At 34.8% G+C, this 72,089-nt stretch overlaps 6 protein-coding genes and 2 long non-coding RNA genes across 11 annotated transcripts in view; 2 read left to right on the top strand and 6 right to left on the bottom strand.

The window, feature by feature from the left end:
* Window positions 1-1,946, bottom strand: part of LOC125653344 (uncharacterized) — a 10,216-nt gene extending 8,270 nt beyond the window's left edge. Inside the window, exons 1-3 of one of the 4 annotated variants that reach the window (XM_048882789.2) lie at window positions 1,787-1,946; window positions 474-555; window positions 151-259 (exon numbers count right to left, since the gene is read on the bottom strand). In XM_048882789.2, the coding sequence (XP_048738746.1) occupies window positions 151-259; window positions 474-488 (124 nt within the window). In that variant the 5' untranslated portion in view covers window positions 489-555; window positions 1,787-1,946. Of the gene's footprint in view, window positions 1-150; window positions 260-441; window positions 556-1,753 lie in introns of all 4 variants that reach the window. The other 3 variants (XM_056144736.1, XM_048882787.2, XM_056144735.1) reach the window with 3 other exon arrangements.
* A 10,519-nt stretch (window positions 1,947-12,465) lies between these two features.
* Window positions 12,466-38,227, top strand: LOC125653319 (guanine nucleotide-binding protein-like 3 homolog). The gene is made up of 17 exons (XM_048882742.2): window positions 12,466-12,595; window positions 14,125-14,177; window positions 15,451-15,511; window positions 18,228-18,310; window positions 18,450-18,578; window positions 18,736-18,825; window positions 18,948-19,083; window positions 20,052-20,155; window positions 24,021-24,165; window positions 24,522-24,609; window positions 24,820-24,931; window positions 27,279-27,344; window positions 29,618-29,760; window positions 31,446-31,576; window positions 31,684-31,847; window positions 37,420-37,594; window positions 38,112-38,227. The coding sequence occupies exons 1-17, from the start codon at window positions 12,574-12,576 to the stop codon at window positions 38,201-38,203; spliced, it is 1,794 nt and encodes a 597-aa protein (XP_048738699.2). The 5' UTR covers window positions 12,466-12,573; the 3' UTR covers window positions 38,204-38,227.
* Window positions 32,510-36,596, bottom strand: LOC125654155 (protein lin-41-like). The gene is made up of 2 exons (XM_048883952.2): window positions 36,420-36,596; window positions 32,510-36,048 (listed from the first exon to the last, which is right to left on the bottom strand). The coding sequence occupies exon 2, from the start codon at window positions 35,961-35,963 to the stop codon at window positions 34,269-34,271; it is 1,695 nt and encodes a 564-aa protein (XP_048739909.2). The 5' UTR covers window positions 35,964-36,048; window positions 36,420-36,596; the 3' UTR covers window positions 32,510-34,268.
* Window positions 38,228-40,139: 1,912 nt separating the features above from the next.
* Window positions 40,140-42,774, bottom strand: LOC125654158 (uncharacterized). The gene is made up of 3 exons (XR_007362221.2): window positions 42,615-42,774; window positions 41,332-41,421; window positions 40,140-40,230 (listed from the first exon to the last, which is right to left on the bottom strand). It is a non-coding gene; the product is annotated as an uncharacterized LOC125654158 (long non-coding RNA).
* Window positions 42,775-43,027: 253 nt separating this feature from the next.
* On the top strand, window positions 43,028-47,335 carry LOC130048250 (uncharacterized). The gene is made up of 2 exons (XM_056144737.1): window positions 43,028-43,793; window positions 45,013-47,335. The coding sequence occupies exons 1-2, from the start codon at window positions 43,264-43,266 to the stop codon at window positions 45,089-45,091; spliced, it is 609 nt and encodes a 202-aa protein (XP_056000712.1). The 5' UTR covers window positions 43,028-43,263; the 3' UTR covers window positions 45,092-47,335.
* On the bottom strand, window positions 46,102-48,994 carry LOC125654152 (uncharacterized). The gene is made up of 5 exons (XM_048883948.2): window positions 48,914-48,994; window positions 48,516-48,651; window positions 47,855-48,292; window positions 47,510-47,685; window positions 46,102-47,307 (listed from the first exon to the last, which is right to left on the bottom strand). Exons 2-5 carry the CDS (start codon window positions 48,598-48,600, stop codon window positions 46,201-46,203), a joined length of 1,806 nt encoding a protein of 601 aa, XP_048739905.2. The 5' UTR covers window positions 48,601-48,651; window positions 48,914-48,994; the 3' UTR covers window positions 46,102-46,200.
* Window positions 48,995-49,000: 6 nt separating this feature from the next.
* Window positions 49,001-50,870, bottom strand: LOC125654156 (uncharacterized). Its single transcript, XM_048883953.2, has 2 exons — window positions 50,065-50,870; window positions 49,001-49,713 (listed from the first exon to the last, which is right to left on the bottom strand). The coding sequence occupies exons 1-2, from the start codon at window positions 50,847-50,849 to the stop codon at window positions 49,485-49,487; spliced, it is 1,014 nt and encodes a 337-aa protein (XP_048739910.2). The 5' UTR covers window positions 50,850-50,870; the 3' UTR covers window positions 49,001-49,484.
* A 17,346-nt stretch (window positions 50,871-68,216) lies between these two features.
* LOC125655590 (uncharacterized) overlaps window positions 68,217-72,089 on the bottom strand; it is a 4,666-nt gene continuing 793 nt past the window's right edge. The window contains exons 2-3 of the long non-coding RNA XR_007362801.2: window positions 71,532-71,773; window positions 68,217-68,703 (exon numbers count right to left, since the gene is read on the bottom strand). This is a non-coding gene — a long non-coding RNA (uncharacterized LOC125655590). The remainder of the gene's footprint in view (window positions 68,704-71,531; window positions 71,774-72,089) is intronic.

Raw genomic sequence — 72,089 nt, 5'->3', positions numbered from 1 at the left:
TATGGAGAACACGCATTCGTATTACAACTTCTTAGCAAGTTTTTGCAAATGAAAAACTATACGATACAAATAAACGTTATACATTACAAATGGAAAAGATCATATATTGCAGCGTTTGCCATGCCATAACATTCAGCCTCTTGTACTTACGCGATTTACATGTGACGTACTGACAACATATTCCATTGTGAGACACAAGATTGGGAGGGCAGGTGGTAGCAGTTTCAATGACCACCAATATTGTTAATACTATCTCAAACTGCAAACAGACGCATCATTAAGTAATGAGGAAGAACTTTTAATTTGGAAGATGTTTCTCGTCATTAATGAGTTTTCAATTATATTTTACACAAATAATGATGGTATCCGAACAATAAAATACGCTATTACTGTATAAGGAAGTATCTGACAGACTGGTTGTTTAGGCATACTTATAATTACTTTCATGATTTAGATATAAAGTATTGTCGCACCTTTCGTAAATCCATCCCACGTGGTAAAATCCCATTATTATCTTATGAATCAATGTGCCATCTTATAGATGTTTCCATAAAACTGAAAAATAGTCAAAAATCAAGCTTCAATCCAAGTACATGTACTTAATCAAACAGCAACATGAAGGACACCAGTGCGCATGTGCAGTCCAACCACAGGGTCCAAAACCGAATATGCTTCTTGTAAATCAAATTATGAAAAGTTATAAATGATAACTGAACTTCTATATAAAATACACGTACCTACAATTAAATATATATTCTAAGAGAAAGGTTGAGTAACCATGTTAATTTCTGATTGGTAAAATAGATAACGATGAGTATGGTTTTCATCCCTTCTCTTCGATAGAAAAAAATAAATAACCTAAAACCATATTTATGATATTTATGGATACAATATTTAATAATAATGTAAAAATGCACAGTTCTTGACATTTTTAACATAACTGATGTATAAGTAACATTGGAAGTAACTACATAACTTTATACGGACTGTTCAAAGCGGCTAACCTTGCGTAACTCCTATAGGTAATAATATTAATCTCTGTCACATTACATGCACATGGCGTATGGCAAAAAAAGAATAAAGACATACAGATTTACTCCTCTTGTAAAATAAAATATTGCATAAATGGAAACATACATACACTATATAAAACACTGAGTGATCTAGAAGATGTAGAAGAAATCATGTTTGATTGTGAGTGGACAACAAAAGCCGTGTCCATGAAAAAAGCTATAAAACACTTCTCATTGATTCACTGTAAATTGTAGGAAAATATTAGACCCCTGGTCTGAACAATGTGAACTGAAGTATTGTACAATATTTGAGGGCATATAGGGGGAAAATGTTCACAAGCTATTTTTTACTCTCCACCTCTCATAGATCCACTCTATAACTTTAAAGATAACAAATGGATCCTCCTGTCCTGACGGTATGGCAATGTGATTTAAAAAAAACAAAAAACAAAAACCAGTTTAACAATACAGGCGCTCAAAATAAGTTTACATGCTTTCTGGAAATACCCACATCTATTTATATAATACACAGTCACATCCGAATTTAAACTTAATTACCTTTACTCTTCTAGAATCATAACATAAAATCCTCTTAAATTTTAAATTTAAAAAAAATACATTTACAGCTATATCAATAAACAACCACGAAATGGGTACATGTATAACGTTGAAATGTGTACAGTATCAAATCTGTCTATAAATAGACATTACTTACATGCATAGTGTATTTAGAGACTTACCTATCTTTAAATAAGTATAAATTGCAATCAAACCTATTGATTATATCCAGAATCTTTTCACTGGGTATATCAACCGACGAGTTATATATAGATCTAATCCGTTTTCTATGAAACACTAGAAACCATGTGGAGACTTCAGGAAAAGATATACAGAAACATGTATATTTTGATATGTCGAGCCCGATGGATTATTACCAATGATATTTGAGCGGGAAAATTAAGCTTGCTCAGTACCTTAGAATTTTAAACACCTCGTAAAAAGCATGATTTCACCGGTACCATCGAAAGTGATACAAGCTCTCGGGGTTATTAGGTCTTTCCATCTTTCTGTGGAAAGACCTATTGATATTCTTCTGTTTATTATTATTATTATTATTATTATTATTATTATTATTTTTCCTCCCCGTGATTTTGTGTTTCAAGATTTATCGAAAAGATTTATAGTCCATAAGAATGTACTCCTTAAAAGATTTTGGCAGTTCACCCTGCGTATATGAACTTTGACCCCTCAAGGAGTTATTTCCCCTTTTGCAATAAAAGCTTGTTATCGCTACTCCTCCGAAACCGTACACCGTAAAGATACCAAACCTTCACTAATGTCTTCGACTAGTCAAGGAGACTCTTCAATCTATTCATTGCGTAATGATTCTTCGACCCCTTTTATGAGTTATTGCCCCTGAAAGTTTTTGATTTTTACAAATAATTGAAAAAATTTAAAACCATTTATCCTAGAGACATGGGACCAACTGCATTAGAATCTTCATCCTTTGACCTTTTAATTTATGTCAAGGTCAAAGGTCAAGGTCATTCAAAATATGAGAAATGTACCTCTTTTTATATCTCTTTTGTCTTTCAACATATACTACATATCATTGCATCTTTAGTATGTCGTTTTAAATCTATTTTAAAGATTTAATTCCTGTACCCTAAGATTGACCCCTTTAAAAGTTATTGCCCTTTACAGTATTAACCTTGTTATCGCTACTCCTCTGAAACCATAGACCGTAGAGACACCAAACCTTCACCAATGTCTTCAACTATTCAAGGAAACTCTTCAATCTATTCATTGCGAAATGATTCTTCGACCCCTTTTATGAGTTATTGCCCCTGAAAGTTTTTCATTTTTAGAAATAATTGAAAAAAATTAAAACCATTTATCCTAGAGACATGGGACCAACTGCATTAGAATCTTCATCCTTTGACCTTTTAATTTATGTCAAGGTCAAAGGTCAAGGTCATTCAAAATATGAGAAATTTAGCTCTTTTTATATCTCTTTTGTCTTTCAACATATACTACATATCATTGCATCTTTAGTATGTCCTTTTAAATCTATTTTAAAGATTTAATTTCTGTACCTTAAGACTGACCCTTTTAAAAGTTATTGCCCCTTAGAGTATTAACCTTGTTATCGCTACTCCTCCGAAACCGTACACCGTAAAGATACCAAACCTTCACCAATATCTTCGACTAGTGAAGGAGACTCTTCAATCTATTCATTGCAAAAAGATTCTTCGACCCCTTTTATGAGTTATTGCCCCTGAAAGTTTTTACTTTTTACAAATAATTAAAAAAAATTAAAACCATTTATCCTAGAGACATGTGACCAACTGCATTAGAATCTTCATCCTTTGGCCTTTTAATTTATGTCAAGGTCAAAGGTCAAGGTCATTCAAAATATGAGAAATTTAGCTCTTTTTATATCTCTTTTGTCTTTCAACATATACTACATATCATTGCATCTTTAGTATGTCGTTTTAAATCTATTTTAAAGATTTAATTCCTGTACCCTAAGATTGACCCCTTTAAAAGTTATTGCCCTTTACAGTATTAACCTTGTTATCGCTACTCCTCTGAAACCATAGACCGTAGAGACACCAAACCTTCACCAATGTCTTCAACTATTCAAGGAGACTCTTCAATCTAGTCATTGCGAAATGATTCTTCAACCCCTTTTATGAGTTATTGCCCCTGAAAGTTTTTACTTTTTACAAATAATTGAAAAAAATTAAAACCATTTATCCTAGAAACATGGGACCAACTGCATTAGAATCTTCATCCTTTGACCTTTTAATTTATGTCAAGGTCAAAGGTCAAGGTCATTCAAAATATGAGAAATTTAGCTCTTTTTATATCTCTTGTCTTTCAACATATACTACATATCATTGCATCTTTAGTATGTCGTTTTAAATCTATTTTAAAGATTTAATTCCTGTACCCTAAGATTGACCCCTTTAAAAGTTATTGCCCTTTACAGTATTAACCTTGTTATCGCTACTCCTCTGAAACCATAGACCGTAGACACACCAAACCTTCACCAATGTCTTCAACTATTCAAGGAGACTCTTCAATCTAGTCATTGTGAAAATATTCTTCGACCCCTTTTATGAGTTATTGCCCCTGAAAGTTTTTGATTTTTACAAATAATTGAAAAAAATTAAAACTATTTATCCTAGAGACATGGGACCAACTGCATTAGAATCTCCATTCTTTGACCTTTTAATTTATGTCAAGGTCAAAGGTCAAGGTCATTCAAAATATGAGAAATTTAGCTCTTTTTAGATCTCTTTTGTCTTTCAACATATACTACATATAATTGAATCTTTAGTATGTCCTTTTAAATCCATTTTAAAGATTTGATACCTGTACCCTAAGACTGACCCCTTTAAAAGTTATTGCCCCTTACATTATTAACCTTGTTATCGCTACCCCTTTGAAACCATAGACCATAGAGACACCAAACCTTCACCAATGTCTTCGGTTTCTCAAAGCACAACTTCAACATATTCAGTGTGAAATGATCCGCTGACCCCTTATATGAGTTATTGCCCTTTTATGTGTTTGTGCCAATCGTTAACTTTTAAACGGATAATCATAGAAACATGGGACCAACTGCAATGTGATCATTGACCTTTGACCCTGAATATTAGGTAAAGGTCAAAGGTCAAAGGTACTTCAAATATTGAGAATTTAGCTCTTTTTATATCTCTTTTGTCTTTCAACATACATCATTTTTCATTGCATCATTAGTATGTTCTTTTAAAACCAATTAAAACATCTTTCTTGGCCCTTAAGCCGGGCTCCTTTAAAAATTATTGCCCATCTTACAAATAAAGCTTGTTATCACTAGTCCTTCGAAACTGTTAACCCTGGAGATTCCAAACCTTAATCATTAATGTTTTGTACTGATTTAGTAGACTATTCAATCTATTCAGTGCGAAAAGATTCACCAACCCCTTTAAATAGTTATGACCCCTGAAAGTTTTCCAAGTTTACATTGACTTGAAAGTTTTTTGGCCTCATTTGACCTACTGAAGAATGGATCCAGATTGAAGGTCAAGAAACAAATCCAGAAAAGGTGGAAAGACCTCTAATTGTTCTCGAACAATTAGGATTACTAGTTTTATTTGAATTTTTTGTGATATTTTTGGAATGATAAAAAGAGTGTATTGTTTGCAGAAAATAATTTAAATCCAAACTTCGCTGCCATTTAATATATATATATATATATATATATATATATATGTGTGTGTGTGTGTGTGTGTGTGTGTGTGTGTGTGTGTGTGTGTGTGTGTGTGTGTGTGTGTGTGTGTGTGTATTTATATCTGCGAAGAAGTATTTTTTTGCTAATATTCTTTAAATATACGACTGTAATCCGACTAAAATCTTCACGAAACGTGTACAATGTCATGTATTTTGATATTATACAAATAAAGTAGCCAAACAGAAATATCGCTATATTTTGATATTTAGATTTGATCCATATTAGAAAAAATATCGATCAAAATTAATTGATAGAAATGGTTAAACTGATCACATTGTTGGTAATTTGTATGCACTTTCATCAAGAGATTATTTTTTTTATCAATTCATATAATTAGTAAACCAAATGTGGGGCAGATAGTTTTCTGATTATAATGTTCTCTATGACTACTTTATTAAAATATTGTAGTATATATACGGGACAAAGTCCCACTGAATTCCAACCCCTGTTCGTATTGGCTCTCAGTTTTCTGTGTAATTCCAAAATACAGTTTATAATTTATCAAATGAAAACATGCATTTATAAGTTTATAATAGATACATTTTCTAACCCCCTTAACTCAACATAACTCCTAGAAGTAGTGTATTCAACAGAAATGAATGGAAAAAATATTACCTTGAAATGGCCGAGAAGGGAAACCTTGGTCTGAAGACCAACAGAGAAAAAGGTCCTGAGTTTTAGTAAACGGCCGAATTTATAGGGCTCAGAACAATCGAATTTAAATTACAATAGAAGATACGTGCGATAAAATAAGAATGACTTGGGTAAGCATAAAATAAACCAAGAAAATGTTCAGTTTACCACAATATCAAAATAGCAATATTTCTGAAGTTTGGTTATTTTATAACAATTTCTTTTCAAACTACATTTGTCCGATACATATTTGTTTTTTTCTAATTGACATATTTTGAAGATTTTAGACGTAGATTAAAAACTCTTAACAATTTAAGTAATGTTTTAATTTTCATGAAGATTTTTCATTAATATGAATAGAACGTCTGTCTGAATCTTCTGGGGATGGTTTACGGTATTTAGATATTGATATCGTGCATCAAATCACAGGAAACTTTGGACTCTAAAATTTCTTATTTACAAACGAAATTCCGGAAAAAATCACAAAATATCATAAAAATAATTGAGAGCTTGTACCTCTCTTGCAATGATGAAATCAAACGAGGTGATTTAACGAGTCATAAATAAAAATTTTCATGTACTGAGACACCATTTTAGGACATAGTTTGAAAAATGATCAAATGGAATAAAGTTACAACATAGGTGCAGAAGTAAGGTATGGAAACAAAAGTAATTGATCATTAATACATGTAGTTCCATCCCTTTACCACAGTTAGGATTTGGTGTATCAATAGCTGAGACTGAATGGCCTGCAACATGAACTCTATATATATAATGAAATATAATTGTTGAAGTGAAAATACACAGCTAGATATCTATTTGACACAAAATGTTCCCCATCAAATATTCAAAATTGTGACATGTATAGCAATGTACATGTACACCATAACCCCGTGGGGATCCCAGTTAGAATAGGTATATAATGAATGGGTCAAGTTGTAATTGTGTAATTTTGTTCAGTGACTGGGTTATGGTTGTACATTGTTTAACGTCCCGCTCGAGAATTTTTTCACTCAAATGGAGACGTCACCATCGCCGGTGAAAGGCTGCAAAATTTAGGCCTATTCTCGGCACTTACAGTCTTTGAGTAGGGAGTGATCTTTATCGTGCCACACCTGCTGTAACATGGGGCCTCGGGTTTTGTGGCCTCATCCGAAGGACCGCCCGATTTAGTCGCCTCTTAGACAAGCAAGGGGTACTGAGGGCCTGTTCTAACCCGGATCCTCACTGGACTGATGCCAGCTGGTGAATTTGGTTCCCTACCAAACACTTAAGAAGAATGGAGGTTGTCCTATCGATTCATGGCGAAAACAGATATAAGCATGGACTAAACAAGCTGTATGAGATTTCCAATTGTTGTGATCCAATGTTCCTAGAATATTGAGTAGTGTACAGTTGAATTGTTCAGTGATACCTTTTCACATTGGATGGTATGGAGTGGCATAATCCCAGTTAATGGGTCAAATGAATATGAGTTACCGTACCTATATTGGATTCCTTAACAACATAAAAACCCTTACAAACAAAGACACATTGCTGGATCCAGTAAGTGCTCTACCAAGCCCCTATCTTTCATCCTCACGAAAATATTAACAGCTGTGAAGGAGAAACCTCAAACTTACTGTGCGACTACATATGCCAGAAGTGGTGTTAATCAAATGTGGATTCTAAAAAATTCTAAAGAACTTTTAGTAAACTTGAAATCGCAGAATTTTCCCCAAATCAATAACAAACCTATGACTTTTCAACACTATACACGACCATTCCTCGCGATAAATTAAAGATGGTGATCAGGTCTTCCAACAGTCTGTTGGAATTCCCATGGGCACGAATTGTGCGTCTTTCTTAGCTGACTTGTTTCTATATTCATATGAAGCAGAATTTATTCAAAAACTTCTACGTGAGAAGAAAAAATCTCTCGCCGTGGACTTCAATTCGACATTTCGATATATCGATGATGTTTTGTCTATTAACAATAATAACTTTCATCCATGTGTCAATTTGATATATCCCTGTGAGCTCGAAATAAAGGACACCACAGAGTCGTCCACTTCTGCTTCATACTTAGATATTTTATTGAAAGTAGACATTAACGGCAAAGTATGAAACACGTCAGACAGCATTTGACCCAATGATAGGTTGTATTGACGAACTAGATCGTTATAACGACCATAGAATTTGCGAAATGCTGACTTCAATCGAGACTGTTGAAACCCCTGTACCATCAACTTGTTTGTCAGTAGCTTACCTCGATTTAAAAACTGACTATACGCAGAACAAGCTCTTGCATATCGAATCAGTTGAGATATATAAACACCATATGCAGGTGATAATGGGATATTGCTACATAAATATGGGAAGTTGACGATGGAGAAGCTGAAATCATCCCGTTTGTCATACAGTTGAGTTGTGCCGTTAATGTCTACTTTCAATAAAATATCTAAGTATGAAGCAGAAGTGGACGACTCTGTGGTGTCAAATCGACATATGAATGAAAGCTATTATTGTTAATAGACAAAACGTCATCGATATATCTAGATGTCGAATTGAAGGCCACAGCGAGAGATTTTTTTCCTTCTCTCATAGAAGTTTTTGAATAAATTCTGCTTCATATGAATATAGAAACAGGTCAGCTAAGAAAGGCTCACAATTCGTGCCCATGGGAATTCCAACATATACTAAACTAAAAACTGTCTAAACAAATGTGTTTTCAATTTGGCTTTAAAAGTATGTAAAGATTTGGAGTGTCTTATTTCAGCCGGTAAACTGTTCCACAGTCTCGGACCAATGGCTCCGAAACTTCTTCACTGAAAGTTTTACGCCCGTTAAAAGGAACAATTTAGCAACTCTCAGAAGATTGAGCGGAGCGCAACTTTTTATTTGGTACCTGTTTCGTTAAAAGTTCTGTTAAATACAATGGCGCTTCGCCCACATGACACTTATACATGAAGGTCAATAATTTAAATGATATTCTAGAATCGATAGGTAACCAATGTAGGTCAATGAGAGCATCCCTAGAGCTGTCATATTTCTTACGATTTAATACCAGTTTCGCACCCATGTTTTGGATTCTTTGCATTTTACATATTTCAGTTTGTGCTATGCCGTATAAAATTACATTACAATAGTCCAAATGAAAAATTACTAAAGATAAAACCAATATTTCTGTAGCTTCCTTTGTCAAATATTTGCGAATACTTTTAATCCTAAGATAATTGATCATAGCTGTTCGGCTTTTCCTTTTTATATGTTCCTTAAAATTGAGAGTTTCATCCAAATATGCACCTAAGTATCTTATATAACGTTCTGGTTCAATTTCATCACCATTAATGTTAATAACTTTTGTGCTACATTTATCCAGTTGCCTCCTGCTGCCAAATAAAATGAATTCGGTCTTTAATGTGTTTCATTTTCAGTTTATTTGCATTCATCCAATCTTTAATGATTTCAGCACATTTTTCAAGTTCTCGAATGGCTTTGGTTTCGTTGTGAATGGAGGTAGGATTAAACTGTTTATTTGCAGTATGATCATCCGCAAAATCCATAGACTGAAATTGTCGGAGGAATAACGTCGAACACTGTACCCGCCTACGTAACCATGGACCTAAGCAATACCAATACAACACCACTCCTACATGTTTTACTTGGCCACTTGCACACTTACATGTATCTAAAGGATAACTCAGAACTGGAGCTGAAGATAATTTCTCTTTCAAATGATCAAAAGATTCCTGTTGTCTACTTCACCACTTCCATGTTTCCTGTTTGGTCTGTTTATTCTTCTTTTCTTGCTAGTTGATGGCATCAATTCTGTCTGTGATCTTGAAATTTGACTAAAAGTTTTCATAAACCTTCTATAATATCCGGCAAATCCTAGAAATCTCCGCACATCCTCAGGTGTTAATGGAACAGGCCACTTTACTACTTTTTTCACTTTTTCTGAGTCAGTTTCCACTCCGCTCTCTGAAACAATATGGCCTACATACTTCCCTTCAGTCTTGAAAAAGTGACATTTCTTGAGTGATGATTACATGTTTGCAGATCTTGTCCTGTCAAACACTAATTGTAATCTATGCAGATGTTCTTTAAATGTCCTAGAATATATCATGATGCCATCTGTGAATAGCAACATATTTTCAAATGATAATCTCCTAATATTTCTTGCATTAATCTATGGTATGTAACAGATGCTCTTGTCAGTCTAAGTGATATCCTATTAAATTCATAGACTCCAAGTACAAGTGGTCCGACTGTAAATACAGTTATTTCCTTGTGTTCTTTACATAGCTCTACCTGATTTCATATCATTGATATTTCTTTGTCCTTTTATCTAGCTGTCTAAAATTCACATAGAAAAAAACAACATATTTGAATCCCGTGGTGATTTTCTGATGATTCCTGATTGTAATAAAAGCTGTATATGTTCCCTAACATCATCAATCATATATGACGCTGGTTCCCGGTATATCATTGCATCGATTGATGAGTGTCAGTGCTAAACTTCTATCCTGTGGTTCACGTCAGTCGTATGTCCTATGATAATGAAAATATATAGTCCGGTTCTTTTATTAATATCCCAATTAGCTAGAGGTTAGAAATGTTTTATGCATAAACAAGGCGAAAACAAAAACCGGAAATGCGTTTTCTTCGTAAAATTTTCGGGACTACTTTTACACCCTAAAGAATGAATAAAAGCCATTTATTAAATGATTAGGCAATTTTCATACACCAAATTCACAATGAAGACACTTGGTGATTGTCTTAAAACACATTTAGTAAGATATTTAAAGAAACTCTAACATAAAATGTTAATTGGGCGAATATCAATATTGGACATCGCGGGACATGTGTCCCGGGACATATGTCCCGGACTACATTTACACCCACCCAATATGATGAGCCCTACAAATAAAGACAATATTGTTACAATCTTTGTCAGCTGGAACCAAAACATAATCCCGTAGAGATCCGGGTTAGAATAGGTACCCAGTACCCCTTGCTTGTCGTAAGTGGCGCTGTCCTTCGGATGAGACTGCAGAAACCGAGGTCCAGTGTCAAAGCAGGCGTGGCATGATAAAGACCCTCTTTGCTCAAAGCGCCGAGCATAGGCCTAAATTTTGCAGCCTTTCACCGACAATGGTGACGTCTCCGTATTCATGAGTGAAATATTCTCGAGAAGGACGTTAAACAATATACAATCAATCAATCATTATTCCTCGTGTATATGATTGGCGCATACACAATAGCCTATAGTCCTAAAGTTGTGAGAAATGGGACCCCGGGGTAGATTGCTAGCGTCGTACTACTTAATATAGAATAGCAATACATGTTCTGTACCACGCAATGCACGTTTTTCCAACCAAGCTTCGACTAAATATCTTTCTTTTCCGTGACGTTGCATGGGAAAATTACTGTCCGTAAAGCCACGTGGTAAAATTTTTCATGGAACCCGTTGATATGAAATAGCTCAATTTCAATGCAAAACTTTGGTATTGCAAATTCTCTTTGTTATAAAGGTTTATTTTCCAATTGTTTTCACATCATGATGTCAATGTATTATGCCTAGATATATTTTAAGCTTTGTGTACCCTCAAAAGTAATAACAGCAAGTAATTTCATTACGTTTGTGTTCTTTCTTTTAATATTATATCCAAATTTGAAAAGGAAAAAGTGCACATGTACTTAGCCTGCTACCACTATTTAAAAAAAAAAGATGCATCGTTTGAAACCCATGGGGTGATATCGTACAAGTAATTAAGGTACGGTCCTAGAAGAATATTTCAGCGAAAATTGGAAATTCACAATGAATGGGTAGCTAGGTGGGTGTTAAAACTACAAGAAATTTACTTTGGCGAGCCCGATTCTCCTAAATTATCATTGTTGTTGTACATTTATAAAGCGCCTTACATAATCAACACAATTACCGCTAAATTAAGCAATTTGCATGTAAAACAAAGGAAAATAGATACATTAAAAACAAACATGGGATAAAACTACAGTGAGGTTAATTATATATACATGTAGTAACTAAGAGCAGGCAAAACTATAGAAGAATATTCAAGCTAGAAGTTTATGATCATAAGAATGGGATTTTTTAAAGGTATAATCGTTCTCTTCAATACTCTATATATGGATACGAATTTGGTAGTGATTTTTTCTAATAAGTAACACTATCAGGGGAGAATCCAGTTATTGAGGTTAGATGGAGGGGGGGGGGGCAACTTTCTGAGGCAGAGGATCTGGGGGATGTCTTGAGGCCCCCAGTTAGACCAGGGCGGAGCCCTAGTTAGGGCCCAGGGGGCAATGCTTCGGATTTTACAGATTTTATGGGGCTTGAAATATGTCTCCTATGTAGTCATTTTTACTATTTTCTGTCATTTTTAATAAGGTGAAATTAATAAAATGACGCAAATTCTAAAGGTTTTTGGAAAAAATTCAAATTATTCCAATTAAAGTAGATGTGGTGCTAGAAAGAAGAAAATGTCGATGCGAACTACTTTTACACTGACCTTGTCGTAGTCAAACAAACGCTTTTCTGCTATAAAAAAATCAAGCTAATCCAGAAAGATATATACACATTGATTATTTTCACGTGTTGTGTGAAAAATTCTGTCTTGAGGTCTTCTAACTAAACCAAACGTGAAAATGCCGAACAAGAAATTTCTAAGTAAGTAATTTATATCTCATGCGACATCCAGGGTTATTTTGGAGTGAGGTTATATGAATTCAAAGATTAAGAATAATACCGTTTGAGCGAGCGCAGAGCTCTACGTATATGTATGTTCAGCACAATCTTTTTATTAAGCTGTATAGCTTTATTAAGCTATAGGACTCTAGCTTTATATAGCTATTTAAAATAGCTTGAGTTAGGTATTTCAAATCTTTTATGAAATCAATTTCTAACATCCATACAACAGGTTGTAAAAAAAAGAAATCTTTCTTTTATAAGGCCAATTAAAATTAATTGATAGACTATCATCTCAGCCCCCCCCCCCCCCCAAAAAAGGGCCCACCCCGATTTTTTTTTTGATTTTCGCAAAAATTACGATTTCAAACAAACTTGCTTCCCAGTGACATGAGTGAATGATTAAAGTCGCAGAATGTTGGTTTTATATCTTCTATCAATGATTCTTTGAATGTTAACTTGATTAATACTTTGTGTGATGCCTTTTGTTATTAATGTTTTTCTCTCGGGAAATAAAAATTAAAAGATAAAATCCTCCCACCCGCCCCATATTTTTTGTGACACTCAATGATAATCTACTAATTAAGTTGAATTGGCTTAAACTACGTCCCTTGCTACAGGGTTTTGACACAAACTGAGCAAACTGGTATATATAGTATATAGTGAAAAGGGAGCTAACAAAGCAGTTAAAAATTCTCGGTTGCATGCTTCAAACTCTCAAAACTTTGGTATTAATCGTGATAATGTATAAAAAGTTTTCCCAGTTGAAAGCCAGAATATTGTTCTGTTTTGTAATACATAAATCGTTTACCTGACTCAGTGTGCGAAACTAACTTTAAAGTCCTATAGACTTTAGGTCCATAGTCATTTTATTTCCTATAGACCACAACAAATTCCTATAGACCGAAATTTATCATGCAATATTCATTGTTATTTGAAAATAAATAATGGACACAAATTCGGTTTGGTAATTTGTTCATAGTTTAATTATATTCTTTTTCAATTTCATGCACATCAAGCTTTTCAATTAGAATTTCGTTTTCTTTTTCATTTTGTTCCAGCTCAGTTTCACTGCCTGATTCTTCATCTAAGTCACATTTACTACTTTTCATTTTCTCATGATTTTCTGCTACTTTAGCCTTGCTGGAACTTGTTGTACTGACTGCTTTCTGTTTCATTCAAGTGCGTGCACCCCCTTCCACATATTTTTAAAACCGTTCAAAAGGGACATTCCGAATTTGCACGAAAATGGTGTACATTGTAGTAAATATCAAATTGACATGTGGGGGTAACGTTTTTACACTAGAAAGTACATGTGGTTCTCCTTTTAACTGAATTATAAATCTTGACTTTCTGCACATCAATGCTACAGTGAGTGATCTAAGTACGAGTTTATAGATCAGCAGAGGTTAATAAAACATCCACAGTGTCAAAAATAATGAACACAACCTAACTATTCAACAAGAATTATAAACACATTCTAATGATTCGTCTGAATTTTTTTTTTTCAGATAAGAAAAGTAAAAGAGTGTCTGCTGCAAAGAGATACAAGGTTGAGAAAATGGTAGGTCACTTTTCTTTCCAACTTCCGAATATATCTGGAAAAAGAATAGCCAAACTGATCATTCAGTTTACAAAAGATTGAGTAAAGAACAGGGTATGATTGTATACATAAAAAGGCCCCAAAAATTTCTCACTATAAAGTGTGTCTGGAATTAACCTTAATCAGCATTTTAAGAAAGTGAAATATGTGCCAGGTATACTATGTCAACAAAATCAGAAAGATATTCCTAATTGGATAGCATTATGACATCATGAATAAGACATTTCCCGCCTTTTTTCAAAATAAGCCTGAAAACTGTCAAATGTCACACAGATTGTAGCTCAGAAAAAGAAAAAAATTAAAATGATATATATTGTGTATTATTTTAAGATGAAACCCATACTTGAATATGAATTTGCACGACGCATGTGCTGTATGTTTTCTGAAAGGAAAACCACCATAATTTGTGGATATTTTCATTGAAAATGGCATTTTTGCAATTTTATGCCAACTTCTAGCTCTCGTCATATGACACAAATCATTTTGCTGATCAAAATGTGCGGATTTTGAGTTTGCTAATCCATTCATTATTTGAATGCCAGGGTTTGAGCTCCAAGTGAAATCATAGATATTTTGGGCCAAATGACTTTAGAAACTGTACCTACTTCTTTACTCTAGGTACAACAAACATGTTAACCCTCTTGATTTAAGTGAGGGTGATGATCTCCCAATTATAAGCATGATAATTAAGCTTAACCTTCTGCAAAGGCTGCTACTTTAACCCTATACAGCTTAGGCAGACTATCTAAAACTGGACTTCATCTTCTACGACACCAACATCACATTTATCGTACACTTTAATATGTATAAACGTTCATCTGCCATTTACTGATGTATCAACCAATCTTAATTTCAAAATTTTCAGTGTATGATGTGAAAATGTCAGCTTTGTTAGTGGTTCTGTGTTCATCAGAAAGGAATAGGAGATCGAGATTTCCCCCATTTTATCACTAAATTGATTTGACTGCTAAAGCAACGTACACATGTACATGAATGGGTTTTTTCTTAAACATGTGAAATACCAGAATATTTGATCTTAAGTTAATAATGTAATGAATGAAAAAGAAATTCTCCAACAAATCTGTATTCTGTGTGGGATGTTGACATGTTGTACATATACCTGGGTATACTTCTGTATTAGTCCTAACAGAGACCCATTTTGTTTATCTATTTGTTTCTTATGTTTCTAAAAATATCTATCATCTTTTTAAGTGCTTGGTATCAATCATTACAGGTTCGACAGCATAATAAAAAGGTCAAGAAAGAAGCAAAAAAGAACCCTAACAAATTTGTCAGTGAGTATGGATACATAATTGTTTAATGAATGTACTTAGTTGATTAATTTATAGATGAATTTTGTGCCATTCAGATAAATACCAAAAATCATCATTTGTCATAATTACGTCTCCCCTCTTTCAGGGGGAGTCATTGTTTTTGTCCGTCTGTATCGTCTGTCTGTCACAAAATCTTGTGAACGCTTCTCCTCCTATATGGCTTATCTGATAGACTTGAAACTTTGTACAATGCTTCATTGCCATTTGTAGATTTGCATATTGGTGGGACAGGAGGATCCAAATATTTTCCTAAAAGTTTTAGTGGATCTAAGAGGGGTGGAGGAAGTAAAATAGCTTGTGAACACTTCTCCTATATGGCTTATCAGACTTGAAATTTTGTACAATACTTCCATGTGTAAATTGCAGGGGCATGAGGATTCAGTAGTTGTCCTTAAAGTTATAGTGGATCTGAGAGGTGGAGGGTGTAAAATAATTTGTGAACACTTCTCCTATGTGGTTTATCAGAGTTCATAATGTCCATGTTCCAGCTCATGCTTTCTCCTCCATACCATGCAGTACATTAAGGGTAGCAACCACCACCCATTTTTTAAAAATTACCCCAAACAATAAAAATCAGGTGCAATTACCAATTTTGGGTATGCTGATTTCAAATCTGGATTCCTTTTACTCCAATTTCTTATAGAAAATGAGGTATAGTGTCTTAAACACCCCTACCGTCAGGTTGCCAAAAACGGAAAATGTTTCATTTTGCATCAAAAAGTGACCCAACTTTATTTCTTGAAACACCATTACCCAAAACAATAAAAAGCAGGTGTAATTACCAATTTTGAGTATGCTGAATCCAATTCTGAATTCCTTTTACTCCACTTCCTTACAGAAAATGAGGTATAGTGTCTTAAACACCCCTACCGTCAGGTTGTCAAAAATTGAAAATGTTCCATTTCACATTAAAAAGTGACCTGAAAGTTATTTCTTGAAATAAGGCATACAACATAAAAGGAAAACAATTAATACTAAATTGTTCCATGAACATTCTTAGTTGTTTTGGAAAGAATATATCTCACCTCTGGACTTCACAGATACAGGAAAGGAAGAGGAATACGGAGCGGATCAACGCTCTTAAATTTAATCAGATTGGGCCATAGCCTAATGAACTGATGAACAGGAGCAAAAGTAATATCAATAGGAAAACTGATTTATTAAACATCAGCAAGTCTTTTCCGAGAACTTCTTGTAGAGCTGTCCGGGGGGGGGGGGGGGGGGGGGGGTTGCTGAGTTGCATCATTATCAGAATTTACCAAAACAGTGGACTCTCTGGCCAGTCTGGGGGCTGAGCTAGTTGCATCAGAATTGACAGAAGCAGAATTCTCTGGCCAGTAGGGGGGCTGAATGGTATCAGAATCTATTGTTTATTTATTTTTATTTTTTCAAAATTCAGAAATTTAAAAACTGCATGATCAGATTTTTTTGTAACACTAATAATTAATGTCACTTTATTACGATGACTCTTCAAGTACAAACCATGATATTAAAAAAAAATGGAATGAAATGATAGATAAATAAATAAATAAAATATTTGTAAGTTACTTTATTTATCCAGGGACCTATATACTAACTAGTATATAGGCCCCTGATTTATCTGTAAGTAAGTCACTAATTAAGAAAATTGCATCATCTGTAGCTTATGACCCCTTTTGCCTTGCCTTGTAATTAATATTGTTGAAAATTTGGCAAATAGCATTTTTAACCCCCCAGTCCATACCCCACTTTTCTTTAAACGCTAAAAATCCAGCTAATTCAGTGAGGAAGAAATGTCACTACCATATTTTGATTTTCCTCTAGACTATATCAAATTAAATACCGCACTGCTATCAGTCACAGATTGACACTGGTAGGGGTATGGGGACCTGGTCTGTGAGTGTGATGGAAAAGATTCTGATGAAAATAAAGATTCACTCATCATTCAGAAATGTATAAACATTGTATTAATGTATACCATCGGTACGTTGTGAGTACGTTAATAATGGGAGTTATCTTTCCCTGGATATCTAAATCAATCAAATACTATATGAACACGGGCAATTATCGTCCATGTTTGACCTCAGTATAATTTATTCATGCATAAAATGTATTAATATGTCACTCTTTGTTGCATATTTCACCGTTAAGTAAATGTTTACATATACTTGCTCTGCTTAATCGCTTCAATCTCAAAGGGATTTTTTGGAATGTGCCTAATCACGTGAGATATGCTATATATAGCTATTTTAGATCCGAACGATCAACTTCGCATCATTCGTAGGCTCTAGGTTTATCCATCTAGCCCGTAAAAAATAGGGTGGAACCTCATCCCACTTTTCCTGTAGAAATAAAAATAGAACATGACGTGCCACCTAGCGAGCGTGGTTGTTGCTATTAAGGGGATGAGGTTTCATTTGGAGCACTTCCAATTTGGGGAGCTGGGGAGACATTTTTTTTTCATAAAAACAATCTCTAGTTTTTTTCTTCTTTCTCTTGAGTTGCTGAATCATCAACTTCACAAACTTAGAAATCAGAATACAAAAGAAAATTTTCTGATTGCTATATGGATTTGCATTGTTGGACTATATGAATGTGTCATAGGATGTGCTTTTAAATGGTTCAGTTGTATGTTGATAAATATTAAAACATATCTTTATATTTTAAATGTAATGAGGTGGTGTTTTTGTCACTGTAGAGAAAAGAAAAGACCCAGGTATTCCAAACAGTTTGCCATTCAAAGAAACCATTTTACGAGAAGCTGAAGAACGTAAAAGAAAGGTGCTTCTTTATAATGCCTATAGCATTGAATTCTTTATCATGTTTATAGTATTGAATTCTTTATCATGTTGAATTCCATACAAACTCTGTGAAGAAATTCAACTTTATTTAATTCTTTTTGATTTTGTGACATACATAGATAGAAGAGGAACGAGAAAAGCAAAAACAAAGGAGAAAGAGGGAAAGAGAAAAGCTTCAAAATAAAAAACGGAATTTAGAGTCCCTGGTAAAGGATGTTGAAAAGAAGACGCATGCATTTGAAAAGAAGGTAAAAGATAGGCGTAGTAGTGATGTACATCATGGATATATATAGAGGGGGTGGGGGGGGGGGGGGGGTGGGGGGGGGGGGTGTTGCATTCATTCAGAACCAGTAATTATACTGTTACATGAATTGTATTAAAATGCAGAAATTTTGTAAATTTTAGAAGAATGTTGGTGGATCTTCTGTCCAACAATTTTCAGGAGGCAAAGCTGTGGAAACCTCTTTGAAAGCCTACTATAAAGAGTTCAAAAAGGTTAGGAGATACTTCAAAAGGTTTATTTTTATACCTCGTGCATGGATATTGTTGTGTAGTTACCATGAATTGAAAGGCAGGTGCCCAGTTGGAATATGTATATTTATGTTTTATACCTATAGGTTGTAGATGCTGCTGACGTCATTCTTGAATTATTAGATGCTCGGGACCCTCTCGGCAGTCGATGTTCACAAATGGAGGATGCTATTATCAGCAGTGGAACCAACAAAAAACTGGTTCTTGTACTAAATAAAATAGGTCAGTCTAGTCACACTGTTGCATTGCTATGAATTTAGTGTTTTACAGACAGGAATAAATGAATTCTTAAACTTAATAGTTGACTCATATTGGGCTGTCATGGTTGCAAAAAAAATTCCGAGTTGGGTCGGTTCAGGATTTAATTTGGGTTCAGGTCTATATACATATATACTTATGTTAAAATAAAAAAAAAATTGTTGGTTTTTTGTTGTTGTCACAATTACTCATGGACGCAGATTGTGATTTAGACTTGACGTCCATACTAGAAACAGCATTGCCACTTCTACTGGTTTCCATTCCTTTCAATATAAATGATGATATTGATCCTGTTGCATATTTTAAATGAGCCTGACATACATGTATCTTACATATTGTCACAGTTCTGTCCACGATGCCATGATTTTACAATAAATCGGGCCACATTTTAGAATGCGACGACATTTATAAATGGATTCTATCATATAAACCAGACCTCAACCAAAATCTGGAAAAATGGAACTAAACCTGACCCGAACCAGTTTTCAGTTATTTCGGGTACCCGTTGCAGCCCTACAAAAAAATCAAATTTTGTTGTTGTAATTATGACTGAAACTATTTGGGAAGGAAGTGGTATAACAGCACATCTTGAAATACACATGTACTGTATAGTCACTTAATGTTCTGAAGGAGTGAAATGCTCATAGTTATAAAAAAAAAAAATGAGTGTTGGTGGGGTTGGAATAGTTCATATAATCCTGTTCTCAGAGGATAACTGAATTCAAGGGTAAACCATGCCATTGAATCACATTACTTGCCAATTGATGATTTTACAGTATTATGATGTAACAGAACCATTTATTATTATTTAAAAGCACATCGGAAAAGTATATATTTGACAATGAAAATACTTGGTCCTTTGTACAGTCAATGAACAATGCTGAACATTTGAAATGGATTTATTTAGATTACATGTATTTTTCACCTTACAGATTTAATTCCAAAGGAAAATGTAGAAGATTGGTTGAAGTATCTGAGGAATGAGTTTCCGACCGTGGCTTTTAAGGCTTCCACTCAGACACAGAATGATAACCTGGTAAGATGATTAGTATATGTGCACAGTTAGATATGGTTATGTGAGTTTGTGATTGATTTTTTGTTCTCTATTTTCCATACCATGAAGTTCACCTAATTATGCACCAGACATTTGAGGTTTAGGTATATTTTGATTGCTTAGTGTGTATATATATCACTAACTTTAACATTGGTTATAACATTTGACCTCTACAAAGTAATGACTTTGTACTTGAACTGACAGGTGAAGATCAACTTTTTAGATCAAACTTAAGTTTGCAACGTTCGGGGGCATAGTGTTTCACAGTTTACCTTGCTTCAGTAAAAGCCTGAAAAATGTTTAAATCAATGCTAGTCAGTGTTCTGGAAAAGACACAAATGCAGTAATTAAAATCCAACCGCAAGCTTCATTCCTCAGTAATCAAAATCCAACCGCAAGCTTCAGCCCTCAGTAAGTGAAATACAACCGCAGTCTTCATTCCTCAGTAAGTAAAATACAACCGCAGGATTCAGCCCTTAAATGTCCATACATCATCATTCTAACTGTAAAAAAAAAAATTCATTTCTATTACTTGTACCATTTTTTTAAAACAAAAGAATTGGCTTGTTGATTTTGAATTATAAGTAAATTCTTCTCATCCGTTAGTGAAAACATCAACATATTTTGATATACAGGTGTAGTTACACTGATAGTTATAAATGTAAATTACTTTTTTTCGCAGTGCTTTCTTTCTACAAGATATTGACTTTACACTTCTTTGTGAGACATATCTTTAACATTTGTTGAATTGTCTTGTTGATATGAAAAAAACTACGAGTCCTCCCATTTCTTGTAATACATCTACAGTCCTCCCATTTCTTGTAATACAACCAGTGTCCTCCCATTTCTTGTAATACAACTAGTGTCCTCCCATTTCTTGTAATACAACCAGTGTCCTCCCATTTCTTGTAATACAAGTAGGGTCCTCCCATTTCTTGTAATACAACTAGCTCTGTGAAAATTAGTAATAATCGCGTGGTGGTTCTTTGACTGTATATATGTTAAATTTCATGAATTGTTCAGTATGTTCTCTGTTGTTTACATGTCGACACCTTCTACAGCCAAGATTATTTTACATATGAAAATTCAATATTGATAGTGCAATCCATGTCTGACCCCATGTAGTCTTGATGTTCCTGGAATCTAAAATGAAAGTCATAATATTCTTAAAACAGGCACAGGCTACTCTGATTTAGGTACTGAATATTTGCTGTATTGCAAATATATATACAGTGGAGCCTCGTTTATCCGGACACTTTGGTTTCCAGCAAAATCGTCCGGATAAATGAAGCATCTGGATAACTGAATCACATATTTTTTATCTTTACATAAGTAACCGGTATGCTTACTTTATTGATGCATACATGTAGTGAATTAAACACATTCTATCATGGGATTTAACCATTTGCATTAGAGCTATTCCAGAAATAAATACATGGGGGGGGGGGGGGGTCGGGAGGCACCTTTTGTATGTACCAAGCACCCATAAAAAAAAATAAAAAATTACCCCATGACCCATCAAATTAATAAACCCATTTTACAATGACCCATCTAATAAAAAAAAAAAACTAACCAGACCCACCACAAAAATATTTTTAAAAATGAAAACGGTACAAATCTCGCAAGGTTTTCGGGACAAACATTCTAGTCGATGACGCGGTAATGCCTGTGCGACATTGTATCACAGTAGTTCTGAAGAAATGATGTCACATCAACAATCAAAGGCATCTATGGCGGGAATGTTGGAAAGATTGGGAGTCCAAACGATGCTATTATCATGAAATGGGTATGGATATGTTTTTCCACGAATCGTTCGTCTTCTAATGGAGCCCGCGCCCGGAGACCTCTATATCACCATCACACCGACTGATAAATATAACGCATCGGTACCCTCGTATAAATCAACTAAGGTTTGCCTATTTTTATTAGAAAACGGAATACCTATTGGTTTCAAAATATTCCCAAAATCGATGCACTGTAAACTAATAATCTACAGAACAGAGTTCGCCGCCATCACGTCCAAAGGGACCCTATTAAACACGCCTCTAATTTGAAGAGTGCCGTAATGGAAAGTTATGCGCTGCAAAGCAATCTCTCACCAGAGGGCGTATTACGCTGCGCTACAACACCTTTGTCAACGTCTAAATGTCAAGATTCTTGGCAAAACTTACCTATACCTATAGCATCATGGATAATAATTTTATAAGTTTAAGTTTTATGCTTTAAATCTTAAAGTAGGTTCACAAAAATAACGAATTCCATGATTATACTAGTATTATTGAATGAATGAATATTTATATAAACCTTCTAATTCGCTCAGGTGTCTCATATTTACCATCTTCTGATTTTAAAAAATTCAGAGAAGTGTTTGATTTGCTCAGATATAATCATTACAGTTCGATATGCTAAGTTAGTTTTTGTACATTTTGATATAACTTTTTAGACGTTGACAGAGGTATTAGTGGAGCGTAGCGGGAACGATAACTCTGGATAGAGATTGGCTGCAAAGAGCGACAACTCGAATAGTTCTATGTTACTTTCGATTTCGAAAGCATGTTTTCAATTTTCCCTCCGACGTTTTGTAACCAACACGACAAGAGCGACAATAAAAATATTCTGAAAACTCAACACCCACGTGGCACAAAATAAAACAATAGAAACTACCCACTACCCATAATAAATATTTCATTAACAATCCCACCACGGATCAATTAAAATATGAAAAAATACGACCACCCACACACAAAAATATCATTTGCCGCCCGACCCCCCCATTTGATCATTTCTGGAACAGCCCTTAGTAAATAAATCATGATAATGTTAACATTTACATGAAACGTGAAGATAACGAACAGTGATCAATCTCATAACTCCTATGAGCAATACATTTCAAAGCTCTAAAATTGAAATATACGAGTGCAGTTTATTTGCCTATGCTTACATTGTACATGTATATATTAGCACTACAAACAAATATATAAACCTGTGTACCGTATGCACTAAAACAAATAATGAAGCACTATATGTAACTGTGAATAAATAAATCATTAGTAACTAACATAATAATTTACACTTCAATCATTTCATCACACTTTTACTTCTTAAAGAGGCCGGCCATTTCCATCTGTCACGATTCACGGGTTCGGCGTGACACACATCACACAACACCTAAATAAAGGGAGGTGTTGACGAGGTACAGGTAATCGCTTCAATTAGCCAGTTTGGCTTGTTTTCTTTATAATTTATGCCTTGCTAAAATTGTCCGACAGACCTTCTCTCAAAAAAATTACTGTCCGGATTAACGGTACAATTTTCAATGCATTTTAACGTTTTGTAGTAAAAAATGACCGTCCGGATCCGGACCGCGAATTTCCTGATTAATGATGCAAACTAACGTATAAAAATTCCGTTCCCTAGAAAAATCGTCCGGAAGGTGAAGCATCCGGATTAATGGCGTCCGGATTACAGAGGCTCCACTGTATATATATATATATATATATATATATATTTTTTCCTCTGGAAACGTGGGTTTATTTTAAACTGCGTATTATATATACGTTCCAGATGGTCAGCTTTCAGTTATGTATCTGGTTATGTGTATAGTGCAGTGTACTGTATGCAAACTTTGCAATAATATGGAAGCTTTAATTCTTTTTAGAAAAAACTTGTATAACTGTATACAAGTAAGTTACTTATCCATGAGAACTTTATTTTGGCATTAAGAATATCGTGCATAATTACATGTAAGTAAAGTTCTTGTGAATATACACGAGTATGGTGATTTACAATAGCGTAGAAAAATGGAATACAATATAACTACATAAGCATAATCATGAATTTCTTGTAGAGTCAAACCAAGGTTTCGCTGAAGCATGCTAGTGAAGACCTGCTGAAGTCTAGTCACTGTATTGGGGCTGATCTTCTGATGAAATTACTGGGGAGTTACTGCAGAAACCAGAACATTAAAACAGCCATTCGGGTTGGAGTAGTAGGTATGTTTTCATAAAATGTAAGATATCAGCTGGAATCTTTCAAATATGTAATCATCTGTATTTAAGGGCCTCTGTGGCCGAGTGGTTAGAGCATCGCGTTCAAAATCACATGGTCTCTCACCTCTGTTGGCGCGGGTTCGAATCCCACTCGCGTCGGTAGGTGAGAAAGTTTCCCAGTTTACTTTCGGAAGGTCGGTGGTCTCTTTCCAGGTACATTATATCTGGGTTCTCTCTCCCACCAATAAAAAACTGGACGCCACCAGATAACTGAAAAGTTGTTGAGTGTGGCGGAAAATATCAATCAATCAATCTGTATTTATGAATAGCACAGTTTACATTTTAATTTTTGTCTTCAGGATTGCCTAATACAGGAAAAAGTAGCTTAATCAACAGTCTTAAAAGGTCAAGGACATGTAATGTGGGAGCAATGCCAGGTGTCACCAAGTAAGAATTCCATACAAGCAATCTCTAAGTAAGAGTTTCATAAAAGCAATCTTTAAGACCACACATATTTTGTTCATAGTATTACTTGGTGTTTAATTATGAAAATGATAAAAATGATATTAAAAGATATTGTTTATAAAGAAATGATCTGTACACAATGGCCACTATTGGAAATAAGTTGGACTCTTTGTACCATGTTTTGTTGAGTAGATCCATGCAGGAGGTTCACCTAGATAAACACATCAAACTGCTGGACAGTCCTGGAGTGGTCATGACAGCAAGTTCATCAGACACGTCAGTCATTCTGAGAAACTGTGTCAAGGTTAGTCGTAACATAATGATGGCGTACAATTAAGGCTCACATGACTCTCTGAAGCATCAATACTGTCCTGGCGAACACAGTCAATGGGATTTTTAGTATGATACAGATTGTAGTATTTTCTTTTTGACATGATTTTAGGGATTTTTTTCCAATCTTGTTTAGAATTCAATAAATTTTCATTACCATATTCATAAAAATGGCTGAATTTTATAACATCAACAGAACATTGCTTTTGATAGAAAGGGAGCTAGTAACAGTTATTGCTTCATGAAATTTGACCTTTCAAAAATACTGAGTTATTTATTAATTTTGTTGATGGTATTTAGATAAATCATTTGTTTTGAAAAATGCTGTAAGAAAATGTTAGTGCAATGGTGTTTTGACACACAAGCATTAGGAACTTGTTACTGTCCAATGTTGTCTTTTACTGCTTTTAAACTAACGAGTGGATAATGCACCCAGTTTTAGATTAGATCATGTAAGGTAAGGCTAGGAGAAAATTAGATGAGTGCGAGAATTGTATACTGAAAATATATACTGAAAATGAATCTTATTGAAAAATAACCAAATTGAAGCAAACTGTACCTCTAGTATCATGAGATAATGCACGCCTAGTATCATGAGATAATGTACGTCTAGTATCATGAGATAATGTACGTCTAGTATCATGAGATAATGTACGTCTAGTATCATGAGATAATGTACCTCTAGTATCATGAGATAATGTACGTCTAGTATCATGAGATAATGTACGTCCAGTATCATGAGATAATGTACGTCTAGTATCATGAGATAATGTACTTCTAATAACATGAGATAATGTATGTCTAGTATCATGAGATAATGTACGTTTAGTATCATGAGATAATGTACCTCTAGTATCATGAGATAATGCACGCCTAGTATCATGAGATAATGTATGTCTAGTATCATGAGATAATGTACGTCTAGTATCATGAGATAATGTACCTCTAGTATCATGAGATTATGTACCTCTAGTATCATGAGATAATGTACGTCTAGTATCATGAGATAATGTACGTCTAGTATCATGAGATAATGTATGTCTAGTATCATGAGATAATGTATGTCTAGTATCATGAGATAATGTACGTCTAGTATCATGAGGTAATGTATGTCTAGTATCATGAGATAATGTACGTCTAGTATCATGAGATAATGTACGTCTAGTATCATGAGATAATATACGTCTAGTATCATGAGATAATGTATGTCTAGTATCATGAGATAATGTACCTCTAGTGTCGTGAGATAATGTACTTCTAATAACATGAGATAATGTATGTCTAGTATCATGAGATTATGTACGTCTAGTATCATGAGATAATGTACTTCTAATAACATGAGATAATGTATGTCTAGTATCATGAGATAATGTACCTCTAGTATCTTGAGATAATGTACGTCTAGTATCTTGAGATAATGTACGTCTAGTATCATGAGATAATGTACGTCTAGTATCATGAGATAATGTACGTCTAGTATCATGAGATAATGTACTTCTAATAACATGAGATAATGTATGTCTAGTATCATGAGATTATGTACGTCTAGTATCATGAGATAATGTATGTCTAGTATCATGAGATAATGTACGTCTAGTATCATGAGATAATGTACCTCTAGTGTCGTGAGATAATGTACGTCCAGTATCATGAGATAATGTACGTCTAGTATCATGAGATAATGTACGTCTAGTATCATGAGATAATGTACGTCTAGTATCATGAGATAATGTACCTCTAGTGTCGTGAGATAATGTACGTCTAGTATCATGAGATAATGTACGTCTAGTATCATGAGATAATGTACATCTAGTATCATGAGATAATGTACCTCTAGTGTCGTGAGATAATGTACGTCTAGTATCATGAGATAATGTACGTCTAGTATCATGAGATAATGTACGTCTAGTATCATGAAATAATGTACGTCTAGTATCATGAGATAATGTACTTCTAATAACATGAGATAATGTATGTCTAGTATCATGAGATTATGTACGTCTAGTATCATGAGATAATGTACTTCTAGTATCATGAGATAATGTACGTCTAGTATCATGAGATAATGTACGTCTAGTATCATGAGATAATGTACTTCTAATAACATGAGATAATGTACCTCTAGTGTCGTGAGATAATGTACGTCTAGTATCATGAGATGGGCATATCATTTCACTTCTAGTGAATTGTGATTTTAATTCATTTTTAATGAATCTGAGTGTGATTTGATTTCTACATGGTTTTAAAGTATTTGACTAAATATTGACCAGATATTTTAAACCAGAGTAAGCTTTATACATGTGCAACATTTCTAATTACAGCTCGAAAGTTTAGAAGATCCCATTGAGCCAGTGGAAGCCATTTTAAAGCGTTGCTCTAAAGAACAGGTACAATATGAATAAATAATAATACTGCTTGTATTTTATTTGGTGATCAAAGCTACAAACAGTTGGGGCGAGCACAGCCAGTGTATGTTTTCATGTGTAGATTTATCCATAGCAGGCATGTAGAATCAGGAAATTCTCAAGTCATGCAGACGTGTACGGACAGCTGTTAAAACATTCTAACATCTTGCAACACAACTTTAGACATTTGATCCGCGTATTCATTTAATGTGGGAAATATAATGCAGTTGATGTAAACAGTGCATTGTGACGTCATATTTAGCTTCGCTGTTATTAACAACTAAACATACGAGGTGTTAAACAATATCTTTCTCAAATCAAGTGTGTTCAATATGACTGAATGTGAACTGAATAAAATTCAGGAATACAGTTATGTTATGTTAATGATATCTTTATTTAGCACACATAATTGAATAGTCTTGGATTTTCCAAATCCAAATGAAAGTTTTTAGATTGACACCACGGATGTTTACATCATTTTGCCTTGCGTGGTTGAAAGGAAAGTACTGACATTGCTGCCACACATTCAGTTGGATGTTTATTTTTGAATTATGAAACAATTGGTATCTCTTTTTATACGCCCGTCTTAAGACGGGACGTATTATGGTATGGCGTTCATGTCCGTCCGTCTGTCTGTCCGTCTGTTAGCTTTTTCGTGTCCGACCCGTAACTTAAATACTACAAGGCCTAGAATCATCAAACTTTGTCTGTAGATACATCTTGGGTAGAAGGTGTGTCGCACATTAAAACCAGGTCACTGTGACTTTTCATTAAGAAGATATCCGTCTGTCTGTCCGTCTGTTAGCTTTTTCGTGTCCGACCCGTAACTTAAATACTACAAGGCCTAGAATCATCAAACTTTGTCTGTAGATACATCTTGGGTAGAAGGTGTGTCGCACATTAAAACCAGGTCACTGTGACTTTTCATTAAGAAGATATGGCCATATATGGCAAAAACTTGTCCGGCTCATAACTTGAAAACTATTAGACCTAGAATCACCAAAATTGGTCAACTAATGCATCTTAGGTAGAAGGTGTGTCACATCCTACTTTAAGGTCACTGTGACATTTAATTAAGGTGATATATAAAAAATGTTTTAATGGGTACAATCTATACTGTTAACAATATGTGACGGGCGTATCATGTGCCGTGGCGGTGCACTTTTTTTTACTGTGCACGCTATAAAATAATTTTTATCAAAAGATTCATCTGAAGGCATTTTTGATCCCATTTTAATAAGCTTTATACCATAAAACTAAGAAATGTACATTGTTTTTTAAAATAATTTTGGAATAAACCTTTACCTAACCATTGATTTATAAGCAAAGAATGTTATTTTATTATTTGTTAACCAATTTCTCTTTGTGTATCCTATGATGGATAGAACCAAATATTTTTGTTCAGTGTTTAAATCATAAACTCAGGCAATACACATTTTCCTAGTTGTCCAATAGTTCTTTCCCTTTGTGGAACTCTTACACACAGTAAGATGCAAAACATACTTTCGTCCACACGCAATGGGTACAAATGCTTATCGCTGCCTTCACATATTGTTTAAAGGATGATTATCAGACATCATGCAACCACCCAATTGTAGTAAATTATGATTATTTGATAATAAAATAGCTCAAACAAAAATCTATAATCGCCATCTTTCTTTGATGAAAGTATCACTTTGTAGAATAGGAAATGAAAAATAAATGAATATCTAATTTAATGGCATAATTCAAACAAATATTATTCTTCATCTGGTCAGTTTAATGTACACGTATACCAACGGCTGATATCAAGAAAATTTATGCTTTCAGAACTTTTATTCTTATTTACATAGCTAGTCTATAATATATGTAACTATACATTTTGTACCCACCCAAACGTTCAATAGAATACTGAATGTACCTCCATCACAGAAGAACTGATATCTTGGAACTTGCATATTGCACATCAGGAAGTTATCAATAAAACAATTTAGAAACTATAGAAAATACTTAATATTTATTAAGTTTGGATCAAAGATGGCTTCAAATGAAGATTATGAAGGAAAAAAAACCACAGTCACCATTTTATGTGAAAATCGTAATAAGAGAATTGTAGTATATTTGTTCACTGTACAGTGTATGTATGTCAAATGAAGGTATATGTAATATTAGTGAAATCCAGAGGTTAAATGGACTTGGACATGGTGGGGATATTTACAAACACATTTTGTTGGTTTCTGAGTGTATCGTTGACAGTCGTCTTTTTCATGATGCAGCTGATGCTCCATTTTAAAGTACCAGACTTCAAGGACACCAGTGAGTTTCTGTCTCTCTTGGCCAGACGCCAAGGGAAACTCCGTAAAGGTGGAATTCCTGACATCAACAAGGCGGCCAGAATGGTGCTTCAAGATTGGACATGGTTAGTTCATTCAATTTGTCTGGTTTTAAATCTCATTATTATCAGGTTGCCTGCTCATTCCCCTTTCCTTGTGAGTTTATCATAAATGTCATAGTTCTTATACAGTAAATTATAAAATGAGTTTAGAGGGTAAAATGTGAGACAAGATTATGTATGTACATGTATTATCTATGTCAGCATGTAAAGAATTAGCCAGAAACATAATCTATGTCAGCATGTAAAGAATTAATCAGAAACATAATCTATGTCAGCATGTAAAGAATTAGCCAGAAACATAATCAATGTCAGCATGTAAACAATTAACCAGAACCGTTATCCATGTCAGCATGTAAACAATTAGCCAGAGATCTATATTTAATTGATACAGAAGACGTTGTCCTTATTTGTGTGTGTGACACACCCTTTCGGAGTATCCATTATTTCTGTATACCCAATTCAGAAGCAGAAGGGAAGTAGAGAGGCCTGACAACACCCACCCCCACCCCCCACCCCCACGACTGCTCCACTCCCCTTTTTTTTCCACTTTTTATGATAGTACATGTAGTATTCAAAATTGGTAAGGATATAAGTTAAAAGTTTTAATCATCAGTTTTAACTTAAAACTGATGATTTAATGAATCGTGAAATCGCATTGAATTACAGTCGCTCATCCCCCTCCCTTGAATTAAATTTGTAAATTTCAGTCAAGAAATGTTTTTCCAGGTATTTTTTAATTGTTTAGTCCCAAACCACCTGTTCTTATTAGAATTTTAAATGTTCGACTTAAACATCGCATACCGGTATTATTATTTTTTTTTTTATCATTATATTGTATTAGACTTCTCCTTTAAACCCACCCCCCTCTTTTCCGAAAAATGGGGGGGGGGGGGGGGGTAAAAAAATCAAGTATTGTCCATAGTGCTCAGCCCTTTCGGGAAACCAGACAGAAAATAAAATTATAAAACTAGCATTTTCTTAATATGTCCTGTGCATGGCTTGAATGTCTTTACCTTTATCATCTTTATATATGCCAGTGATGCCTTGTAAATTTGTGGCAAAAAAGGAGGCTCTAAATATGCGACAGCACTTTGAAAACGATGCTAATTGCCAACTGATCGAGTTATACACTGAAATCACCCAGTCGTGTCACTTAGAGAGAAACTGCTTTGACTGGAATAATGACAGAGAACATGTTATGTAGGAGTTACATATTGAACTACACCTGTTCACCTGCTTCATTGCCTCCCTAACAAGATTCATTGACAAGTGTTATATGAGGGAAAAGTACGCAATCGGTATAGCCGTAGTAGGTGGCATCACTTGTATCACAGTCCAATATTGAATTTGCCGCTGGTGGCAAAGCTCTTATCCATATTCCAGCCATTTTTGCGTTCGCTATATGACGTCATGACATCATTACGATTATTATGACGTTATAAACTGACTTTTTTCAATCAATGAATATTTACTAAAATTGACAACTTTGAAAACAAAGCTGAGAAATGTTGACAATAAACTCAAATATACATGTACATTTGTATAAAGCACAAAACAATCTACATTTATTGAATAGTTTGTAATTCGATTGGCCCAGATTGGCCCGGTGGCACTCCCCATAGTTTGCAAATCGGCCCAAATCAGCCCTGTGGCACATAAGTGGTTAATTGTTTTCATTAACCTGAAACACCTTGTGTCTGTGTTTACAGTGGAAAGATAACGTACTACACACATCCTCCAGAAAAACAGTCCACCCACGTCAGTGCCGCCATTGTTCAGGAAATGAGTAAAGAATTCAATATTGATGACATTCTACAGGAGGAGCAGACTATATTGGAAGGTAGACGAGAGACATTAATGTTAACACCTCTCCTACAAGTAAGATGTTCCAAAATAAATGGATTTTATACACCGTGTTATTCAACTTTGAAATGGGTATTTAAACAGGTTTGAATCCCAAGATGTCCAATCATATTTTGGTTGACTCTCTTGGTCCTGCCAAGATGGCGATGTCTGAGGAAGAAATTAGAGAAAATGAGGATGAAGACATGGATGAAGAGGAAGATAGTGAGGAGGAAGATGAAGAACTTATGGAAGATGACACTGAAGAGGTAATAAATAGATCAATGCTTTTAAAAGAGTTATGGGTCTTTGTAGAAAGCTCTGGACATTGAATAAAGTGACCAATGAATAAAGATGATTGCTTTGGCAAATTGGACTGTATAGAGTGCAGGTCTTAAAGAGTGAGACTTCTCTCCAAAAGTCTGGCTCTAGAGTAAGGCTTCCCCAGAAGAGGTCCTACTCGGGAGGCAGACAGGACTAGAAGTTCCACATTGAGGCAGACAGGAAGTTCCACAAGGAGCTGGACTTCTGAAGGGGGAGATTCACTCTACAAATGATTCTAGAGTGAGACTTCCTTGAAATAAGTTCTGTTTTGGATCAAGAAAACACTCTGAGGTGGTCATCTCAACCCCAAAGGAAGAGGGGGAGGAGGTGTTTCTCACTACGATAGTTCTAGATAATTTATTCAAATTTTTTCATAATAACAGGGGTCGAAATTAGCGAGAAATACTCGCAAAATGCGAGTACATTTGAAAAATAGCTAGTAAAAATAATGGACACTCGAAAATCTTAGCGAGTGGTGATTTACAAACTATAATCGTATCGTATCCGTTTTATACGGTGATGCGCTATTCGCTTTTCTCAAACTTGCACTCTGAATCATACAAACGCTTACATGAACGACCGATTTCAATAACCGTTTTTATCCGGATTTTTCTTTTATGATTTTTTAAGAAACTCGGAGTCAAACAAATGCTTTAGAGATTGGACATCGCATATCGACATGTGCCACGAGTCCTGTTCACCTATAGGGGTGATTAAATTGAATAATTCCAAGTATGATGTTTTTGTTATTCATTTATCTACAAAAAAATATCGGAATCTATGTTTTACCAAGTCTTCCGGTAGTTATTTTTATCAGAATCATGAGAATGTCATTGTCATATTGAGGTCGGGTTGTAGTGACGACACGGGTGCATTTCTCACCGCGTAGACGATTATCAAAAAAGTCATAGGACTCGTGATCGTGCTGCTTATAAAACCACGAGTCCTGTATTCGCTTTAAAAAATCACTAGTGACAACCCTGATGTGGCATGAAATTGGAAGACTGGATCTAGACCTGCGGTAAACAAGTCGTGGATTAGACTGTTAGAGGTGCGATAATCAAGAGACCTAGACATTGCACCATATGACTTACGTAACTTAGTGTCTTGTCCAAACGCTGCCTGTTGACCCACTAGGCTCATTAATGATGGGGAAAATCACTGATTGAATATATATATATATAAAAAGAGCACTGCTTCATTATTTTCATTGTTTTCATTTTAGCCTGTGGATTTTTTACCCACAGGCTAAAATTAGCCTGTGGTAGAAAAAGTTAATTTCGACCCCTGTAATAAGCTCCCTTGAATATCTTGGTTTTTTTAGCTTTGCAGTTTTATACGGGTGTTGCTAAAACACAGAACGGAATGGAAAACGGAACAGAATTTAAAAATAAAAATGATTAATGTAGCAAAGATAACACCAAAAATCGGAAGAAAATGCTTTATTATGATTAAAATCTAAATTGTGGGAATTTGTTTACAAGTGGTAAAACAATTTTATCTTAAAATTCTGCATCACAAAATGATTTTAGCGAAGTTAAGCGTCTGTATAAGAATTTACAAAGCATTTTACAAGAATTTGGAAATGTCAGCATTGACAGATGTGTTGGCGAGCAGCGACACCTATGGGTAGAGAATGGAAAGAATACACATACTTTATATGCCCCCCACCCCCCCCCCCTCCCCCGGTGGCAAAACGCCATTAACGCACATTTACATGTCAATTTACACATAACACAGTGTATGTGTGTACCTACAACAGGGAGTGTTGTATGTATATAACAACGACAATCCATGATCTTATTAAGTCAGAAAGTTAAACATCTTGTGTTTGATATTATTTTTCAAGTAACAGAGACTTTGTGACTGCAGCACTCCAGTCCTAAATAGGGAGGACTTCTACCAGTTTATTTTTTTTAACTAGTAAATACTTGTATTTTAAATTTAGATTAATAATGAGATGACCTTTTAATTCCATTCAAGCATAAATTGTCTGTTAGTCTTTTAGCTATGTCATATCTGTTAATTTATCATACTATGGGTTGTAAACTTCACCCTAGTTTTCATTGGTTCTGTTTCAATCTTTTTTTCCTGCTGTATCTCTTCTGGTTCAACACTAATCCGCAGGATGTCAGTAAATGTAGGAACTTTCCCATAAACTCATCCCATATCCTTTATACACAACAGGCTCGTTCACTTTAAAATATGATGTGATACATAAATAAATGCATGGATTATACCAGGTGTAGAACTAAATAACGAATAAAAGCAAGTTCATTGTTGCACTGATTCTGTGAATCTGGATTTTGAATTTTTTTTTGGTTTCGTGATAATGAATAACATTGTAAGATTATTCAAGGTAAACATCACTGTAGGTATCTGTATTTGATGATTTTTCCACTCTTCTTTTTACTGTCGGCAACAAACAGATTGTCATTTGAATCAGTACTCAGTCCCCAAGGATAACTCAATCCACAGTCAATGAATCGGAGGAAATGTCCATCTTCATCTGTAATGTGGATACACTGGTTATCGTAATCAGATGTAAGAATATGACCCTGACTGTTTGTGGCAATTCCTACTGGGTAGAATGACTCATTCTTTGGAGCAGGCGCATGTCCAGTGTATCTGAATCGAAGTTTTCCCGCTGAATTGACCACTACTACTGCCCCTGAGCCATCAGCTGCACAGATATCCAGGTTTCTGTTCTCACTGATGTGTAAGTAAAATCCAGGGGAATACAGAGGTTTACTCTCGTCATCAAACTGAATGGTTTGTTTCTCTGCAAAGTCGGAGTAGTGGACAAGTTTTGTATGTTTGTTATCATCACTGTCCATTGTAACCAGGAGGTCTCCAGAGGAGGTGTGGCAGATGCTAACAGGTCTCCAGCTCTCTAATCTGATCACTTCCTCTATCTGTTCATTCTTGACAATATTTACAGTTCTCTCATCGTAATCAGAATAAACTAGGTCTCCATCGTATGTCAGAGCTATCTCCTCTGGTGTGTTTCCAGACTCTGTTCTCACAGACCGAAGTAGTGACACTGGATGGATTTTGAAGAGTTTCAAGAGGCTGTCTTTTCCTTTTGTCCAAATTTCCTCATTACTTTGGCAGACCTGGACATCGTAAAGATATTTATATCCAGTGTCTATGATTGTAACAATCTCTGGTTCATCAAGCAGCGATCTGACTGGAGGAAGGGGAACAGCTTCTGGGGATTTCTCTGCTTTTTTCATGAAGTACCCTTGCTCATCTGATGTAAAGGAAAGTTTTGTCAACATTCCAAATAATTCTGTGAGGTTTTCAGCTGAAATCTTTTGTGCCTTGAAGGCTGGAAAAGATGCAGTGAGTTTTGGAGGGAGACGTCTGTATTCTTCATTGAGCAATGTATGAGTCAAGACAAGGGAAGTGTCATTGGAGGCTAGTGTGTTCTTACATGTTTGTAATGTCTCCTGAAGTTTCATTGTTCTTTGACTGAATTCCTCTTGATGTTTTGTGAGAGCTTCTAAATGTGCAGCTTTCATTTCCTCAACTTCAGCTTTCATTTTGTCGACAAGTTTATTGATTTCTCGGTGCCACTTCTTCCCATGTTTTGTTACTGAATCAGAGACATACCCATATTCCTTTTCTAATTGACTCATTCGGATTTGCATGTAAGATGTAATGTTTCTGTGGGTGGGGATGATAATTTCCTCAAGTTCCTTTTGGTCTTTCTGAATGACAAGCTTCATGGAACTGAATATGTCTGCTATCAAAGAGAGCTGGTGATCTTTGTGTGTATTGCCAGAGATAACACACAGCAAGCAGACAGGAATTTTACAGTCCCTGCAGAAGGATTCGCACAGGCTGTCATAATGTGTGGTGCATCCTGGGAAAATAAGATTAGAAGCTCTGTCCTTGAGGTCGATGATTTTGTGAGGTTTTGAGTGACCAGTAGAAAGGTGTTCACCCACACAAGCCTTGCACAGCTTGACAAGGCATGTATCACAGTGCATTTGTACTACAGCACTCTCACACAGGTCACACTGTGTTACATCCAGGCCACTTGTGGAGGGATCCATGATATCTATTCAAAAGTTGCAGGATATATGGAGAAAATCGTTTGTTGGGATGATGATGAATGTCTTAATTATTCCATTAAGTTTTCTACAATGCAAAGATACCAATGTTAAGCAGTGATTGAAAATTCACATACATACACAACTTTGTAAAGAAAATATTTCTGAGGCCTTTTTTTTTTTTTTTTTTTTTTTTATATATTTTTAGGGGAATCGGCTAGGTACATGAAAATCATTGAATTTTTCTGAAACATACATTTATAGTGCTTGATTCAGAAATACATGGGTATGATATAAATGATAGAAGTTGAGATCACTAGGATACAATCCAGTTACTATGAAAACAATTCTCTAAACGATTTAGAAAATAAAAAGAATTTGGCTTTTAAATCTTTGTATGAATTTGCAATACTTTTATATTTTTACATTAATAATAAAGAATTTATCTCTATCTTTTACCTGTGTCCAAACAATCACATCTTCTCTTGACTACAATGAAATGTGACTGAAACTTACTGCAAGATACCTGGTTATCTACCTGTGACAGGTAACACCATACACACTAGGTACATCTCCATGTCCTCAATCTAAAGTCAAGCAAGCTTTACATAGTGTCATATTTATTGATAATATTTTTCTTATCTACCTCAGTTGTGGTATATATGTGTAAAGTTTTGATAATCAAATAGATAACAACTCCTAAAGAGGCTACATTTTTAAAAGTCATGTGATTTTAATAAACTTTAAGACAGATTGGTTTTCAGAAACAAATGGATATCATATGACTATAAAGATCAGAAAACCTCTTCTGGTTATTGTTGGTTTTTTTTTTTGTAATTAACTCTGTGGTAGAACCTGAAGTGTGTGATCTAACATATCTGTGCATCTGTCTCCACCTTTACAAGCTCCATACTGAGCAGGGTATAAAGACGTGTACAGTACTGGTACCTGTGAATATACCTGAAACATTGTTGCTGTATTGTCCACAGTATTTTATCTGGATGTCTTTTTAATGTACTTCATGATTATACCTGTAACTTAATTTTCATCCACAAAAATGTTCATTTACACACTTTTTAAAAGCTTACTAACATGGCCTATAGCAAATTGTGTCTACAAAGCTAGAAATGCATGTACAGTGTAGTTCTATTGAAGCAAAGTGACTGGTGAGTAGTGTGGCGTATGATATGAGCCTTTTGTACACATTTGATTGTTTAAAATTGTCATTGTACTATTGTTGAATACTTGTAGGTGCCCATTTGAAAATGTATCTCCCAAGTAACCCCCCCCCCCCCCCTACAATGTATGCTAAAGACAGAATGTTAGTCAGCTTTCAATACAAATCATGACTGTGTGATTTTAGTTGAGATACTTGTCAATATCCACACTTTAGTTTGTTTTCTATTACAAAATGCTCCAAATTAATTATTGGTGCTTTAAGTGAATTCATCTTTTGCAGTTGAAGGCAACTTCTGTGCCTCTGAGGTCAAGAAAAGCTTCCTCAAGGACATCATCTGTTAGCTCTGAAACAGCACAAAAACAGACAACCACAAGGCAGAAAGTTGGACTCAAGCAGTTAAACAAGGAAAGGAAAAAAGACTTCAAGAAGATGAAAAAACAACGGAAAAGAACAGGTCAGGAAAATACTTAAAGTGATCAGCACTGCTGAAAAATCCTATTTTATATTAGCCCCTCCCCCTTCCATTTTTTAAGCACACAATGATTACTATGCTGTATATTGTAAAAGGCCATATGAGATAGATTACTTACTCATTATTGGACTTTGGCTTTTATAGGCATTGCCTGTTGCCTAATCCTTATTATGCTATTCATAATAAAATACTATTTAAATTAAATAGATTACTTATTTAGAATTGAAACTGATTTCTTGACAGCTAACCCAATAGGTCTTTGAATTTGATAATTTACTCTTACAACAAATTATGGTGCATCTTCAATGAAATAAAAGTATTTTGAAAGCATGAGTAAGAATTTTATGGCATCTTTAAATTTTGAATGAGTTCATTTCTACCAGTGTTAGAGATTTTAAGCTTTGTAGCATTATATAAAGTGCTATGCATAAAGATTTCCAATGTTGAATCTAGCTGTGGCACAGCATATTTGAATTAAATCTCTGATATTTGATTTCAGATAAAGTTGCTGGAGAATTATCAGAAGCATTAACATCGGCCCTCAGTGCACAGAATGATGAAAATTATGATTTTAATGTTATGAAATTGTAAATAAATTGTTGATGTACTGATAAATGTGTTTTGTACAATATGCAGGTAATAGCATTAATTATCAAGTTTGTCCACTCCCATCTGTTATCTGTAAATCTTTCACATTCTCGACATATTTTAAAATAGCTGACTATCCCAACTCCATCCCAGCTTCGTAGAAATACTTTTAATAAACATAGCATAGAAAGTTGAAATTTGAAGTCTCTGTATAAATATAATGAAGATATAAGAACAAGACTAAGATGGGTCAAGAATGCGAAATACAAACCACTAATGCAGCATTGTCAAGACCGATAATTCCGGAAATCTCTTGCTATTATATTACTTAATATTTTTGCGTAGATTAATGTAAACATGTGTATAAATGTAAACATACTTGATCAATAGGAGTGACAGAGAATGAAATTCTTGGTTTAAGTAGAGTATAATGAAAACATGTGTTAAATCTAGGTACATATAACTATCACAATGCAGAAAATCTGATATATTTCTGTATCCTAATACTAAGAGAAGAAATAAATATGGCGGGAAAAGGACACATGCATGAACCAGTGACTGCTGGTGTATATTTAATTATACTATGTGGGGGTGGTCTATCTTGATTATCCATAGTTCCCGATGGACTCTGATAATGTGAATTTTATGAGGATGCTAGAGGATGACCGACTTGTCACATATTTCAAAAGCTTCTCATTTTACATTATTGAACCATACATACAGTATTATACTCTTCATTTGTGTAATCGTTTGATTTCTGATTTTACATTTCTCTTTATAAAAATGCATCATTGTTTCTTAAATTATACGCGGTCATTCCTACAGTATTTCCGTTTGTAGACTTAGTATTTACATAGATGTACCTTACAACATTGCATCTTACACGTTACAAGTCAACAAATGTCAAGTTTACATGTTTGTCGAATTTCGATATTACCATATCAGGAAATACAACGGAAATCCACGATTATTTGTGATATTTGTTACAAGAATCATGATGCCCACCTTTTATACTACATTGTATAAAGCATATCTTAGGTATTCGGCGGTAGTATACAGATGTACATAACTTTACAGTATTCTATCACATTAATACATGTAATTATAAGTTCATAATATGAATTAAATAAGTTGAATTATTCACATATGGTCCGTTTTGAGGATTTATTTTAATATATACATAATATTTTTGGTGGTCGGCGGTGTTTTGCAGTGTCTGGCAAAACATAGATCTATACGAAGGCAAAGTGACCAGGGTTAAAATGCTGGATAATTCATAGAGATCTTACGGAAATTGAATGGTTTCTATGCTGTTTATTTGTTTGCATGTATAATGGTATGCCTACACAGGGAAAAGTGGCTCGCATGAAATTCGCATGAATATCATGCGAATTCTTCGCATGAAAAGGAGACGAAAAGGACCACGCATGATATTCGCATGAAAAAATCATGTGATTTTCATGCGAAATTCGCATGATTATCATATGAAAAATAATTCGCACGATATTCATGCGAATATTATTGTTACCTACTATTAAGGTTTTTCGCACGATATTCATGCGAATATTATGCGAATATCATTATATTTTCATATGAAATCCATGTAATGTATACATTTCAATGCTAGTACTTGAATTGGACTTTGAATTTTTATAAAAACTTAATGAAAAGTTTCATAAAATTCTGTGTTGCTCAGCAATTTGTTCCTCACAGATATCTACAGTTTTGTCTATAATTAAATTTACAACTGATCATCAAGGTTTCACTGTTAATAATATTCATACAGAGATATAATAAGTACAATCTCAAAATCATGCAGCAAATGAATTACATCTAAATTCATTATTTAAAACTCCTTAATTTGAACCCGGATTTTGAGGAAGTACCATTATAAGTATGATTATCCAGGTATTTTTTTGATTAATAAACAACTGGACACTTTCTGTTTCTTAATCTTCTTTATTGCAAGCTTCAACTTTCTTTTTCATTCTCTGTTCAAGGGCAACCCATCTATCTGGTGTCTGTTTCATCTGCAAGAGAAAAGAAAACCATTTGTAAATAATTTAAATGAAATACATGATTGCTCAACTGCAGTTTCAAAATCAATATTTTCTAAATTTATCAAGATGAACTAGAAACTGAACAAGTACATTTATAACTAGAAATAGCAATCTCAGAAAATACCATCTCCACAAATATATCTACAGATGTCAGAATAGTTAATTGAAGAAATTTTCTGTTGAAATGGAAATTCAGAATTTTCCTTCCTTAAACCTTGTTTGAATGACCATTGGATAAGGCCATATCACATTTAAAGGTTTTCTTACTATGGGCTTTCTAATTTTCAAGCCCTAGAAAAGAAATAACACTTTTTGCTGTCAGAACTAGTTATGTACTTGACCTTGACTTAGGACACTCCCAGATAATAATGGTTCCCTTCTTTGTATCAAGTCTGGGCTTGCAGTGTATGTTTCACTGTTATAAAGTCATGGAGAAGACAAGAAGTGAACAGTTTTACCAATGACCTTATATTGCCTAAATGATGTTCAATGATAATAATTACAAAACCATAGGTCATAAGCAACAATGTACATGCATCTAATGTTTCTCTCATACAAAGTTATTGATAAGATTTACATTAAATTTTTCTGTCATGATCTACCTTCAAGTGGTACAAATGTATATAATTATATTTGTTTCCTTGAGCATGCAATTCATATTTGTTACAAGAAATTTCAAGGCAGGAATTACATAATTTCCTGACAGACTAAGACTGGCCTTGACTTAATACAAATGACCTTGACACAAGGTCATGACACAATGCCAGGTCATAAGTAATCTTTATTAAAGCAGGAACTTCTAATGTTTCTCAGAGAGTTATGGACAGTATATGAATTATACGTAAACATTTTCTGTGACTAATAATGAACTTGCCTTAATGACCTTGGTTTAACATTATGACATATCCTCAATACAATATATAGTTGCTGCCTGGGTACACTTGCACAGACATACCGTAAAGTTGCTGCTTTTTGTAACAGTGGATAATAGAGTTGATTCATCCTATAATTTGGTTTTGGAGGGAGGTGGGCAGAAACTAATAATTCTGATATTTCTTAAAGATTGCCTACCATTGTGTCAATGTTCCTTCTAAACGCACGCCAGAAGTCTATGGCTGTGGTTGGGTTCTTGAACAACCTGTGCCCATCTGCGAAAGCCCTCTGTAAAACAATGGGGAAAAAATATATATATCTAAATAATAAGACTGGGCATGATTTTGATATTTCATTTCTGTTCTCTGATTCTTATCATACAATTAAATAACAAGTTCAATATATTCAAACAAGAGGTATTGTGAGCATGACAATGTCAAAACCCTATAATCAATTTTGACCTTGATGTCAAAGATCAAGGTCATATGGAGGTCATGAAGGTACCCGACACATCGTCTCATGGTGATACACTCATGTGTCAAATATGGTATGCCTATGTCAAAGAACAAAGAAGTCATGGCCCTGACATGAATCCATTGTAAAAACCTTTAACTTTGACCTTGAGGTCAAGGTCATGAAGGTAACCGACACATCGTCTCATGGTGATACACTCATGTGTCAAATATGGTATGCCTATTACAGGAAAATGTTGCAATGTTTATCCAGGGATGGCTAATTTCAACTGCCTTGGGAGTGCAAGTACAAGTAGCTCAACTGCGCCAATTTGAAAAAATTCAAGATTCCAGATTATTTGGGGAAATGAGTTTTGAGAGGGTGCAATTAACTGATCAGAAGGTTCTCATTCGGTCTTCCAGAATTAAAAGTGTGATCTGCTTAGTGCATGATTGTTTGAGTGAGGGATGTAGAATGAAAGAGGGTGAAGTGAGTGTGCGTGTTGAGCAAGAGATGAGAGAGGTGAAGAAGTTTTGGAAACACAAGCATAATTGTGTGTTTTTTCTGAACAGATTAAGTTTTGCCAACAAGAAAGACAAATATTTTGTTTAAATATTTCCTGTTTTTATGCCCCATAATGTATATGACCAGGACAAATATTTACATCATTCATTAAGAGTGGTTTAGATAAAGAAAACATATGCATATTTGTATTGACATTGAAATATTATGCATAAAGATTGCATAAAGATGAAGTAGTAATTAGACTTATTGTTGTATCAAAATTATTGTGAAATGGTAAAATACATTTATTTTGTGACAGTTTCAATATAAACAACGACAGAACACATTGATCAAAAACACCCTTAAAGTTGATAACAATTGAATAAGCAAAATTGTGTTTTGGCGTGTTTGTCATGGCCATGCATTTAATAGAAATAAAATACATCAGGAAAATACAAATAATGAACAAATGTATGCGCCGATGAGAAATATTTGGCAGCATAAACATTCAGCAATAGAAGTACCATCTTGATCCAGGGGGCCTGGAAAAAACAGTACCCCCAGGAGACAGCAATCTATGCAAAATTATGCTCATCGTCAATCACCAAACATAGGAGACACACATGGGACCCTTAATCTCCAAACACTGTTCTGGAACTCTTTCAACACCGCAGGAGCCAAGAGATCCAAGCCATGACGCTGAAAAGAGAAATTAACAAACCGAAAGCGACAACCGGAACTATAACTACATTACTAAAGTACAATATTTCTTAGATTAAAAAGAGGAGGCTTGTGGTGAAATGGAACATTAACTACATTGTGTTCAGAACTGAAGAATGCCAATAACTTAGTTTAAACTAGATATACTAAAGTTTCGGTAATGGGGGGGGGGGAGGGGGGGATTCAAAAAATAATTGTGCGTCTGCACCTTTCAAACCAATCTCTCACCAGAGGGCGCATTACGCTGCGCTACAACACCTCTGTCAACGTCTAAATGCCAAGATTCTTGGCAAAACTTACATTTACATAATGAATCATGAATAAATCAATTTTCAGTTTTATTTTTAAGCTTTAAAACTTACAAAATAGTTTATATGTGAAAATTAAAAAAAGATATATTTGTTTCACCGTATTTTACAAGGGATTATATCTCGGCGGAATATTGCATTACTAATGTCAACAAATATGGAGGACGCGGAAAAATTAAAAATAATCGCCGACAAATATCAACAGGGTTTGGTTCTCAAAGAAAAACAAATTGCAGCTTTGACCCACATAGAGAAACATAAAAGTGATCTGCTTGTAAACCTTCCTGTGGGGTATGGTAAAAGCATCATTTACCACCTTCTGCCGGCTTTATTAAAGTCAGACGAGCTACCAACACCGGTGATAATCGTAATCTCACCTTTAAACATAATTCAAAAAGATCAGATGACATCCCTGTTAGACCATGGTGTCAGCGCATGCAGAGTTAATATCAAAACCTGTATTGAAGAAACTACAGATGATGCTGAGAAGCAGAACTATGGTGCAGATATGGATGATACTGTTCAAAATATTGCTAGTGGAAAGTATTCAATAATTCTGTGTCACCCTGAAGCCATATTAAACACTGCAAAAGGCAAAGAACTTCTTTCCAACGAACGGTTTAAGGAGAATGTGGCAGCAGTTGTTGTTGATGAGTGTCACATTCTTGAGAAATGGTAATTATCATACCAACCCATGCACTTATTTGTTTCAACATTCTTTCGCCATTTTCACAGTATTGGTGATAATTCATACTTGCTAATGTTATAATGCATTCTACATCAAGATATATGATTAAACCCATAACAAATATGACCAAGTATTGACCAAATGGTACCTTTAACAAATCCAATGATATATAACAGTCCCATGTATCAATCTAGTCCCCCACCCCCCCTTTTTTTTTTAATTTTCTCATCATATTATACCATTCACTAACATGAAATTTACTCTATAAAATCATTCCTTAGAACATGTTTAATAGAATGAACATCTGTGACACCATCAATATTTTTTGAAACTGCATAACAATATATATAATGAGGAAAAATTAATGGTCAATGTTGTATGGTAATTCCCATCTCAAAAAACCCCCATTCTACAACTTTTGATAGCTAATTCCAGAGTTGATCCTATGACACGTGAATTAGTTGAGAAAAAAACATTTATCAACATTGATTTTAAAATAAATGACAATATATTAGATATGTAATGTATGATAACCTGTAGTGTCGGCAACAACAATATCTATGTATTTTCAAAATTTAAGAAGAATGAAATGAAGAAATACAGAATATTATGATAGATTTATTTGAATTTAGGAATATTCAATGTCATTTTCACATGATAATCATATAGGTGTTATGAGTATTTGTAAATGTAAATAAACCTAAAAGATTGGAGACAAATTGGGTAAAAATATTAGTAGGACATTTATATGAAAAGTTTTCTTGCTTTCAAAGAAAACCACAAAATTTTCTTTTTAATTTACTTCTTTCTGGTACATAGTCCAAACCAATAAGAAATTTGGCCATGAACATTATCTTTGCATAAGTTTACTAGTTGTAACAGGTGTAATTTAGTGTCCGCAACACAGGTTCTTTTCCGAAATTTGATGTGGCATAACTTTTTTTATAGGAATGCTTATACAAAAAATTTTTGGTTCTTGTATGCATACATATTGTACTTTCGAGGCAACATGTCAAAAATGTCCTATGTAAATTTTTATTTTTGCTTCAAGTGCAACATAATTTGCACAAATACCGTTAAAATGGCGTTTACTACTTGCTACAGCAGGCTTTTTATCCTGTTATACTAAATACGTTTTGATCAATATACTATCTGATTCATATGAGGAGACATTTTGATTACCAATCATTATAAATTTCATTACAGGGGAGAAGACGTTCGAACAGCATTAAAAAAACTGGGTTCTCTCAAGGTTTTTTCCCAAATGCTCCTTTCATTGCATTAAGTGGTACTTTGACAGTGAGTCAGAAGAAAACCATTCCAGCTACGTTGAAATTGCAAAGTTATAAAATCATTGAAGAGAATCCAGATAAAGCAAATATTTACCTTGCTAAGTTCAGAAAGCTTCCCTGTGGAGATGTATTATCGGAATACGAACAAATTATATTCAAAGTATGTGATGACTTATATAAAGAAAGAAAAAACTACCCCATCACATTGTTGTTTATACCCATTTTCTACATGAGTGAGGCCATTATGTATCTACAGAATAAATTTGGATACTTGAGCATCAGAGACTCTCTCTACAGTGCCATTTGTTCTGGACAAGATCCCTATGTTATGGATTATACATTACAACAGCTAAAACTTGAAAACTCACAAATTCGTCTTGTTTTAACAACATCTATAGCAGGAATGGGATTTGACCCCAGCAATGTTGAACATGTTATTCATACTTGTCCCCCCAGAAGTATGGCTCAGTATCTGCAGGAGGTGGGTAGGGCGGGTAGAAGAGGACAACATGCTACAGCAACAATGTATTTCAACAATAGAGATATTGCCAAGAACCTTCCAGGTATTCAGGATGATATAATTCAATACTGTCAAAATGAAACAAATTGTTTACGAAATCAATTGCTGTCTGTTTTTGGATTTCAAAAAGAGTCTATGTTACCAGGATGTAAGTGTTGTTCTGTCTGTAAAACTGAATGCAAGTGCAGTGATTGTATATAATCAGATTATATTTCATGAACAGAATTACATATAAACATATTACGTACAATTTTTTATTGCTTCTACATTCTCCTCCTAGGCACCTGATCCCACCTCTGGTGTGTCCAGGGGTCCGTGTTTGCCCAACTATCTATTTTGTATTGCTAATAGGAGTTATGAGATTGATCACTGTTCGTTATCTTCACCTTGCATATATATATATATATATATATATATATATATATATATATATATATATATATATATAACTTTTTATTTTAATAATAAAAAAAAAAATACAACTCTATTTTTGCCCTTTATTGATTAATATCATATTTTTGAATAAATAAGGCTACATTAACTCATGTAAGTTAACCAAGATCCATTTCCCCAGTTACAGCCTTACAATGGATTATCATAGAGTTCATTGTCAGGATCAATGCCATCCTCTTCCACTTCCAGTATTTGAAAACCTCGTGCAAGTCTGGTTATAATTTGGTGTAGTCTCTCTTTCATTTTAGGCATTTCCTCTATAGATAGTGGAACAGGACTTATGTTCGAAAAACCTACACATTTTCTGAAAGGATGGTGTTGAAATGGTCTTAAGTCTCTCAGTTTTTTATAAACAGTGTCTTTGTCTGTTTCGGATACTGTAGAGGAATGCCTGCCACTTTTTGGCTTTAAAATTACACTTTCATCAAATTTTGTGCAGATTTCATCGATTGCATCAGCTGACACAGTCACACGAGAAATGGATTTATCACTCTTGTTTGCTCCCAATGCCTTAATTAGAGCTTTTTGATTACAAACACTGTGCTCTTGAACTAAGTCACACTCAACGTTTTTGCCATGACCTCCCCAAATGTTAACATAAGACCCTTCCAAAACTCGAATGCGTTGTAAAGGAGACAAAAAAAATTCTGTTTTCAATAAATAGTCAACATTCTCCACTAGGTATTTGCTTATTGAATATTTACAGTTTAGAACTGTTCGATTCAGATCACCTTCCTTTGCTGTATCATGTAGCTCTAAAATCTGCAGAAACCAATGGCAGAGCTGCATGGCGTAATTAAACACTTCATCGCTCTGTGGCGTTTCATGAAATGGAATTAAGATCCACTGATTTTCATCACCTACTTTTTGCACTTGATATTGTAATGAACCCCTTAGTGGTTGAGGAAGGCCTTCAGCTGTATCTGCATTGCAGTATCCAAAATACTTCATGAAATCAATCACAGTAGCCAATAATAAAGATTTCTGTTCTTCGGAAGACTTGCTATTAATATCTTCAAAATTCTTGTGGTTTGGTTCACTGTACTTGTTTTCCATTTGGAAAAATTCCATAAATTGCTCTTTAACCAGTCCTTCACCTACTGTCATTAAAAGATCAAAATGGGGTTGGAATCTACCTTTCACCCGTCCATTCACATTTGTGCGATGCAGAATTGTTTTGAAGTAGTGGAGAGTTCCAGGAGAGTTCTCATCCTTGTATAAGCATTTGAAGCATTTCTAATTAAAATGAAAATTAAAAGAAAGATAATTCTAATAAGGGTTTGCAGGATATTAAACATCAGTTTACAGAGTAGAAGGAGGAGCAAGGGTATTTATTTATATAATTATTTTGACATTTCCTATTTTTGTCTGTCATTGTTATTTCATCACTTTAAATTTAAATCATGTAATAATGGGAATTCATAAAAGGTTGTAATACCTCTAAAAAGTCTTGTTTGTTATGCCACATCTCAAAGACGATAGGATTTAAATCATCATATCTTCTCTCAGGTGTCACGGAAATGCTTCGCAGATTTTTTGCTTCCTGTAACCTCACTCGTGTTAGCTGGTCTCCCCCGACAACTACCTGGTATTTTCTGAGAATCTCTAAATTACCTATTTTCATATGAAATAAATATTATAAACATGTACGTACAAATGCATATTTACAGTTATATACAAAAATAAAAAATGACCAGTTTAAATTTGTGAAATCATTACTCTAAGAAGGACTACTGGTCATGAATTCATATGGACATATTATGGTATGGAAACTGATATTTACCAAAGGCAGCTTGGTAAAGTGTTGTAATCTGGTCCTCATAAGCATCCATAATTGCCAAACAATCTTCATGCTTTGCTTCATTTTTAAACTGAATGGGTAATGGCATCACATTGGAAGCTACAGCCATTTTCTGGGAAAATTCATGTGGAATATGTTTGGGCAAAAACTTCTCATATTTCTCAAAATATGGTAGTTGACATAATATTCTGGAAAGCAGTACACAGCATATATCCATAAATTTAAGTCTTTCTGGGTCATTTTCTTTGAGTAGAACATCATCAGCAGATAACTTCGAAACATCAGTATGAGGTATATCAGTACTCATGTCAACGGTAGCAACTCGACTAAAGATAATGTTGGAGGTGAACAGATGGAGATCCAGGTTTCTATTGTCTGAAGTCAGTTTTGATCTTTTAATATATATATCTAGGTTGTCACCTATAAGAGAATAAATTCACTCATTCACTATTGAATTAAAAAATTGAGCAGCGCTCAAGGTCCCCCGCCAAGGAGCATAACATAGAGAAGCAATGTTTTGTAATTATCTTATCGGTGAGTATAACTGGAAATAAATAAAGTCGAATAATGGTCGTGAAAGGCGGGGGACAAAATTATATGACTTAAAAGAGGAAAGTTAACAGATTAATTAAGTTATTCCCACCTGTCACCTTTACCAGTGGATTGCTTTTCAGTTGTTCAATTATAAGCTTCTGAGAAGCACTCCCAATGGATTCCTGGAAAACCATTCTTATTTGGGATGACAATGTGATTCCTAACTGGTTGAATCTAGTTTGGCCCTGTACATTGAACAAGAAACTGAGTGTAAACAAAGCATTCTTAATATATTTAATTAAATGTTATACTTCACTGCATTTCCTTTTTTTTCTTATTACTTTACAGATGTGTGCTGATTTAGTATAAACATGTTCTGTACTCATATTTTTTCCATTTGCTGCTTGGCCAGATTTGACTTTTAATATGTTATCATGGTTTTTATTAACGAAAAACAAAGAAGTTTTAAATTTCAATATATGTGCACTTGTATTCTATCTATCTTACCAAATACTTTGTATTCTCAATTCACCAGGTAGATCTGCCCTCTGATAAGGTCAACATGCATTCAAAAATGAATCAACTGTAACAATAATAACAATAATAACTATATAACTAATATATTAGCATATAAACTGTAATCATAATAATAATAAAGCATAACAATTTTTTACTATGAAAACTAAGCATATCAAACAATACTAAATAACCATGCAGATCGAACTGTACTAGAAATAACTTAGAATATAAAAATATACTAAAAAGAACTAATAGAGGAAAAACTAACTAATCATATCAAACTGTAATGATAATGTCAAAGCAAATCAAACTACTTGTCTGAAATTTTTAAAAGCAGAAGATGGTAAATATGAGACACCTGAAAGAATATAAATGTTATACATGTATATATATATTAATTAATTCCATAATATTAGAATAATCATGGAATTTGTTGTATTTGTGAATCCATAATCCAGTGACCACATAGGACACAAAATATTTACCGTGTTTATAATGTATTGCGCAGGGTTTCATACCTCCATCATTACTACTTGTAAATGAATTTAGTAATAACAGGTTAGTTGTTAAGTTTGTTGTTATTGTATTCATTGTAACAATTTACTCTATCACTCAGCCCCCCTTCAACTGCAATTGCACTTGTTAGTCGGTGGAAAGCTGACAAGTTGTGGTACTTGTGCTTCATAAGAATACTGTAGCATGTTGCCAGGACTGGAATGATTGATGGGGAAATCTTTCCACTATCAGGAACAGCTACAGAACACATGACCTTTAATAAATGTGGCATCCTGTAAAAAAAACAATATCAAGATTTTGGTGAGGGGTCATTGAAGAGGAAGAATGCACATTAATCAATTTAAATATAAGTCTGTCTTTTAAAAATAATTAAATAGCATTACCAAATACTCATGGAAAGGTAAACAATATTAAATAAATAGATATATATGATTTCATATGATTACAAGTTACCTTATAGAATTAAATAAACTATGTTTATAGTTTAGAAATGTTAAAAATTTACATTTACATTAACACTTTGATATAAATTTACATTTACATTAACACTTTGATATAATTATAATTAATCATATAATTAAATGACATTACTTGAATGTAAAATATTGGAAAAAAATGGACACCTGTTTTTCATCTCAGCTATGATATCATGGAGAAGAAGATCTGCATGTTCCACCAATGTGTTTGCCTCTCTGTATTTAAACAATACAGAAGCAAACATTGTTGTTCTTGACATAAGGGCCTTTGATTGGTTTCTTAATTCATGAAAAACGTTTTCATCCAAGGAACATGCTGAAAGTGCATTTTCTTTATCCTTAATAAGATTGTCCCAAGCAGATTTAATCAATTCAAACGCAGGGTCAACTAGTTCGCTATCGCTTTTTAAATTTTGACCAACAGTTGCATAGCCATGCTCTGATGGCATTGTGGACTTTGTACATGCAGTTGTATGATAAGATGGAAGAGATGGAGTTGTATTTTGGCACATGGTTACTGGGTTCTCAAACGTTACTTTAAGTCTTTTTCTCGACTTTGACTGAACTACTTTATTAGCTTCATCAGCAGTCGTGTTGCATGTCTGAATACTTTTTGGCGTAAGGGGAGAGGGCATTGCCCTTTTTACATGATAAGGCAAATTTACAAATGACCTGCAAGAGGATCGGAGGTGTTTAATAAACTCAAACGAACCCTTCACTTTGTTGTGGCAGTTGCGGCATATTCCAGCGTCAGCGATTTTAAGTTTAGACACCAAATCACTGTCCTGTAGAAGTAAACTTAGCTCCTCGTCAAAGTTTTCGGACGTTAGCTTTCTGCCGTTTAATTTGATAACTCTATTATTTTGTGAAAAACAAACACAACAGTCGATTTTCGTTTCTTTCGTTGGCGTCGTCGCCATTTTGAACAACATGTGACAAAGGTCACGTGTCTCTGTTTTCTGGACTACTTTTTTAGACGTTGACAGAGGTATTAGTGGAGCGTAGCGGGAACGATAACTCTGGATAGAGATTGCTTTCAAACTACGAAATGGAAAGGAATAATCTAAAAGACATGCGCAGATTAAAGGAAGTGAAAGCTAGTATACCTACTGAACCCGATTTAAATTAATTAAAACAGTAAGAATTTAAATAGAGCTTTGAATATGACCTGCACAAAATAACCAGGTTTATCCACATTGGATAAACCCCAGTATGACCATTTTATGTACATTGTTTGTATGTGTCTTGAATAATTCCTGCACATTTTTAATATAGGTGTGGGAATTAGGTTTTTTTCTTTCAATTTAATGCAATCTTTTGAAAATAGTAATTTACTTGTGTATATCTTATTGAATTTAAAAAAAAACGAATCACTCATAAATTCATATAATATCTTCCTATTCTTTTTATGAATATTGCATAATATTTATATGAATATCGCACGATTTTCACATGAATAACAGACAAAATTGGAATTCGCACGATTTTCATGCGAAATTATAGTCGCATGAAAATCGCATGAATTTTGCATGAAAATTTTACGAACACATTCGTATGATTTTAACACGATTTTCACATAAATTTCATGCGAAAAGGCAAACGCATGAAAACCATGCGAGCCACTTTTCCCTGTGTAGGTCACACATTCACGGATTTGACGACGGATTAGCTACGGATGGCATATACAACACGTGTCTGGGAAACATGTTTATTGAATTTAACTCATCAGGATGCTTATCATAATAATCATCATTTATGTTCTCTTTCGTTACACTCAACCTAACATAAATAATTTATACTATAAACAAACACAGTGTGTAGGTACAGAAGTGCTCTCAAGAGTGCAGTTTATTGACGTCAAAAATCAAATATTATATATAATAACATCTTCTTAGAAAAAATACATCTTCTGTTCTCTACAATGAGAAATTAAGATCAGTAATAAAACAATTCATAAATGATTTGTGGGTGGGTGGGTGCCATTTCAAAACGCACAGGAAGAGAGCCTTCGAATGGGGCCAATTCCTTACTTGCAAAATCACGAGCCGTGCTTCTCTAATTTAAATACCTGTATAACAGGTAACAGAAACTTAAATAGAAACCAATGAAATTTGGTTTCCAGTAAATATATAAACAAAACATGTGTTCGATATACACACGTAACTATAACTACAACAAATACATGTATTGTATTAAACGCTTGACTTGCATAGATTACGTAATAGGTAATTTGCACTATGATAATGATAGATAACTTGTACTTTAAATATGTCATATCTCCCTTTCTTTCAAGAACATAAATTTTCAATTACCAACTGATAATGAAAACAACAAATGTTTGACTAGTCATTTGAAATAATAAATTCAAGATGTAAATATTTAACAGTTAATAGTACTGGTCACCAAGGAATCCTCCAGAATGAATTGGAATATGCTCTTTCTGAGCCACTAAAATAAATTCACATTCACAATTTCACAAATGCACATAATCTTATTTGTCACAAAACCTTATTGGCTATTTCACTTCACGCCCAGATTTTGTTTTCACTGAATTGGTATTACTTCACATCTGGATCCTGATTCCACGGTGCTTGGTCCAGTTGGAATACTTTTTCTCTGCTGCAGGTCTTTCCCCTTTGCTTTCTGTAGATGATGACTGCCTGGTTTGAGTGTTTGTGTTCCTTTTCCTTCATCAGGATTCTTGGACTGTGCAGTACATTCACTGCGGTACGGTTTCAGGTCAAAGTCTTCCTCTATGGTCACATCTTCATGAACTGATTTCGTAGATTTTAAGTCACGTCTGTTCCTGCGGTACTTTTTACCATTGCTCGTTTCAACTATATACGAACGAGGGGTTTCATTCTTTTCCACAACAGATCCATACATCCATTTTTCGTTGTGCTTGATCATCATATTTTCTCCTTGAACTAATGGTTTCAAGTCAGGTGCTGGGACATGCCGATCAAATTTCCTTTTCTTCTTAGCCTGACGAGTCATGAGTTGATGAAACATGCAGGTAATTTCGTTTTGAGTATCCTAGCTAAGAATAGCTGAGCTGGCGATAATACAAGTTCTTCCAGGGGAGTATTCCGATAATCCAAAATAGCAAGGTAAGGATCCTTTGCTTTTTAGGCAAGTGTTTTATTGTTTGGACCATACGATCCATTGGATTGTGGATAGTGAGGGCTTGATGTGACATGACGGAATTCGTATTCCTTTGCGAATGTCCGGAATTCAGCACTGGCGAACTGAGGTCCATTATCCGACATGGCTTCACCTGGAATACCATATCTTGCAAATTGGCTCATAAGGTGTTGAATCACAAAGTTGGATGTAAACTGATCTAGTTTTGCTATCGCTGGCCATTTCGAATAACAGTCCACTGATATGAGATAATGGTTTCCACAGAATTCAAACAAGTTCATGGCTATTTTTGACCAAGGTCGATTTGGGACTTTATGAGGAATAAGGCTTTCCCTTGGATTTTCTCTTTGCTGACAAGCACAAATGCTGCATTTGGAAAAGATGTCTTCAATGTGGCTTCCCATGGAAGGCCAAAACATAACTTCACGTGCCATAGCTTTGCATTTTACAATGCCTAAATGAGATTCATGAGTTCTCTCCAACATCTCTTTGCGACAGGCTTGCGGTATCACTAGTCGTAAACCTTTGTATATCAAACCATCTATACAAGCAAGTTCATCTCTGTAATTCCAGTAGGTACGTATTTCTGTAGGACGTTGATCACGTTTCTCTGGTCATCCTTCTAGAATAGCTTTCCTGAGCAACATCATTTCGAGATCTGCTGATGCTGATTTTTGTAATTCAGCATATTTTTCTGTATACTTCAGCATACTTCTCAGTCGTCTCATTCAAGTAATTTCTGGAGAGGTGATCAGCAACTACAAGTGTACTTCCAGGTTTGCATGTAACGTCCAAGTCGTAACATTGTAATGTAAGGACCATCTTCTGCAGACGAACTGGAATTTCATGTAATGGTTTACGGAAAATTGATTGTAGAGGTTTGTGGTCAGTTTCTACTTGAATTCTTCTTCCATATAAATATTGATGGAATTTCTGACAACCGTACATAATAGCCAATGTCTCTTTTTCTAACTGTGAGTATTTCTGTTGTGTGGTGGTCAGAGCTCGTGATCCATAAGCAACAGGTTTGCCACTTTGAACAATTGCAGCTCCTAGTCCAGTTGAACTGCTGTCCACAGTAAGTAGAACTGGTTTTTCCGGATCAAAGCATGTGAGCACTGGAGTGTTTGTAACCATCTCCTTGAGCTTTTGGAAACTTTGTTGTTTGTCTCCATCCCAATGCCATGACACTTCATTTGAGAGTAACTGTCGCAATAGTGCGGATTCCTTAGATAGCTAGATTGGGTAGGAATTTGGCGAGATATTGAATGAATCCCATGAATTTTCTCAGCTCCTTCCTGTTACTTGGTGGAATCATTTCAGTCACTGCTCGAATTTTCTCTGGATCTGCCTTCAGTCCTTCACTACTTAAAACGTGGCCTGCATAAGTTATTTCCTGTTTGCGGAATTCACATTTGTCTGAGCTAAGTTTCAGATTATATTCTCTGGTTCTATTCAAAACTTTTTTCAGTCTTTGATCATGTTCCTTGAGAGTTCTACCCCATATAAGGATATCATCCACAATAACTTCAGCACCTTCCATATCCTCCACCATTCGTCACATCACACTTTGGTATATCTTTGACACACAGTTAAGACCAAATGACATTCTCAAGAATCTAAACCTTCCCAGAGGCGAGTTAAATGTCCATAGCTTAGAACTTTCTTCATCCAATTGGATTTGTCAGAATCGAGAAATTGCATCCAACTTGGAGAAATATGTGGCACTCGTCATGCGAGAACCTATTTCATCAATAGTGAGCAGAGGATAATGAGGTCGCTTTATAGCTGAATTGAGATCTTTAGGATCAAGGCAAAGTCTAACTGAACCATTAGGTTTAACAACAGTCACTAAGCTATTTTCCCACTCCGTTGTTTTAGACTGTCAAACAATGATTCCCTCCTGTTCCATTGTTTTGAGTTTGTCCTTGACCTTTTGGCGAAGAGCTACAGATATGCGTCTTGGTGGATGTACGACTGGTTGTACGTTTTCCTTTAGGTTTATTTTGTGTTTACCAGGTAAACAGCCAATTCCGAGGAATAAATCTGAATAATTCTTCTGTATGAACTGTTCTGTGAGGTTCTCATCAGTGTCAATAGTTTACTGTGACATACTAAACATTTTCTGTACTAGTCCAATCTCCTGGCTTGAATATGATCCAGGTATGGTTGGTGTTTTAACTTCTACCACTTCAAATGGAATGTTGAAAGTTTCCTTGTTAAATGTGCATGGTATCACAATGCGACCTTTGGATTTCATGGTATGTCCACTGAAACTCTTCAACAAGGCATTCGATTTCTGCATCGATTTTTCGAATTTCAGAGTTTGTAAAACACTGTGACTGACAACATTACATTTGGCTCCGGTGTCCACATGCATGGTAACAATTTTGTTATTCACTTTGCACTTCACTGTCCAGTCAGATTCTGGGGTCACTGAGTTCACATCGTGTACAATGTATATATATATATATATATATATATATATATATATAGAGAGAGAGAGAGAGAGAGAGAGAGAGAGAGAGAATAATTACTTTTCGCAATGATCGGTAAAAGTATAGGTAAAAAATAAAAATGATAGTCGAAGACGTTTAGTAAAGCTTTTTAGCGCTTTCATTTCAAATGAAAGCGCTAAAGCTTTACTAAACGTCTTCGTGTATCTTTTTATTCTTTACCTTTATATATATATATATATATATATATATATATATATATATATATATATATACATACATGTATATATATATATATATATATATATATACATATATATATATCCAAATTGTGTTTTTAAAAAAATCACAGTGTTCGGTATAAAATATTAAAAGAAATAGAATAAACAGTACACAAAGTTAAAAATTTAACGCAAGCGCTTTCATTTTATAATCCTCAGGCGTTACATTTTAAAATAGTTTTGAAATGGTCTGACGTCATAAAGGCGTCCTAACATTTCACGTACATAACGACGTCATAAACGAATGAAGGGGAACGGTTTTTACGTTAAGCATATTATGACGTCATAGATAATAACAGTAAACATATTTCACAGTTTACTGTATATATATATAATTCAATAAAAAAGCAGGAAAATATACAGTTCCAAAATATATTTAAATCACAAGCGCTTTCTGGAATTTAACATCCATCCTCAGTTGAATACAAATTGATAATGAATACAAAGTTGTTTATCTTAGAGACGTCTATTGTGACGTCATGATAGTCTTTACGAGGAGGGAATAGATACATGACGTCATAATACAAAAGTTCGGGAAAGGTGACTTGGACAAGATAAGCATGAACATTTACATGATAAAAGTTAAAAGCAACCACATCAAGACCGTTATTGAAGAACAAAATCAAACATACATAACTACTAGTGAACCTATGGATCTAAAACTACGACCAATTGTGGCTGGACCTGCATGTCCAACACACAGACTCAGTAATTTATAGATATTTTGTTAAAGGATCTATGCCAAAAAGTTCCTAGCTACATTCGGATAGTATGGATTTTCTTAACAAACTCCCAGAAATTATAGATCAGAATACCTTACTTGAAACGTTTGATGTAACGAGTTTATATACAAATATCCCACATGACTTTGGAATAGAGGCTATAACCTTTTGGATAGAAAAACACCCAGAACTTATCCCAAGAAATTTCTCAATGGAATTTTATTATAGATTCCATAAAATTCATTTTGGAAAACAACACATTTCATTTTGATGGCGAATTCTACAAACAAATCAAAGGAACAGTTATGGGAACTAAAATGGCCCCTGCATACAGCATTTTAGTAATGGGATATTTCGAAGAAATGTTATATCGAAAAGTCGATGAGGAAATGAGTCAAGAGCTTGGACAAAATCTGAGGAATTGATGGAAAAGATATCTAGATGACTGTTTTATATTTTTGGGAAAATCCGAAGAAGATCTGATCAAGTTTCACAATTTGTTGAATACACTCAATCCAAATATCCAGTTTACCATGGAATACAGTGATACTTCGATTCCCTTTTTGGACTTCAAGGTGATAAAACATGAAACCAACATCCTAACTGATATATTTTACAAAAAACGGACACACACCAATATTTGAATTTCAAATCATGTCATCCTACACACACTAAAAGGATTATTATACCTCAGTATTAGAATTCTATGCAACGCGTAGTCTGATTGGTTTAGACAGTCAGGTGCCAGAGATGACAAAACGTCATATCTCCCTCTCAAACATCAAATCTCCCCATCATATTTACCACTTGGACAACCTCGTGCATTTTCCATAAATTCAACGTCAAGGTAGAAGTAGTTTATTGTGACGTCACAATAAGTCAGAGTCATTGTACTTTCATAGTTCGTAAGGAACAAAATATGCGGGTATCTGATACACACTTAAATCGCCTGGTTTTTATTGATAGAAAAGCAAGCAAGTAAATCAGCATTCATGGAGAATGGAAATACAGAAACTGGTTATCATATCACTGTATTTCGTTGTTTCTACCCTCTAATACGTTGACGGTGCGGTGTTACCGTACGGGCAACCTCAGCTACATACAATGTATAGATGAGATGACTCCAATTTCAAAATTTAATGCATTTTTGTAGTCTTGCTTTGTTTCGATATAATAAAAAATTTATTGCATGAATGTTCGGGAGATATGAAGATTTATTCACCCAAGAAAAATCATATTCCCCTCGGGCAACATGATTTTTCTTGGGTGAATAAATCTTCATATCCCCCTCACTATCATGCAATAAATGTATAATATCCCGTACAATTTGGCCAGAAGGATTTGCACTATTGTTAAAGATGAAAATACTAAAGACCAAAGATTGGCGGAATTGAAAATATTTCTTACTGCGCAGAATTATCCGGAAACACTCATTCTTTCAGCCATAAATGAAGGAAAGAAAATTCCACAGCATACACTTAGAACAACATGAGAAAAAGAGCACGATCCTTTCCCAATACCATTTATGACAACTTACAACCCAAAACATATAAATATCTTTCAGGAAGCTAAGAAGAATTTTACAGTTATCGAGCGTGATTTAGAACTTCAGAAAATTATTCCCAAACCCGACCTATTCCACAGCCAAAGACAACCATCTAACTTGAAAAAATTATTAACAAAAGCCAAATTCAAGTCAACGCCTGAAAAATACGCAGTTTCTACATGTGGTGACTCAAAGTGTGGTACATGTCCCTTCCTAAAAACAGGACCTTCTATTACTTTTAAATGCGGAAAATATTTTACTATAAATGATAACATGCAATGCAAGTAAAAAAAAACTTACTATACTGCATTATTTGCAACGGGTGTGGCAAGGAATATATTGGACAAACCGGAACACAACTAACAGCCAGGATGCTTGTCCATTGATTGTACGACTGGTGATACGCATGGTAGCGCAATCACCTACGATTGGAAAAGATCGATCGCAAGATCAGTCATGAGTAATCGTGCCACAAGTTATTTGCAATCGTGCGTCAGCATCAGTTGTCACCTAAGTCTTGAACTGTCGTCGTTGTCTTTGTTGACGCTGATTTCGTCGTCAGAGAAATAAAATTGCAGCTACAGCACCCAGTTATTGCTGTCGCTGCATCTGTAGTCGAATTAACATAATTTCTAGTCTTGTCGGCAGCACTGGTGCCGCCATAGCAATATACGAGCGTTTTAGAAGAAAATGATCAAAACTCTAGAAGCCAGGATTTCTAGACTGCGTGACACCATCAATAGTAAGGTCGGGAAACCAGTCTGCTTAGGTCGTAAGTAGTCGCACTACTGATCGTGAGGTTTTACGAGAGGTGGCACCACCAATCGCCAGGTGCCAAATCCAGTTGTGCAACCAATCCAGCGACAATTTGACCCACGACCCTGCATGATTAGTGGTGCATTCATGCGCGACTGGTGCTACGACCATGCAAGACCTATTTACGACTTTGAATCGCAGATTCAAAGTTTTGAATATGATCATCGACCTTGCTGCGACTGATTATGCTCTTGCGATTACCCACGACTTCAGCGATCAGTCGCGCGCTCTTTCTACGATTTGCCGATGATTCCAAAACAAGAGGCCCACGGGCCTCATCGGTCACCTGCATGCTAGTGAAAAAATATTACTACTTCCATGGGCTATGAAATCTAGAAAAAAAATTCCTGTTCTGAAGATCTAAGCTAAATTCTAATGTTCAGCAAAAATATAAACAAGATGTGTTCTTAAAACCTCACTGCCCTCAAAAGTGCAAACACTGATGAAAGGCTTTATAAATAATAGGTGTATTAATATTAAAACATCAAAAGATATGACTAATTTGGACTCATCCTAAAGTCATAACCCTGGATTGTGAAATTCAGCATTTTTTGTACATCCTTTTCTCCTATTCCTAAGTATGCATTTATATTTTATACAATATCCATACATACTATATACTAAGTTTGGCCCCACCCTGGAGTCAGAACCCTTACTCTGGAGAAAATCGAATTTACAAATTTGGTAAAAGACTACCTGCTCTATCCGTTTAGCACTATATACCAAGATTGGCCCCGCCCTGGGGTTAAAACCCCTATCCCGGGGATCATGCAATTTACAATCTATGTCCCCCTTGTTCCAAAGATGCTTCACACAAAATATGAAAAGAAATGGAATGATAGTTACCAAGAAGTTAAAAATGCCAATTGTTCACACATCTAATAACTGACCATTTTGGCCCAACCCCGATACCAAAACCGCTACCTCTGGGATCATCAAATTTACAATTTTGGTAAAGGACTACCTGTTCTTTCTAAATATCTATTTAGTGTCAATATAGTATCAACCATACTAAAGAAAATGTTATTTAAGTGTTTTACACATAAAAAATACATACCAAGTTTGGTCCCACCCTGGGGTCAGAACCCCTACCCCGGGGATCATGAAATTTACAATTTCGGTAGAGGCCGTCCTGCTCTCCATCACCATGCATTTAGTTTTCTTACACATGTGCGGTTCTGGAGAAAAAGAGTTTTGAAATTAGGTAATTTTGGGAAGTTTTTGCCCCGCACTTAGTACCCCAGAGGTGCTGGAGTCCTGAAATTTATATCCCCCTTGTCCCAATGGTGCTTGATACCAAAGTTGAAAAGAATTTGACTGGTAGTTATCAAAAAGAAGTTAAAAATGTTCGATTGTTAACGCACGACGGACGACGACAACCAATTGCAATAAACTCAGGTGACCTAAACATTTGGTCGCAGCTAGGTCGTAACCAGGTCGCTAGCTTATTGTGACTGGGTCAAAAGGCGTAAATCAGGTTACAGAATTTGGCGGTGGCAGTATTTGGTACCAATCCAATCCACAGTCCGGATGGGTCATGTGTCGATTACCGAACTCTGAAAACGATCGTTTTCAATTTTCATTGATCTAAAGTAAATATTTCCTAAAATAAAAGCGAAATGTCAATTTTTCAAAATATTTCTAGCAAAACGAACCCCAAATAAACTGTTTCAGACTTAATTGGGACTTTTCCTCCATGCTTACAAAAACATTATACATGTATAGATACAGTAAAATATCTCTATCTTGAAGTCCGAGGGATTTCGAAAAAAAAACTTCGAGATATCCGGGGGTTCGAGATATCCAAAATCGATCTTGAATATTTTTTTGAAGGAGGATATTTGATGCATAGTATGGGATTTGCATTATAAACAACAACCCCGTTTCCGTTTCTTATAGTTTAATGCAAGTTGATAAATTAACATTTTGGAATTTCAAAGACAAACATTGCGGGTTTTTTTTTATACCTATAAACATCCCATTGAATTCACAATATTAATGTGTTTCAAAATTAAGATGTTCATGCAAATGTGTATGCCTACTTGATTGATGTCCAGTCTCGACTGGGATGTAGTGATTACGTTGTAGTGAAAGAACTTATCACGTAAGAAACAAAAATGACGGATTTTTAAAAAGAACTTTTAAATGTTTATTAAGTACAATATCCTAAGTACAGCTAATACGCATGTCATTTTATACAATAGTACAAAGATACGAAAAATTCAGGCGTTTGAAATGTTCTACAATGTACTTTTCTGACAGTATCTAGATCTTAGTCCCCGACAGAACAGCGTAATGGACGTCTTGAGACATGTTGTAGAATGCTGAAAATTTCATGGGTCTCTATTTATATGCTACTGTGGTCCAAATGTTTGATTTCAGTTCACTTTGAAGATTTTCGTGTTTTCTCTGTTCTAATTTTAATGATGAAGCGTGTATTATTAAATGCGTTATCGTTATTATGAGCATTACCTTTTTTCAAGCGCACTTCGACAAATTTGTGCGTTTATCTTAACTACTTGTCGTCCATAACAATCTTAATCACCCATGCCTTCCTCCAATACATCCCAAAGACGTTGGTGTCAGCACTACAGCAGAAAGAACCTACGTTGCCTTGGGACAAAGTAACGTTGTATTTCTTGGGTTTCATTTTGATAGACGTTAAGAATGACGTCACATTGACGTGACGTGGCAAACGTTCCTGAACCGCGCACCATCGAACTTTGGCATGACCATCGCACTTTGTAGCGACCATCGCACAATATATATATATATATATATATATATATATATATATATATATATATATATATATATATATATACATACACACAAAGCACTAATACATATTATTGTATATACATATATACAAAGCACTAAAATGACCAACGACACGAACAACCAGATTGTCAAATTTTCGGTTCTTCAGGAAAAACGAAAAGAATTACATAATGTGGCCAATATCAACAGAGCATAATAATAAAACCTACATATAAATACATCTAGCACTACAACTACACTAATCTACAAACGTATTTACAACGCAGACTACATGTTTTTGGTCTTTAGGCTTGCCAATCAATGTTAAAAGTGGAGCGAATTAGAACATGCCTTATTTGTCCAAAGAGCTGATCCAAAATGTCCGAAATGAAAAACAATAAACTTAATTAATCTCAAGTGGAACGAGTTAACCCAATTACGTTGACAAATAGTAAAGCTAACTCGTACCCAGAGAGATTCTATTTTAACTATGCATAATTTATAAAAGATAATAATAAGTAACAAATGCAAAAAAATAAATAAATAAAAAAAAATAAATAAATGAAAATAATCTATGCAAACGAAGTAAGAAATGAACAAAATTTGAGAGAAAGATAATGAAAACAACAAGTTTGAATAAGTTGACAAAATGGACCAACTCCAAACAAAAACAAAGAATAAGCAGCCCAGAAAATTAAATCAACATCAGACATTCCCGTACTGATCTTGTCTAGGGTAGATGTGCAAAAAACATAGAATCACGGAAACTGATAAATGGGTTTTACATGTAAGCAATCGGTTATGAAGTTCAAAGTAATTAAAAGGGATGGGCTGATTGTAAACAGAATTGAAAAGAAGAAAATGTGTTCAAAAATTGACATAGTACCACTGTTAGAGACACGATCAGACGAGTAGGTCTAGATGAAGCTTAAAATCTAGTAAGGGTTTAGCCCGTATTCATCCTGGTGAAGTCAGTAGGTTTGTTGATACCATGCGGTTCAAATGACTTCAACCTGTGCATCCAGAATTTTTCCTTCTGCTTTCTTTCGGTATCTGACCAACTAGGGTCATGATCAATAACCACTACTGTCATGTCCTCCCATCGGTGGTTATTGCCATTGGAATGTGTTGCTACTGGCAAATCTGTTTTGGTTCTGATGGATGACCGGTGGTTGTTGACCCGTCTGCGAAGGTCTATTGTTTCTCCTATGTACTGCTTCTGGCAGACATCGCAACTGATGAGATAGATGCAGTTATTGGTTTTGCAGCAAAAGTTTCCCAATATTTTATAACTGCGACCCGTGACAGGACTGCTAAAACCCTCAGTGTCTGAGCTATATTTGCATAATTGACAGCTGAGGTCTGAGCATATTTTGAAACCTCCATTGGGTAAAGGGTTATCCAGTTTGGTCCTTACTATCATGTCATTCAGGTTTCTGGGACGTCTGAAGAATGCCATCGGTGGTTCCTTAAAAACACCAGCCATTCGTTTGTTAGCATGCAGAATGGGCAGGTGTTTCTTCAGAATACCGTTGATGTTCTTGAGGGCGGGATGATACATAGTGACCAATGGAACCCTGTCATTCTGAGGTTTTTCTTTATACTGGAGGAGGGACTGTCGGTCATGTAGTAACATCTCATTAATCGCGGATTGTACCTTGCAAGGATCATATCCTCTGTTAGTGAGATGAGTTTTGAGGATTGTTCCTTGTTCTTGGAAAATAGTAGGAGTAGAGCAGATGCGGCGGATTCGCGTAGCCAAACCCTTAGGCACACCTTTGAAAGTGTGGGGTGGATGACAACTAGATGGCATAAGGTATAAATGAGAGTCAGTGGGTTTGGTGTGGAAATTAAACTCAATTTCCCCGTTTCTAAATGTGGCTGTGGTATCCAGAAAAGTGTTATTTGGGGTGGAAATTTCCACAGTAAACTTGATGGAATTATGGGAAGAGTTTGCCATCTCGATAACGTCGTCCAGGCTTTCACAACCGTTAACCCACTTCATCTCAATGTCATCAATAAAACGTAGCCAACTAAGGGGTTTAACTGGTGAATAATGTAGAAGTCTACGTTCCAGTCTCCCCATAAAGATGTTGGCATACGATGGTGCCATTTTTGTTCCCATAGCTGTGCCACTTATTTGCAGGTAGTGTTCGCCATTGAACATGAAGTTATTGAACTTGAGGACATGTTCAAGAAGCTGAATGAGTGATTCGGTTGAAGAACATTTAATTACCCTACTGTTCCAAACCTCTCTACACGCCTCGATACTCTCGTCATGCGTAATGTTAGTGTAAAGTGAAGTAACATCCATGGTCACAAGGAGGGTATAGTCTGGCAGGCCCGATGAGGGTGTTTTATTAAGGTAATCAGTGTGTCCTTCAAGTATGATGGTAAATCTTCTACGTGCTAACGGAGATGTAAATCAATGAATTCAGAGATTCTCTACGTGGGATGTCCGATGGCGCTGAATATAGGACGGCCTGGCATGTCTTTTTTGTGAATTTTAGGCAGTAGATAGAATAGTCCTGGTCTACAGTTGTTAGGACAAAGCGCTCCCAAAACATTGTCACCGATCTCGCCCTGGTTGTACATTTGCTGGAGGGTTTCGGTGATCTTGATAAAGAACTCTTCGGTGGGGTCAGACTGTAACTTTTTATAAAAGCGTTCGTCTGAGAACTGTTTATGAGCCTCGTTTAGGTACTTGTCTTTGTCCATGACAACAACAGTAGAACCTTTGTCTGCCTTTTTAATGACAATATTATCCCGATTTTTTAATGTTTGCAATGCCGACCTTTCGTCTTTGCCAAGATTATTTCGGGTTGAATCCGGCTTTAAAAGGATTTTGTTTATTTCTTCCACGACCGCCTCGATGTAAGACTCCAAAGCTCCACATTTGCCTGGAGGTGGTTCCCAAGTGTTTTTGGGTCTGTAGAGAGGATGCTTCTCTAAAATGTCAATTGCATCTTGGGATGGGGAGGCACTGTTATCTTTGGAGTCCTTGCGGGAGAAGTGTACCTTAAGTCGTAGTCGGCGGAAGAATGCTCTAGTGTCCTCTTTTATTTGTTGATCATTGACTTCATGTGGAGTAGGGCAGAAATTGAGGCCCTTGGAAAGAAGTGAAGTCTCAGAATTCGAGAGAGTGACACTGGAAACATTCAAAACCGGGCATATGTCAGTAGAGTTTTGTCGTTAATAGTGATGGTTTTCCTTCGTTTGAAGCGTCTCGAGAAGACTCTTCTTGATGGTAGTAGAAGATCGTTCAGTATGGTATGTACGAGCTTCATCATCAACTTGAAATTTACTTGAGAGAACAACATTACCCTAAAAACATAATTAAAGATGGAATAAAGAAATTCAATGCGCTTAACAGAGAAGAACTTATCAACCCGCCTCCACGAAACCACGTAGATTCCAAAATATTACCATTTGTAACCACCCATAACCCAAAACACCTGAATATGACTCCTGTGGTTCATCAACTTAATAATATTCTGAAATCAGATATAAAAAAAAATGACACATGTCCTCTGAAATCACAAAGTCATTAACAGTAAAAGACAACCAAAATATCTCCGTAGAATATTATGCCCATCCAGATTTCATAGAAAATCCGATTCCCGAGTCAACAGATGCAAAGATCCCGGGTGTGGAACTTGTCCATATATAAAGGAGGGACAAACTTTCAATTTCAACGGAAAGGAATTCACCGTAAATGCGGATATGTCTTGTGGCTCTAAGAATTTAATATATGTTATTACATGTAGCGGATGTAGACAAATCTATATCGGAGAGACAGGAACAACTCTTAGAGCCAGAATTCGTGTACATAAGCAACACATTCAAGTACCGGAATACCGTAAAGTAAAACTGAGTGAACATTTAGACGTGTGTGGAAATGGACATTTTAATGTTTTTCCTTTTTACAAACTTTTCACGGACAATTTAGTGGAAAGGAGAGAAAAAGAAAAACATTTCATTCGTTCATTTAGACCTACGCTTAATAGGTTAATGTAAATTCTTTGTATTACGTCACAATAATACGCTCCAAATGACTCCCTCTGTATTGTGACGTCATTATATTGTTATAGTCATAACAACATAATTATGTAAAACGTCTGAAGATTTGTTTAAAAATGAAAGCGCTTACGTTTTACAACGTGTTGTCATATTTTATTTAATATTTTATCTATTGATTACCGGACACTGAGACGATTTTTCACATTTATATATATATATATATATATATATATATATATATATATATATATATATATATATATATGTATGTATGTATGTATGTATGTATGATATCTTTTTTCGAAGTAAAATCTAAAACCAACAAAACAACTCTAAACGCTTTCCAGAAATATTTCAACCGTGTTACCGGTCTTTTTCATTATTAGACTCTTACCCTTTTCAGATGTTTTTTGCGCAATATCAACTTTGACGTTACTTTTCAGTTGTATAGTACTTACTGTGACGTCATCGTATTTTTGTGTATGTAGTCCCGTGTTATGTTGGTATGACAGATAAACACGACGGAAGAAGACCGGTAACACGGTTGAAATATATATATATATATATATATATATATATATATATATATATAAGCACGAAAACCCAACAACACCCTACTTTCTTAAAGTGTCGGATCTGAGAAGAAATTTATAAAGGCACTGAAAAGGCCACGACACTGTTGGTTATTTAAAACTCAAATTTTCGACGCAACCCGCGTCTTTATCAAGAGACATATATTACATAAACAAATAACACACACCACGAAGAACGACAAGTATCAATAAACTACATTGGTAACAAGAATAATACACTGTTGTACTGGGTGATAAAAATGGTGGTTTGTTGTAAAGCGTGTTTACTGACGTCAGATGGTGTAGAGAGTTTGTACCATGGTTGGGTCGGGATGACCCCTCCCCCCCCCCCCCCCCCCCCCCGATTCATAATTTGACAGGATTTTATTTTAGAAACACTTAAATTAGTTCTAGATAACAACTCGTTTGCTTTTTCCGACCATCATTACCTCCAAACTAAGGGAACTGCAATGGGGACAAAAGTCGCACCTACCTATGCTACATTAACCCTAGGTTATCTAGAACATAAGTTACATGATCAACTATGTACGTTGTGGGGGCAGAATTTGCAAATAATATACAGTCTAAATGGAAGAGATATCTAGATGATTATTTTATCTTGTGGGATGATGATGTCGATAAGTTATCGGAGTTTTACGATCTACTAAACCAAATGAACTCGGATATCAAATTCACGATGGAAACAGATGATACGCAAATGCCATTTCTTGACGTTCTTATATTAAAAGAAAATACCGGATATTTATTATAAGCCCACAGATACACACCAATACCTGCATTTCGGATCGTGCCATCCCCACCATACTAAAACAGCTATACCATATAATCTCACAAGAAGGATTTTTACCATTGTCGGCAATATCGATACGAGGGATATCCGCTTGGAGGAATTAAAATTGTATTTATTAAGCCAAAAATATCCAGAACAACTTGTAGACGATGGAATAATGAAGGCTAAGGAGTGCGATAGGATACAGCTACTTTCAAACACACGATGTGCTAATGACGGAGAAATAATACCATTTGTACATACTTATAATCCGAGAAATCAAAACATCAATTCAATTGTTTATGAATTAAACAGGCTATTTAGAGAAGATGAACAAACAAAAGCCATATACAAGAACTGTCGTTTTATTAGCAGTAAACGCCAGCCCAAAAATCTTAAGAGAATACTTTGTTCCTCGCAATTAGATGACCGTACTTATACAGTGTCAAAGTGTACGGACCCTCGATGCGGTACATGTGACTACATTACAGAAGGGACCAGTTATAATTTTAACGGACGAGAATTTAAAGTTAATGCTAACATGTCATGCGATACAAAGGATGCCATATACGCCATCACATGTCCTGGATGCAAGGAATATTACATTGGTGAAACTGGCAACACTCTCCGTGCCCATGTACGTGTACATAAGCAGCACATCAGTACACCTGAATACAGACAAACCCAGTTAAGTGCACACCTGGAAACGTGTGGTAAAAAACGATTTAACATTTTCCATTTTATAAACTCAGATGTGCCAGTGCTATTCAGAGACGGGAAAAGGAAAAAGATTTCATTGGTATTCTAAAGCCAAAACTTAATAGTCTTTTATAATTGCCTATGATTTTCCCGTACTTTTTCCAGATCATTGTTGTACATTATCCATGACGTCACAATATAGACATTTAACGTTCCGCTTACTTTGACGTCATAATCACTGTTACTATGATACTGCTATGTATACATTTTTGTAAAGCGTCTGAAGATGTAATGAAAGCGCTAAAGCTTTACGGAGGATTTCTGTGTTTTCTTTTCATATTGTTTTTAATATATATATATATATATATATATATATATATATATATATATATAGATAGATAGATAGATAGATAGATAGATAGATAGATAGATAGATAATGGCGTAATTACAAGATTTTTTTCTTGACACTATTTGGATTTCATAACTATAATACATAACTATAATAGTTTATTTCTATACAATATAAACACAACTATACACGTTACAGCAAATGTATTTGCTCTACATGCAGTATGTTGTATACAGATAAATAACTACAATAAAACACCAGAAAATACGTTGAAATTACTATTGTCATTCAAACGCTGGTAGCTGTTTCGTCCCCAAACCCAAATACGGTCATTCTTCTTCAAATAAAGAACCAGAGTCTGGGCACTCTGAGGATAGGTTTTAGAGTTAGTAAACAATGTTGTTAAAGCTCGATTGTTTTTTACAATCTGCACGTACGTAGATCTCCTTATTTCACCCATTGCTGTACACGATATGAGATATATACCATTGTATGGGACTTTAAAATGTCCGGTCCATGGATGATATGCGCCTCCTATATTGGTAATTACTCAGTCATAACGTACAGCTTGGTGGTATCCAAGGGATGTATCCTTTGACAAGGTGGCAGTGAAAGCCACTCTTGGTTTTCCTGTCAGTTAGAAATATGATGAATATAGAAGTATTTGTAATAACAAGGAAAAGGCCAGTCGCGTGGCATTTCATATCACAAGAATATCGTTCTAGACTACGGAAGCCCATTTAGGACCTATCCAAATACATTTTCAAAGAGGTTTGCACTTTAGTTTAGTAGTATTGTCGATTTTTTTTATTTCTACATTGATGGAGAATTAAGAAATTAAAAAGAAAAACTGGGATCACAATGCTTGTTTTTGAGTTACATGTACTGTGTTTTAAACTTGAACTTCTTGCACTTGTTTTGTCTGTTTGGCTACACCACATAAGGAACACAAATCAATCATTACATGAAATAGATACAATGAGGATATCTATATTGCGAGTTTTGATATTTGGTTTATCCAACGAGTTAATATGGTGTATTTATTCGCGAGGCTTGCCGAGCGAATAGATATACCATATCCACGAGTTGGATAAACCATATATCAAAATACGCAATTATAGTTGTTCTATTTATCTCATACGTCTTCTTTTCACTTAATTTTGAGATGATCCCCAGTATGGTAGAAACAGCTGATTGTATTTGTTTTGAATCCGTGGCTCAGACGTCGTGCTTAGTCTGTTTACCTTACGCGGGAAAAAATAGTACGCTTATAAACCATTAATATACAGCACAAATGGGCATTTTCATAAAAGAAATCATGGATGAAAATTGTTTTAGAAGGGATTATAGTTTATAATTAATAATGGTTTTGCCATTCCAACAAAGTAACACCTATTGACCGAGTATTTATTTTGTGACGTAGGCCTGACATTCTGATAAAAGTTTGATGTCGTTTTGAAATAAACAATTGTAATAACAAAATAACGATCGATAGAAGTAATAGTTTAATTCAGCGTTATTAGAATGTTCAACAGTTTACAATGAAAAGTAGAAGTGTTTATGCATTTGGATTTTATTTACGTAGTTTCTTTGGATCTAAGGGCGAGAGGAAATCCTGAGGCACTTTAAATAAGCCTAGCCTAGTAAGTAAAACTGTTGAGATTTGTTACATTTAATATGCTCCAGAAAAAAAAGACTGTGCTTGTGAATACTTGGTACCGTAGCATATCGAGGTACTTTCGATTAGGCTTGTCCAGTAGGCGCTCGATTCCTAGTCGATGATAATAGTGTGCATATATTTTTGTTTTCTGATCGTAATTTTCGAGTAGTTACAGACCGAGTTGGCTTGCATTATATGTCAGTGGGGCAACATCATTTTAATTTTGCTATAAAAGAAATTCTAAACAAATACAAAATAATAAGTTTTACGCTTTATTTCATGCATGGATATGCATAAACACAGAAAATATGTCATCCAAGCGGGGACAGTGTCAAAAGTAGTTCGGACCGGAAGTGCTTTATCTCATTTTCAATATACACCACACATATGAGATAAATAATCACATGTTCTAACAATACCGATATCTAAAAACATCAATACTAGATAATGACCTTTTTAATGCACTCGAGATACGAAAAAAAAAAATAATGATATAGAATTTGAATTTTGAAAAAGATCATAGTAGTGGTGGCAATTTCAAAAGTTCACGTAAATTACAAAGTCTTGTCTTAGAATGTTAAAATGGAACTTTAAAAAAGTGAGGGTTATAGATAAAATTTGTTGAATTATTGGCCAAAATGCTGAATTATTGTACAAAATTTTGAGCAAATTAATTTATTCTTCTTTAAGAATCAGTGTCCTGTTTGGAAAATATTTCAACGAAATTAATGAATTATATCAATGGAATTAATTTTAAGTCTCAACTACTTGTATCATGAATTATACATCTAAAATACAAGTATAGGGGTATAAAATGACAAAACATTTGGTAAAACAGAAACTGTAAATTCATGTAGATTTAGAACTTTTTGAGATCTTCCGCCACAAAATGTAGTCCCCGTAAAACCCCTTAAAAATTTGAATTCACGCAAAATTTTACAACTGGATAGAGTTAAGTAATGTTTGGACAGATGTAATCATAATTTAACCATTACATACAAAGTTAAAGCATCCAGCATATTTCTGCTCAAAAGCTGAGGAGCTATATCTTCCTTAATCTGTAGTAGCAGATTTCAGAATTCGCTATGTCGACTTTACTTCGTTATTTCTAACTTTAATATTCGTTACAAAGGATCAAATTCGTTATACGAATTTGTGAACTTTGAAATAACGCATTTCAAAATTTGAAATACATGTAATGAATTAAATTTGAAATAACAAATCCTGAAATTCGTTTCATGTACATCAATTTGCCTAATTCGTTTTAACAGATTTTGATAATTTGTACTGATCTTGCGACATCTCGTCCAACTTCAGGTATCACGAAATTGCTTTTATTAACTACATATACTCGTTTTAAGTTAATAACAGATTGTATTCATATGTTGACGAATTAAATCCGAATGAATGAATTCAAAACTCTATAATTTCAAACAATCTAATCTATTCTTACTAATTCTGCAATTCGTTATCACGAATTATAATACCAATTTGATATGAACTTTATATACTGTTAATTTGAAAGAACCATTTATTTTCAATTTCAGTTCGTTAAAATAAAGTTTGAAATTCGATATACATGTTACAAATTCCACAAATTCGTGATAGAAAATAAGCTTCTGTACGAGACCCCCTCCCCCCTCCCCCCTCCGAGTAAAATAAATAAGTAAACGAAGAAATTGATACTCATGATTTGAACTCTAGCAAATCAATGCATTATGCTTTTAAAAGGTATTTTGACATTGGCTTACAAAATATCCGGAAATGTAAATATCGAAACTATAGAAGAAAATCGTACCGTCTGCAGCGATGATGCAAAGAAGAAAAACTGTGTATTGCATTTTCCACATCTTCTGTTGAACTACTCGTGCAATAATGGACACAACCAATACTGGATGGGATTCTGGTAGTTGCCATGCGCCACCAGGCTGTCGCAAAATACTGTCAATTGATACTCAGAACGAAATATATATGTCGCAGAATACTGTCAATTGATACTCCAAACGAAATATTCATTGTACATGTATTTGTCACAGCTGACTGGAAGGAAAGAATATGAGGGTAAACAAAATGAACAAAGTTTGATACTCTCTTATACACGTGTTATCATTAGAGCTCGCTGTATTTGCTATAGAATTATTTTTAACAAAACATTCATCTGAACTATGCATTTTTGATTCATTCTGTACCATAAAAAACGGAAAATATGTACAGCCTAATTTTGAAATACTAGTAACCCTTTACGTAAGCATTGATTTTAAAGGAAAGAATATTATACATTTATTGCATGATAGTGAGGGAGATATAAAGATTTATTCACCCAAGAAAAATCATATTCCCCGAGGGTGAATAAATC

Source organism: Ostrea edulis, chromosome 7 (genome assembly GCF_947568905.1).
Source record: "Ostrea edulis chromosome 7, xbOstEdul1.1, whole genome shotgun sequence".
NCBI classification, from domain to species: domain Eukaryota; kingdom Metazoa; phylum Mollusca; class Bivalvia; order Ostreida; family Ostreidae; genus Ostrea; species Ostrea edulis.
This window is presented reverse-complemented; position numbering and strand designations above follow the sequence as displayed.

Bases quoted from the DNA above. Each gene is read 5' to 3' on its own strand.
- LOC125653319 (XM_048882742.2), top strand. From the start codon at position 12,574: ATGCCGAACAAGAAATTTCTAA. The intron at 14,178-15,450 runs GTAGGTCACTTT...CAATCATTACAG, and splicing joins GATACAAGGTTGAGAAAATG to GTTCGACAGCATAATAAAAA. The intron at 18,579-18,735 runs GTAAAAGATAGG...TGTAAATTTTAG, and splicing joins CGCATGCATTTGAAAAGAAG to AAGAATGTTGGTGGATCTTC.
- LOC125654155 (XM_048883952.2), bottom strand. From the start codon at position 35,963: ATGGATCCCTCCACAAGTGGCCTGGATGTAACACAGTGTGACCTGTGT.
- LOC130048250 (XM_056144737.1), top strand. From the start codon at position 43,264: ATGTCAACAAATATGGAGGACGCGGAAAAATTAAAAATAATCGCCGAC. The intron at 43,794-45,012 runs GTAATTATCATA...ATTTCATTACAG, and splicing joins TGTCACATTCTTGAGAAATG to GGGAGAAGACGTTCGAACAG.
- LOC125654152 (XM_048883948.2), bottom strand. From the start codon at position 48,600: ATGGTTTTCCAGGAATCCATTGGGAGTGCTTCTCAGAAGCTTATAATT. The intron at 48,293-48,515 runs GTGGGAATAACT...ATTCTCTTATAG, and splicing joins TCCACTGGTAAAGGTGACAG to GTGACAACCTAGATATATAT. The intron at 47,308-47,509 runs GTATTACAACCT...CATTTTAATTAG, and splicing joins ACAAACAAGACTTTTTAGAG to AAATGCTTCAAATGCTTATA.
- LOC125654156 (XM_048883953.2), bottom strand. From the start codon at position 50,849: ATGTTGTTCAAAATGGCGACGACGCCAACGAAAGAAACGAAAATCGAC. The intron at 49,714-50,064 runs GTGTCCATTTTT...TTTTTTTTACAG, and splicing joins ATAGCTGAGATGAAAAACAG to GATGCCACATTTATTAAAGG.